This window comes from Vulpes vulpes, chromosome 8, assembly GCF_048418805.1.
Source record: "Vulpes vulpes isolate BD-2025 chromosome 8, VulVul3, whole genome shotgun sequence".
Taxonomy (NCBI): domain Eukaryota; kingdom Metazoa; phylum Chordata; class Mammalia; order Carnivora; family Canidae; genus Vulpes; species Vulpes vulpes.
Genome location: NC_132787.1, coordinates 62,725,589 through 62,779,599, shown reverse-complemented (window position 1 = coordinate 62,779,599; position 54,011 = coordinate 62,725,589). Strand labels below are relative to the sequence as shown.

Genomic DNA, 54,011 nt, shown 5'->3' with positions numbered 1-54,011 from the left:
AGTCCCACATCAGGCTTCCCACAGGGACCCTGCTTCTCCCTCTGCCTATGTCTCTGTCTTTCTCTGTGTGTCTCTCATGAATAAATAAATAAAATCTTAAAAAAAAAAATCCTGGCTTAGCTAGCTAGGTGGATGCTGGTACCATTCACCAAGACAGAGTGCAGGAGGAGAGAGTTATAGAGCCATCCATGTAGAATTGAGGAGGTGAAGCCTGGGCTGGAAACACACATGGGCCCCATTGCAAAGCACAGTCTAAGTGAGGCCCCGGGTGTGGAGGAGCGCATTGGTAGTGGACACGCAGAATGAGAGGCAAAGGCAGCCAGGACAGAAGCCCAGGGAACACCAGCTCCTGAGGGACAGCAGCTGACAAGGGGCCAGCCAAAGAGATTGAGAAGGAGCAGCCAGAGAGGTGGGAGGGAAACCAGGCCCAGCCCGACACCTGCCTGTGTTTTTCCCAACTGCTTCTCCCTCTGGAACCCCGAACTTCGGCAGTCTCATCTGCTCATTCCTTGTACCTAGGGAAACCCCTTCCCACTTCACCACCCCCTTCCCGCTTCCAGCTACTCCTCCTACCTGCCAAATTCCCACTCATCCTACAAGTCTCAGCATAAATGCCAGTCCTTCCATAAAACTTGTTCCAGACCCTCGGATTCCAGAGCCTCACCTCTCCCCCCCCCCCCCAAAGTTTAATGCACCCTCCCTTTGCAACAGTTATCTTATCAGCATTGTAATTGTTTGCACATTCCCCTCCCCATTACTATGAGCTCCTGGAGGGCCGGAACCTTGTCTTTTCACCTTTGTAATCCTAGACCTAGCACTCGATCAATATGTGTCGAATGAAGAAAGGAGGTCAGTAGAACCTGATCAATGACGTATCCCAGTGACACCAAAGACCCACAGGCTTCCAAGGGTTTTTTCCAGTGGGCCTTCTTGGGTCTGCAGCCTCCGGCACTGCCGGGTTACTCCTTCCTCACACACCACTCGACTTGGAACAGCTGGAACAGTGGTGGTGCCCAGCGAGCGGCTCTGTCTGGCAGCAGCAGCATTAAGCTAGAGGCAGTGGTTCGCTAACACTGGTCCCCAGGCGCAGCATCACCAACACCTTGGGAACTTGTTAGAAATGCAAACTCTCGGCCCCACCCTAAACCTACTCAAGCAGAAATGGGGTGGGGCCCAGCGCTGAGTTTTAACAAGCCCTTCGGGTGATGCCCTCTGAAGTTTGAGAAGCACTGGACTTTTGGAAGCGGTCGAGAAGCAAGTTCAGCACCCAGGCAGCGGCCAGGATCAGGCCGGAGGCGCTTAGAGGAGGTAGACCTAGAGACGCTCCTTTTATTAATTGGCGTGGCGGGCTCCACCCCCAGCGACCGACGACTGAGCCTTTTTAGGCCACTGCTCCGTGAGGTCAGGACCTGGCTGCCGCAGCTGCCCCAAGGGTTAGAAAGGGAAATCCCGTTGCGAAGGAAACAAGCCCAGTGGACTGCAGGCACTGCAGGGTTGGCAGGGGGCGTTTCCCTGGTTGGGGATGGAGGTGGGGCTGACTTCCAGCTCCACTGAGGAATTGCGGTTGATTCAGCACCCGGCCAAGAGCACAGGAAGTTGTGTTGGATGTGCCCTGTGGTTCTTCTGGAAGTCACTTCGTGGAATCAACACTGCTGGTTGTTTGCGGAACCTGCAAATGATCGCATGTGACTAACGTCCTCTGAGATGCTCGACCCTGCTCCTTCTCTTTAGCTAATAAGCAGTTTGCCCTGTTTGAAGGAGCTTTGTACTATGGAACGTTTTCCAGAAATGTAAATACACACCCATGTGCACGCCTGGGCTTGGTTTTAAAGATTGAAGGCATTGGGAAGTTTGATTGGGGATGTGTTTCTTCTCTGGTCATGTATTGGTTAAAAATATTATCAGCTAATGTTTGCATAGAGCTTTCCCTTTTGAAATCACTTCCACATACATTACTATCGTTCTGTCTGCAGAGTGATAATACGGCAAGTGCAAATGTTACTTTCCTTTTCTTTCGGTGACATGGCTTTTATTATTATCACCATTTTACAGATAAAGGAACTGGGATTCTGAGAGGTAATGTGTCCAAGGTCACTTACTACCAGGTGGCACAAATGGGCCTACAATCTAGGACCTCTGAAATTTGCCTACCAGGGTCAGGGCTGATAGGGGGCAGAAGCTGACATTTTGCTCATGGGGAAAGGGAGATTCATCAGTGGATTCCTTTTGGACATGCATTGGTTACTAGGACATGTGTAAGGTATCTAGACTACATTTTTGAGTAGCTCAGCAAAAGCTTTCATGTTTTATTTCTGTGACTTTATTTTGAATTTAGAGTGAATCAAAATGACTATATAACTTAGAAGGAGAATGCAAGGTCCCCACCATAATGGGAAATCTTCCAACCTAAGGGAAATCTTCCAACCATAATGGGAAATCTTCCAACCCTCCTTGGGCAGGAGGGTGGGAACTTTGATGGACTTCAAGACTCAGGTTGCTGAATACCCAAGAGGGATAAAGGCTTTGGTGTCCCCCACCCACACCTTGATTTGACCAGATATAACAGGATCAGTTAGGTTTCACTGTAATAACAAACTATCCCCAGGTCTCAGTGGTTTGACCAAAAGTTTATTTCTCAATCGTGAAATATGTCCATTGGGGGTCAGCAGCAGCTCTGTTGTCCATGGTGACACAGGCAGCTCCAACTGGACATGTTGCCTCCTCAACCCTGAAGGCAGGAAATGAGGATGAGGCAAACCAAGCACTAATTCTCAAAGTTTTGACCTAGGAATAATTCATGTCATTTCCACTCTAATTTCACTAGCAAGTCACAAGGTGGCAAGGAAGTGTAGTAGGAGCAATGCTCCCATGAACCTGGAGAAGCAAACGTATTTGGTTAACAGTGCTAATAACACATAGGGAATAGTGTCAGCAGGTGAGGTGGATGTGGGTACCGGAGGCATACGTGCAATCAGTTCCACCCATTTCATGAGTGCTTCTCCCTCCTGAGGACATGTATTTGAGATTCCCATTCTATTGGGTTGTCGTTTCTCCCACTAGAGAAGATTCAGATATTTAGACCCAGGCAAAAGAAATCTGAGCTGAGGGAAGTATGATGGCAAAGATGAGTGGCAGTGGGGCAAGCTCAGTAGAAATTAATTTGTAAATTGAGTATCCAGCAGAGGAAAGGACTCGGGGCATATATGTCACCAGGGGCCTGTCTGCTTAAGAGGAAAGTTCTAAAGCTATGACAGAAGCATTTCCTGCCTTCTCGCCATTCACTCCCACTCATCCTTCCTGGCTACACTCAGGTGACAACTCAGGAAGCCTTTGATGGTCTCTCAAGACTGAACCTGCCCATCACATTCTTAAGAGTACATTGTTAAGAGTGTCTAGGTCTGTCATGTTTACTATGCTGCAGAAAGAGACCACATCTTGCTCAGTGCTTGCTGTGGTACCGGGAATGTATTGGAGTCTCAGCATGAAGGCAGAGAAACCAGCAGGAAGGCTGTTATAGGAACCCAGGTGAGAAAAAAATGATGGTGGTCTCCATTACAGTTGTGAGGTGGGGAGGGAGAGAAGTACTACAGAGAGATCTAGGGAGCCATATCAACAGGGTAGGGATCAATTACATGAGGGCATATGGAGGAGGTTTCTGGAAGAACAACAGGGTAGATGGTAGCACCAGAGGAAGATCAGGTGGCTGAATGAGGTCACCAAGGACATGTCCATTTAAGGTGCATATGAGACATCCCCAACAAGACCCAAGAAGCAGCATATATGGAGACCTGAGGTTCTGGGGTGAAACTGGATGGACCACGATCCTATGATTTACCTAGTAGTTGAACATCAAATCCTCCAACAAGGTCAGCCTTTTGTTGTTGTCATTGTTGTTGTTGTGAGAGAGAGAGAGAGAGAGAGAGAAAGGTCAAGCAGAGGGAGAGGGGTAGAGAGAGAGAGGAAGAGAGAGAATGTTAAGCCCCTGTGCAGGGCTCAATCTCACAACCTGGAGATCACGATCTGAGCTGAAATCAAGAGTTGAATGCTTAACTCACAGAGCCACCAAGGCACCACAAAGTCAGCCTTTCTAAAAGGAACTTAACTGATAGGGGTGCCTGTAGCTCTGTAGGTTTGGGCATCTGCCTTCTGCTCAGGTCATGATCCTGGGGTCCTGGGATTGAGCCCCACTTTTGGCTCTCTGCTCTGTGAGGAACTTGCTTCTCTCTCTCCCTCTGCCCCTGCCCCTCCTCCTGCTTGTGCACTCTCTCTCTAATAAATAAAATCTTTTTTAAAAAACAAAATTAAAAGGAACATGTGAAACATAAAGTGGAGAATTGGGGAGAGGAAAGCACAGAAAATAACGTGTAGTATAAAAATCATGAAATTCCTGAGCTGCAAATCTTAAGAATTCAGCCAGAGCAGTACAAGGGCTTTCTAAAAAGAGTCAAGTGTCCCTACTAGATGGGTTCAACTTTAACCTGTTTGTCCCATGACCTTGTTTTCATATGCTGCTCACATTCCATCTCTACTCAGCAGGAGTTTGCTTGCTGTCCCATCTGAGATCTGAACTTGATTTCAATCCCTTTCATTCTTGAGGTTCCACTTCCCCATATCCTTTATGGGTGAGGGTCAAACCCCATTTGCAGGAGCTGTGTAGGGCAGGCAAACCAATCCTCAGAGCCCCTACCAGATCCCATCACTCCACTTGGCCATTGTGCATCCCCCTCCCCACACACACTCTTCCCTTTCCCCCAAAATTGACATGCTCCCTCTGGGTGCCTGGGCTCCATTTCCAGCTCCTCTGCGTACTGGTTTGTGACTGTGGGCGAGGTAATTCCCCTCTCCCAGCCTCCTTCCCATCTGGCAAAATGCTACTTAGGCTACCTCCTTTGCAGATTCCTTTGCAGAGAATCAAATGAGCCTTGCTATGGCAATGTTCTATCTCGGACATTGGTGTGTAGTAGGGACTCAAATGGTCCCCTCTTTCCTTTTTTTTTTTTTTATAAAGATTTTATTTATTTATTCATGAGAGGCACAGAGAGAGAGGCAGAGACACAGGCAGAGGGAGAAGCAGGCTTCATGCAGGGAGCCTGATGCAGGACTGGATCCCGGGACTCCAGGATCACGCCTTGGGCTGAAGGCAGGAGCTAAACCGCTGAGCCACCCAGGGATCCCCAGGTCCCCTCTTTCCATTCCATCCGATCCCTTGGTTCCTCTTCCCCCTTCAGGGAGAAAGGGTCTTACAGTATTTTAACCATATGTAGCCATGACAACCAGAATTAAAATTTATACAATAATCAGTGAGGATATTATGTATTACTTAAGAGAATGGAGGTAATGATGTGCAGGTGCCCAGGATGAGACTCGGCACTGAGCAGGAGAGTCTCAGTCTCCTCAGCTGGAGACAGCAGTTCTCCAAACACATCCTTCCCTACACATCCAAGCAGCCCTAGGGCCTGCCACCTCCACTCTAAACCATCCTGAACTGGTGCCCTCTCTCAGCCTTCTAGTGGCTACCCGGTTCTCACTCCTGCTTACCTCCCTGCCCTCATCCTGCAGCCTCCTTCTTCATAGACATGGATCACATTGCCTTGGATTCAGACCCGCTGGATCCACTTGTTCCAACCAGAGCCTTAGAATTGAAAAGGCCAAGTGCCTGGGCCATCATCCTGCAGCCAATCAGGAAAAGAAGTTTCAAACTCTTGCCACTCCAAGTATGATCTGTGGACCTAGAGCATCAGGACCGCTGAGGGTTTGTAGGGGTGTAGAACCCAGAGGGCCCCAGAGCTGCTGAATCAATATGTGCCTCCTAGCAAGACTTCCAGGTGATTCCTAGGCACCCTACAAACTGAGAAGCTCTGCTTTTGAAGTCTTCCAGGATAAATGGGCTAGAGATTTTTTTTAAAAAGGATGCAGTCTTCTTCTATGGAGCAGGAGAGGCGTTCTTGGGAACACCTGCGCTAATGGATTGAGTCATCCGAGGTCAGTCTGGCATCGTTCCTGGGGAGGTAGTCTGTATTGCCAACACTGTACTATTCATCTGCGGAGCCAGGGAGCAGGAGCTGAGCTGATGCCTCCGTCTTCTTGCCATTCTTTAGGGGTGTCCTAATGGAGACATGACTAGGGCCATGACCCACATCCACCTGTCACTTGGCTATTTCGGACCACAATAAAACATGAATTTTATTTTATTTATGAGAGATAGAGAGGCAGAGACACAGGCATAGGGATAAGCAGACTCCCCATGGGAAACCAGATGTGGGACTCGATCCTGAGACCCTGGGATCATGACCTGAGCCAAATGCAGACACTTAACTGACTGAGCCACCCAATGTTAATTATTATTAAAGTCAAACATATCTTCAAAAATCTCCTATGTTTTGGGGCACCTGGGTGGCCCAGTCAGGAAAGTGATCTACTCTTGGTTTCAGCTCAGGTCCTGATCTTAGGGTCATGAGTTCAAGCGCTGCCGTGGGCTCCGGGCTGTTTTGAGTCTGCTTACAACTCTCTCTCCCTCTGCCCCTGCCCCAGCTCTCTAAAATAAATAAATACATCTTAAATATGTTTTTTATGTTTTAATATTAAAGTATTTTTGAAAAATATTTGACAACATTGGAAAACATTTACGAAATATTAAATTGAAAGAAAATAATTAGGATGTATTATATTATCAAAACTTCATAAGTAATTATGCAAAGATTGGAAGAGAATACATCACAACATTAACAATGGATCTCCTGATGATTTTTGTTTTCTTCTTCATACCTTTCTTCTAAAATTTCTACAAATAAGTATTATTCCTATAATTGAGAAATAAAAAAATTATTTTTGAAAAAAGACAAACGGAAAGCAGTTCCTTGAGAAAGAAGGAAGCAAATCCTGATTACCAACAGAATGATTGCAGCTTTGCACATTGCAGCCACCTGGAGAACTCTAGGAATACTGGTGCCCAGGCCCCACACCCAGAGATTATGTTTGAATGGATCTGGGTGGGGACCCCAAGCCTCATGTGCTTGGCAACATCTAGCCACACTTGGGTGTGGTCTAATGTGCTGCCGGGCTGGGAACCGCCGCTTGCCCAAGCCATCTCACTTTCCAGCAGAAGTTTAGGCCACTGTCTGGTGGTGGAGGAACTACAAGACCTGATTTCAGGCTTCATCAGTGAGTGATCCTCTGTAGCTGTGTAATTCAGGGAAGCCATCTAACCGAACCTTAGTTTGTCCGTAAAATGGGAATATTTAATGCCTACTGCAAGAGTTGGGGCATGGCTTCCAGGAGAGGATAAATGAGAAAGGTCTGTGTGAAATAGAAATCATATAGAATGAGTTCTTTGTTAGAACCTGGAAACTCAGATGATAACAATTATCTTTGATCAATGAAATATCCTTGGCAACACGAGAACCCATGCAAATAAGCAGGTTTGTTTCTAAGCTCTGTCAGTCTTGTAATTTGACTTGATTTGGAGATTCTGTAGGCAGGTGCTGTCAGATGTGGATGCCCAGGACAGTCCTAGCCTGAGGGCTCATGGCCAGTGGATAGCAGCCAATAGATCTGAGCTGTTCAGACCATTTGGTCATCTTGCTTTGAGAGGTGGCTGGTTTCCAGAAGCCCAAACGTTGTTGTCATGAAAATGTGCCTTTGCATTTTAAATACATTCTGCTTCCAAAGACATGTTCTTACTTAACCGTCTCCTTGGGAGGTTGTGACCACTGCTTAAAATGTCTTGGGAATTCCTCTTTTGAGATTGCCTTTGTCTAAGCTACATTTCTTTTCTGGGTAGTTTCAATCAGTGAATTCATTCTCTATCCTTTGAAGAGGAGCTTAATTTTAGAAAACAGTCGAAAATATCTTTCAGAACCAATTTTTTTTAAAGATTTTATTTATTTATTCATGAGAGACACAGAGAGAGAGAGAGGCAGAGACACAGGCAGAGAGAGAAGCAGGCTCCATGCAGGGAGCCCGACATGGGACTTGATCCCGGATCCCCAGGATCACGCCCTGGGCCGAAGGCAAATGCTCAACCGCTGAGCCACCCAGGCATCCTAACCATGAATTTGAGGGATGCCTGGCTGGCTCAGTGGTTAACTGTCTGCCTTCAGCTCAGGGCGTGATCCTGGAGACTCAGGATCAAGTCCCATGTCGGGCTCCCTGCATGGAGCCTGCTTCTCTCTCTGCCTGTGTCTCTGCCTCTCTCTCTCTCTGTGTCTCTCATGAATAAATAAATAAAATATTTTTTAAAAGCCCCAAATGTGATGATTAAGATGGTATTCAAACCTAGATAAGACATACATTTTTTTTTTAAGTGAAGAGGTCATTCATTAAGTATGCCTGCCTTGCTACCCGGTTTACTCCCAGTATCGCATGGTGCCTGGGACCCATATCTCAACATATTCCTGTTGAATGGTGAACAGAGCCTGGCTTTCTACTGGGACCCATAGACTGGCTCCAAAGTAAGTCTGAAAAGGCTTTGTACCGAAGTAGCCTATTTGGGATTAATAAATTTTAGTTTGTATGCTGATTAGAAATTAGTCCCTTTCTTTGGTAAGTGTGGTATGTGTGTGTGTATATATATATATATATATATATATATATATATATATTTGACTAAAGAGAAAATGTTGCAGTTCCTTTCTCTCACTGGGGTAATACTGGATTTAGTTTCCAAAGGCAACACTAATCAGTGACAAATCCAAGCATTTTTGGAAATATTTTTCATACCCACCCAATCCACAAAACAACTAATCAGGTATTGTTAGCAAGGACAATGCCTGAAACAAAACTCACTTTTTCATACAAGGATTTCAAGACACCCACTGGCAGGTGACAGAGAGGAAAGCAATGTCTTGCTCAGGTAGTGGGAAGACTTTCACCGCAGAGCCAGTCTCAGCTGAGGCAAGTCGCTGCTCTGAAGGAGAAAGAAAGCCAAACCCAAAGCTCAACTGCTTCTGGCAATGGAACCGTTTCCAGGAAGGGAACACATGGGTCATCTGAGGTCAAGTTCAGGGCACACAGCCAGCCGCCAGGCGGGAAGGAAGCTGCAGTGAATGCCTGCTTGCTTGCTCTCCAAGCCCTTTACCTTCTGAACACGAGTCCTGTATCAGCACCCCTGCCAGGCCTCTCGGAGGACCTCAGAGGCTCGTTCCTGACCCAGGCCTCCTGGCTCTGGCCTCACAGACACGCAGAGGTGCTGAGGGGAGGCTGGTAGGAGGCAGTGTGTGCGGCAATGGCTCGCTGGCCTGTGCTGTCGTTGCCTTGCAGAGAAGAGGGGCCCGAGCACTCTACTTAAAGTACATGAGCATTCCGCATCCACAGTTGCCCTCCCCACCCCCAGGACGCACAGGACACATTCCTAGCTCCTTGCCTTGGTCCATGGGGTTAACTCCACAGTCATTGTCATCCCAGCTTCTGTTCTACAGACCCTCCTCCTTGGAGTGCCCAGGTCCCGTGCTCTGTGACCCACCACAGTTCCCTTAGCTGGAAGCAGCACCTGTTACCATCTGTCTTGCATCACGCTTAGGGACATGTCATCTCTCCCCATTTGGGACCACACTGTACCCACTCTTCACACCACACATAATCCTTCCTTTGCCCACACTGCTTAGCTGCTGGGTCTGTCCTCACCATTCTGCCTCCCATCATGTTCCTCACCTCACCACCCAAGGCTCAGCTCAGCTAGACTCTCTGAAGGACTTTCCACCCACACAGACCTACCAGCTCCACTTACCAAGTGGCTACTCTGTGCCCAAACATTTGTCTACAGTATTTCTAATCCTGGAACAGCCCTATGAAGTGGGATCAAAGATAGTTTCACTTTTGGACTTAAAGTTGAGGCTCAGAGAGGTTCAGGAACTTGTCAGAGTTGCCGAGCCAGTTAGTGGCCTAACTGGGACTGGACCCCAGGTGTGATGCCTAAGCCCAAGCCCTCCATCTCTTCCATGCTACTTTTTCATTCATAAGGCAAATATTATGAACTTGAGGCTATAAGAACTTTTGAAGATCATCTTGTTTTCACAGCAAGGGACCTAAGGAGTAGAGAGGCCTGATAACTTGCTCAGGGTAACACAGCTTCTCTCCACCCCCTTTCCTCATCCTTCCCATGTGCTGGAGTGGAGACCCAGGAAGCATCTATCCCCTGCGAGGGGTTACCAGCGCCAGGTAACATTCTCCGGGGTTTCTAGTTGCACGGTTGATTTCTGACACTTGCCTGCCCTGCGAGCAGGGCCCCAGAGAAGGCAAGAGAGAATGTCACAGCAAGCTTAGAGCCACTGGATTATCCGTTCAGCTATATACAATGATAAAACCCCAAATAACAGTGACTTAGGTTTGTATCTCTTTTCTGTAGAAGAAGTCTGAGGAGGGCAATCTGGGGAAGTTTTATCCAGTTAGGGCCTGGGGCCTCTTCTGTCTTCTGCAATTTCCTCCTCATGGGGCCCTGCATGGTCCCCAGTGGCCCCAGGATCACCTGATTGGGGGGATCTGAGAGCAGACTCAAAGGGCTCTTTGACTTGTACCATTCATACTGGAGAGGCTGCTCAGAGCCTGGCAGAGAGCTGGTCTGGCACCTGGTGAGATGTAGTATGTTGCTAGCAGCATAAAGGGATTGGAATGTGGGGATATTTCATTGCTTAGTTCAGGGACTCTTCACAAGCTCAGCCTACTTCTCTTCTCCCCTTCTTCCTTCTTTCCTTTTGTTTAATAGTGATTGAGCTGTGCATTCCTATGTGCCAGGCCCTGAAGATACAAAGACAGATAGGATGCATTCTGTAATCTAATAAAGAGACGAGGAAATGGACCATTTTAATGCTATGGTGGCAGGGGAAACCGTAAGATCCATGCAACAGGAGCACACAGGCAGGGCATCTAGACCAGTTTCCTGAAGAGGGTGCTTGCTGATAAGACAGAGCTAAGAAACATTAGGGGGAATTGCTAGCTCCCAATGATCACCCAGATATTGAGGATGAGTGAGAGGGAGGAGTCAGACGCCCCCAGTTTTCTAGCTGCAGTGGGGGGAGGGGTGATGGCATCACGATGGATGCAGAGAACACAGGCCTTCTCCCATGATGGTGTTCTTTTGCCTGGGGAATACCCTCAGCTTCAGATGAGGCTGCCACCTCCCCCGCACTACTCTCTTCCATTGCTGCTCCCAAAGACATGCACATGGGCCCTTTCCACTGTAAGGGTTTTCATTCAAGTGGTTCTCGGGAGATGAAGTCCCCTTGATCCTGGTCTAACGAATCAAATGCAGGAGCTTGGTCTGTACCAAGCATCCTCCAAGCCAGACTAAGCTGATTTCACAAGTGTCACCTGGGCCCGCTGTGCCCAGTGTAAGCTCAGGCTCTAGAAAACCCACCTGTAGTGAACATCTGCCAAGTTGTGGGGAACCAGTGAATGGATCCTCTTCCCATGTTCGGGGACTTTCCCACTGTGGTGGGAGGCAGAGCCAGCCTCTCACGGTGAAGATGAAAAGTCAAATACCGGGATCCCTGGGTGGTGCAGGAGTTTGGCGCCTGCCTTTGGCCCAGGGCGCGATCCTGGAGACCTGGGATCGAATACCACGTCGGGCTCCCGGTGCATGGAGTCTGCTTCTCCCTCTGCCTATGTCTCTGCCTCTCTCTCCCTCTCTCTCTGTGTGACTATCATAAAATAAAAAATTAAAAATTAAAAAAAAAAAGAAAAGTCAGATACTGTCTCTCTCAGATTTCCTTGCAGCTACTACCTGGTGTGTCCAAGGCATGTGGCTGAGACTGCAACTAAGATATACCTACCAGAGTCTCAGGTCGGTGAGGAACTTCGTGTGGCAGGAGGAGTTACAGGGGGATCACATTCTCCCAATAGCCATGCCGGGCACTCTGGAACCTTGCAAATGACAACCTTGAAGCCTGAGCTTCATTAGGTCCAAAGTAACTGCCTTCTATTTGCAATTAAGGACCATGACGATTTCTTGGCAGTTTCTCAGTCCAGTGAGGTACATTGCTGAAGGGAGCACAAACTTCGTTCAGAGGACAGTGAGTAAAACCATTTAGCTAGAACAGAGGATTCTTTCACCGAGTCGAAGATAAGGTTGGAGGATCCCAAAAACCCAGTTAAAGAAGAGCCTGGTCATCACTTTGTAAGAGGCACCAACATTTTTTAAATAAACTTTTATTTTGGAATAATTTTTTAAAAAATAAACTCTACGCCAAATGTGGGGCTTGAACCCACAACCCCGAGATCAAGAGTCACATGCTCTACTGACTGAGTCAGCCAGGTGCCCATTTTGGAATAATTTTAGATTTACAGAAAAATTGTAAAGATAGTACAGAGCGTTTCCATATATGCCTCACTCAGTTTCCCCTGATGCTAACATCTTGCATTGTATGCTACATTTGTCAAAACTAAGAAGTTGACACTGGTATATTACTATTTACTAAACTCCAGGCTTGATATAGAGTCCACTAGTTTTTCCACTGATGTCCTTTTTCTATTCCAGGATCCGATCCAGGATACCACTTTGCATTTAGATGCCAATCTTTTTAAAGGAGAACATTAAATATGATTAAAAGCTGTTTTAGGAGAATCGTCTGAGAGCAACAACCAGGTTGGACCAGGAAGCTGGGTAGCAAGGCATTTGTAAAGGCATTCCAGAATCTTCGCTGAATTTCCAAATGCACCTTAATGCCTGGTGCTAAAGGGACTCACCAGTTGGAGGTGCCATTGCCAGGAAGACGAGATCTGGGCCACTGGAAGCATGTCTGCCTGCTCAGGGCCCACAGGGGCCGAAGGCATCTTTAGGATGCTCCTGGGGGCCTCCACCTAGCAGCGTTAGTAAGCTAGCAGTTCTTCCTGCCCGGGCAACCAGCATGGACTGATAAATCTAAATAGGGAGCCAAAGAAATGCATGCTTATCTTCTTTTCTGAAAGTTTAGTCTTGTCTTCCTCAACAAGCAGCTTGTTGTGGAACGAGAACAGACTCAGGAATCAGGAGGGACCTGGGTTTGAGTCCCAGCTCCACCACTTACTTCAGGAGCCTGGGTGAGTTCCTCAACTCCCCCTGGGCTTCAATTTCCTCACTGGTAAAAAACTGGGATCTTAAATCTTCTTTATAAGATTACAGAGAGGATGAAATAACATTCACAGTGTTCAATAGGGTATCTGGCATACAGTAGGCATTCAATAATCATCAGCTCCCTTGACAACTTGAGGGTAGGATCTGGGCTCATAATTTTTTTTGCTTATCCTTGTAATGCTTAGCACATAGGAGGCACTTCAAAATTTGGTGATTTCATTATGGAGCTCACAAACCCAATGACCCCACAAAAGGCTGATCATGTCTCTAGTTACATCATTCATTTATTTAGCAAGTCTATATTGGGCATTCACCAAATAGCCGTAAACAGATAAAAGCCAGGCACTGTGCTAAGTGACCAAGACACTGTGTGTCAAAAATGGCAAAGCCCAGGCAGGGAGAGAGGTCTTCAGACAATGTTCACTCAGGTCTGATACAGAGTTGGACACAGTTAATAACAAGCAGTGTGTCCAAGAGCAGAAACACTGGCTCCTTCTGTTGGGGGCAAGTGTAGAGCCTCACAGAGGAGGAGACTTGGGACTGGCAGAATCAGTAGTTCTTTCAGGAAAAAAAAGTGGGAGAAGATGAGAAAGAAGCATTTCAATCTGTGGGAAACACAAGAGGTCTTCTTGAACCATAGGTAGGCTTATGGGGTTTATGGTAAGAGTAGTGACAGGTGAGGTTATATGAACACGGCATCTCTAATACTCCTATACAGAAAGGACTGAGGGGCAGTCATCTGGTGGCAGGGGCTAGCAGAAGACCTGACTCGAAGCTGTGCTTACATAGAGTAACCACAATTTTTTTGTAAGGTAGTGTCCCCCTTATCTGATGGGGATACATTCCAAGACCCCCATGGAAGCCTGAAACCACAGGTAGTACCAAACCCTAAATATACTAGATTTACTCCTACACCTACATACCTATGATAAAGTTTAATTTATAAAGTAGGCAAAATAAGAGATTAACAACAATAATAACAAAATAGGACAGTTGTAACAATATCCTATAAGTTTCATGAATGTGCTCTCTTAAATATCTTTTTTTAAAAAAGATTTTATTTATTTGAGAGGGAGGGAGGAAAGGTGGGAGAACGAGAGAGGGAGAGGCGGAGGGAGAGGAAGAACCAAGCTCCCTGCCAAGCAAGGAGCCTGATGTGGGACTCAATCCCAGGACCTTGGGATCATGACCTGAGTGGAAGGCGCTGCTTAACTGACTGAACCACCCAGGTGTTCCTCTCTCAAAATAAATAATTTTGAGAAGGGTGCTGTGCTCACTCTTCTTCTTGTGATGCTGTGAGATGATAAAATGTCCAGGTGATGAGATGAAGTGAGGGGAATGATGTAGGCATCGTGAGGTAGCATTAGGCTACTATGGACTTTCCCCACAATCCATCAGGAGGATTATCTGCTTCCAAACCATGACTGACTGCTGGTAACTAAGACTGTGGGAAGTGAAACTACAGACAAGGGGGTAAGACTGCACATGGTTGAATTGAGGTGGCTTGGAGATGAGATGATTGCCAATGGTAGTACCGGGCAGGCAGGGCAGGGAGTAGGCACCATAGCCACTCCTGGCACAGCCATGCTAGGAAGGGAACCATGTGACTGCTATGAAAGAGGAAGTGGGGTCAGGGAATTTGGAGGATTTGACTGCAAGGTCCACTACACACCTTCAGCTAGAGAAGCAGACACTGAGGTGCAGGGAAGATTTGAGAGCTTTTAGGGAGGAACAACCAGAATTTGGTGAGAAAGGGTGTATACAGGAAGAGAGCTAGAGGATGAGGATGACTCCACAGCTTCTAGCTTCTAATGTGGTCACCCAGGTGAATGAAGGAGAGGCTGAAAAACAGGCTTAGTTGCCCTAGGGTGGGGGTGGGGGTAAGAACTGTTTTTTGCACACACTGAGCAGAAGATAGCCAAGTAATGATACGCAGAGATCTAGATGGAGCTAGCTTTAAGTCATCCTCCTGTCTGGGATTTGCTTCCAAGCAATCTGAGAGTGGTGGGTTAGCCATAGGTGACACAAAAATGGCTCTGAATAGATAACCAAAGTCAGTGAGAACATAAAAATTAGTTCAGACTAAGAAAACCAAAGCTGTCCGGCCATTCATCAGGCCGGGAGGACAGACCCTCGGTAAGGCCAGCAACAAAGTTACCGTGAAACAATATTCCTCCCAAGGGCACACTGCAGCCGAAGTGTCATAACCACCCCCATCTTTGCGTGACTGCTTTCTGACCCACTGAGAAACCTTCTTCTCTAACATGATGGACCATCAGAAACTTCGCTGTTTGAAATTTTATCAGTAAAAATGAAAATACCCTTCTGTTGCCAGGAGGATCTAAGTTACTTTGACACATGAAGGGGTCTCGATTTGCAATTCAGGTTCAGAGCTTCAGATAAGGAGCTTCTGAACCCAACAGTCCACATTTATCTTAACTTTGTATTTTTGTAGGAAATGAACCTGGGTCTGCTGTGCAGTTCAGACCAGGTATTGACTCCTGTACATACAGACCTGCTTTGCTTTGAGCCTATCAAAGTACTGCTTCGTTTACATTTCGACCTAAACTCTATTCTTCCCCCAAATCCTAGAATTCTCTCTTTTCCTGTTTGGTAAGACACCCATAGGTCCTCTAGTGTGGTCTCCTTTATCACAGTGAATTAGTAAATCTGATTTTGTCAAACTGCAGGTTTGCTCCTGATCTTAGGCTGATCAGGTCAAGGCACGGGTAATACCCGGGACATCTTTGTACTCGTCCCTCTGCTCTTACAAATGACTCCCATTTTCCACATTTGCAAGTTCTTGAGAAGTCCTTATCCCATGATAAAAGTAGGAGCCATGTTATTATTTGAGATCTCTGCAAGGGCGAGTAACAGCCCTCCAAAGACATCCACATTCTAATCCCATAATGCCTTGTAAATATGTTATCTTAATAGCAAAAGGGACTTTGCCGATGTAATTAAGGGTAAAGATCTTGAGATGGGGAGAGTATCCTGCCCCAGTATAATCACATGGGTCCTTAAAAGCAGAGAACCTTCCCTGGCTGTGGTCAGAGAGAAATGTGGCCACAGGAAGAAGGGTCAGAGACTTTGCTGGTCCTGAAGATGGAAGAAGGGCCCACAAACCAGGGAATGTGGGCAGCCTCTAGAAGACAGAAAGGCAAGGAAATGTTCTCCCCCAGAACCTCCAAAAAGGAATGCAGCCCTGCTCACAATCTCTTGATTCTAGCTCAGTGAAACCCATGTCAGAGTTCTGACCTAGAACTAGAAGATAAATTTGTGCTACTCTAAGCCATATTGTGGCAACTTGATATGGCAGCAAAAAACAAACAAACAAACAAACAAACAAACAAACACAGGATCACTCAGAACAGTGGGTAATGACAGAAATGAGCCAAGGGAGACACCAAATAATCGAACAGCCAGAAGGGACTAACCAAGGAGAAAGTGGTCCAGATGTGAAGTGCGCACTCCTTAAAGCGAAGGCTGAAGGGTGAGCAGACTTTCAGTTGGAAGTGCATGTTCTTCCCTTGCTTCACTGTCCCTGAGAGTCTAGTGTTTGAATTTAATGAACAGCCTTTTTCACCTCAAACTATCACCTTTTCCCTTCATGTTGAAAGCCTGAGAGTTTGAGAACTTTCACAATCTCGATTCACATTATAAACTCATCAAGGTAATATTCTGGTTCCAGAAAAGCAGTTTCTACCACAACATAAATGAGAAAGAAATCTGGCTATTTTTGTGTTAATCCGAGTTCTGTGATATTGGAGCGCAACCTAAACGGGGAGTGGGACAGCCACCGGACTGGTCTCACCGTGTAGAGCTGGTCTCGATGTTTAAACACTCCTCCCAGACCCAAACTCCTTGGGTGCTTCTGGCCCAGAACTACTGCTCCACGTTAAACCACTTTTTCTCTAGACCATTTCAGCTACCAATCTGGACAATGGCAAAGTATTTCACCCATATAAGACTCCTGATGGCGCTCTTACAGAACATTCATTTTGTAAAAGGCTAAGTTTACCCAGGGAAAGAAACACTGGATTTCTAGGCTTTCAGGCTAAGTGAAAAGTATGAGAGATAGCAATGTATTCCTAAATGATAAACCCACTAGCCTCATCTGGTTTTGACAACCTGGGCCTAATGCCTCATTCTTACACCAAGGCCATGGCACATGACTTTTTTCTCTGCTTGAATACCCTGCCCCATTCACTCTTCAGAATTCAAAAACAGCTGTTACTTTCCTAGGGGGGCTGTCCCAAGTTATGTTGCCTCTTACTGTCCCAGGTCTCCATACAACACCTGTACTTCTCCTTTTGGACCGCTCAACACACCTGCAATCATTTGTTCGGTGGTCTTCACCTTCGCCATTATTTGATGAATTCTGCAAGGTAAGGACAAGGTCTGCCTTCTGTTGTGCTCACTGTTATCTCCTCGGTCTCTAGCAGACAGCACATATAACTGTTTGATGACTAATTAAATGAGTAAAGGGGCACCTGGGTGGGCCAGTTGGTGAAGCATCTGCCTTCAGCTCAGGTCATGATCTCAAGGTCCTGGGATGGAGCCCTGCATCAGGCTCCCTGCTCAGTGGGGAGTCTGCTTCTCCCTCTCCCTCTGCCCCTCCACCCCTGCTCCCGCTCTCTCATTCTCTGTCAACTAAATAAATAAAATATTTTAAAATAAATAAACAAATAAACAAAAAAGTAATAAGGGACAGAAGGAGGGAGGGAAAGAAGAAGGAGGGTGGGGGCCTAGTGCTCTTATTCTGGGTGTATAGGTGATTTCTACATTAGTGGTTCCTATAAATGGAAATTAAACATTTGGGCCCCTAAAAGCTAAAGAACCAAAACCATTGAGTTTCTAAAATGTACTTAAATCCTATGTCCATCCCAGGTCTTGTCCAAAGCCTGAAGCAGAAAACAGACATAAGAACAAGTGGATCAGATTTTCGACAAGAGTAAAAGGACAATTCAGTGGGAGAAGGGAATAATCTTTATAACTAATGGTGGGACAACTGGATATGCACATGCAAAAGAATGAAACTGAACCCTTCTTTATACCACACATCAAAATTAACTCAAAATCAATCACAGACCTAATCTTAAGAGCCAAAACTATACTTTTAGGAAAAAAACATAGCAGCAAATGTTTGACTTGGGTTGTTCAAAACTTTCTTAGACATGACACCAAAAGCACAAGACTAAACTAAGCTTAGTCAATATTAAAAACTTTCGTGCTTCTTGGGATGCCTGGGTGGCTCAGCGGTTCACTGTTTGCCTTCGGCTCAGGGCGTGATCCTGGAGTCTCGGGATCAAGTCCCGCATCGGGTTCCCTGTGGAGAGCCTGCTTCTTCCTCTGCCTGTGTCTCTGCCTCTCTCTTTCTCTCTCTCTCTGTCTCTCATGAATAAACACATCTTTCAAAACTTTTGTGGTTCAAAGCACACTATCAAAATATACCCCACAGAATGGGAGAAAATATTTATAAATTATGTCTCTGATAAAAAGTTGTACTCAGAATATCTAAAGTCTCTTCCAACTCAACAATAAAAAGCCAAAGAACCGGGGATCCTTGGGTGGCTCAGCAGTTTGGCGCCTGCCTTTGGCTCAGGGCATGATCCTGCAGTCCCGGGATCGAGTCCCGCATCAGGCGCCCGGCAAGGAGCCTGCTTCTCCCTCTGCCTGTGTCTCTGCCTCTCTCTCTCTCTGCGTCTCTCATGAATAAATAAATAAAACATTAAAAAAAAAAAAAAGCCAAAGAATCTAACTGAAAAAGGGACAAAGGATTTGAAGAGGTATTTTTCCAAAGAAGGAATACAAATGACCAGTAAGAACATGGAAAGATGATCAACATCATTAGCCATCAGGGAATATAAATCAAAACCATGACAGCCTACTAGGATGGCTATAATCAAAATGACAGCAAGTGTTGGCAAGGACCCGGGGAGACTGGAGCACTCATACATTGCTCGAGAGAACGTAAAACAGTGCAGCCACTTTGGAAAAGTTTAGCAATTCCTCCAAGAGTTAAACATTTGACCCAGTAATGCCACTCCTTGGTATATACCCAAGAAAAATTAAAATCTAAAAACTTGTATATGAATTTTCATAGCATTATTCATAATAGCCAAAAAGTAGAATCCACGTGTCTATCAATAGATGAATGGATGAACAAAATGTGGTATATTCATACAATGAAATATTTAGTCATAAAAAAGAATATATTGATGCATGAAACACCATGGCTGAACCTTGAAACCCTTGAAGGTGAAAGAAACCATTCACAAGAGGCCACATCTTATATGATTCCATGTATATGAAATGTCCAGAATAGGCAAATCTAGAGACAGAAGGTAGATTGGTGGCTGCCTAGAGCTGGACTGGGGTGGGAGAAGTGGAGATGACAGGGGATGGGAAGTGACTGCTAGTTGGTTGGCAATTTTTCTTGGGGTGATGAAGACATTCTAGAATTGATTGTGGTGATGGTTGCACAACCCTATGGACTATACTAACCACCACTGAATTGTACACTTTAATTAGGTGAATTGTATGATATGTGAATTGTATCTCAATAAAGCTGTTAAAAATTTAAGCAGGGTAAAGAAATGCTGTGCTTCTATTTCATAACAAGCATGCATTTGTCAGAAGCCAATCTCACATTCATATTCATAAAGCATAAAGGAAAACACAGGTTTGTCTTCTGGGACACTGATGCCTGAGCTTATTTGTTTTCCTGTGTGCTTGCACAACTGTCAAGGGCTCAGTGCAGGAATTCTGCTCCTGGGGAATCATGGACCTGCAGGTTTCTTGCGATAGAACACTTCAATTCTATACAGCCATGCATTTTTTTTTCTCTAAACAATGAATTGTCCTTGGAGCTTGAAGTGCAGCACAAAAAATTCTCTTTCCAGCGCAGTCACTCCATTGAGATCACCTGACACCCTCTGGGGACGATATTTAGGGCAGGCCAGAGTGCTATGATGAACGAACTCTAAATGTGAGATACTGGACTATGGGGCTCCTGATTTGTTTTCTCCCTCCCTTTCATTCTTCAGTCTAGCACAAAGGTCTAAGTGCCCCATGTCCCTTAGCAAGAGTATTGGATGGGAAGAGAGGAAGGAACATCCTAGAGTTCAGGTTCCATTCCCTAGCTCTAGGAGCTCACACTGAGTGTCCACCCTCTCCCGAGCCACTGTACTTCTCTCATGCATGTGCAGGGCAGGGCTTGGTTGGGAATCCTGCAAACAATCCCTGCCTGGGCAAGTCAGAGGGAACAACGGAGCACACCAGAAGTCTCCCTTGTATGATACATGGAAGTCTGGGTGGGGAAGACTTCAAGAAGAAAAGCTATGGCTGTCCTCAAGTCATCCTCATCAGGAGGAGAATTCAGAGGAGACACCAAGAGATAAACCAACAACAAGTGAATTAGCAAAAGAAGCAAAACTTCCACTTTATTGTATAAGTCCTTGAGATATAAAAGACAATAATTGCAAAGTCGAAGACTAATACCAACCATAGACATGAGAGTCAGAGGACTCTAGGGGTAAAAGGAGATAGCAAGGTGCATGACTCAGGATTTTTCCAGCTTTAGAAAGTTAGACAGCCCAGATCATGGCCAGAACATCCTAGTACCAGTTACAGATTCTTTACAAAGATGTTTACCTGTGGTAAAGAGAAAAACCAAAAGTTAACTTTCACATTTTCAGCAGACTCTACAATAGTCCACCCACACTGCGTATGCAGTCATGTCCACGAGGTTTTGTGAGTTAGGGAAAAGAGGCAAGGGGAGGAAATGACCTGCGCAGGGTAGATGGTATCAAGTGGCAGAGCTGGGAAGAGAATCCAAAAATTACATTTCCCCAGTTCAAAAACACCTTTGAGGAGGAAGTTAGCTGGGAAGTCAATTATTTAACAATTATTAGCCCCAAATGCTTCAGAAAAGAGGGATTCTATCTGTAACTTGTACAAGGTCCCGCAGGCTTTGGAGTATGAAATGCAATTTAAAGCACAAAGCACAAGACCCATTATATTGACGTCTGAAGCAAAGATAAAAGTGTGACAAAGGAAAATCACTAGAAGCAGGAGTTAAGGTGCTCCCCACCTTTTTCATGAGTTCTTCTTGTTTGGTTACTTCTTCAGAAAAATCATCATTGACATCCAATACCAGCACTGGAATGTTCAGCAGAGCCTCAAAGTGGAGCCTGTAAGAAGTATGAACATTCAGGGGACAGAAAAAGGAAAGCTGAACCAACCTTCACACACTCACCACATCTTAATAATCCCAAGAACAGATCTAAAGTCACATGGCTTCTCAATGAAACTGCATGTAAATAACAGTTTAAAAAGAATTTAATAAAGTTGGCTGCAAAGAGGAAGGTTGAAATTTCTTTAGTCTTGAGATGGATACTGAAGGTCAGAGCCCCAAATATTTAAGCCCAAATATACCAAGCCTGAAAGGAGGAAAGGCCAAAACTAGGACTGACAACTTAGTAAAATGGACAATTTCTCTAAAATTTTTCAGCCCTTCACCCCGAGTCAACTATATCACCATCATCAATTACAATGTTCAATCTAGGGAAACGTTAAAAAACAAAAAAGCTGGAGAAACAATCTAATAAAAAAAGTCTCTTAGAATATACAGATTATATCTAATACTAAGTTTCTCAGTTGGATTTCTAACCACTTGGGTACATTCTGAACCTTCCTATGGGGCTGCCTATTGGACTCATGTCTGAGCAGCTGGCTGTAGGGAGGCAGGTGTCTGTGGTACTATCTTCTTCTCCACTTACTCAGTTGTCTTGTGAACAAGCCAGGCTTCGTGTTGATTGTGAAGCTGCTCGAGATACGTCAGCTCAACTCCTTTCTCCTCTTCCCTGGCCCTCTGGTGTAGTCTCTTCAAACAAACCTAAAAGACAATCCCTGGGCTACAATGGGCTCATGTGTTACCCTGGCTGTGATGATGTAATTCTCAGGGGCTCTCAGACCCTCTCATGATGTCTAACCTGGGAATGATAAACCACAACTTTGCTTCTACTATCTTGTTTTCTTATTCAGTCACAGGTTAATGGCAAACTTCATCCACCCTGGGAAGCTATAATTACTCTACCTTTTCCTCCTCCAAATCCCATCCAGGAAGTCACTAAATCCCCTTTAATCTCTCTCACCTCTGCCTTAGTCAGGTCCTCATCACCTTTCACCTAGACCATGGCAAGAGCCTTCTGGCCCTTCTTCTGCTTTCTGAGGGTGGTGAAGAGAATGGGAAGAGCACAGGTCTTAAAGCCAGAAAATCCATGATTCAATTCCTGTCTTCACCATGCATGCAGTAGAGGTGCCATCTTTACGGGCTTCCCTTTCCTCCACTCCACTCACCCCACGGGGAGCTGTGAGGACTCACCAAGTTAAGGTGTGTCAAATTCCTGGCCATAGCTGCTCTCTCCTCCCAGTGAACTTCCTCCACCCATTCTTCCATAGTGATGCAAGAGAAAGGCAGTACTCTCCTTGCTGCAAACACCTCACAGGTTCCTTACTGCCTGTAGCCATAAAGCCCCAGGTTCAAGGAAGTATGAGGAGCATCCAATTTACAAAATAGTTAAGTAATCTAAAACATGTCTTTCATATCCTGTCACTCACTGACTCTGGAGCAGAATGCAAACTCTGCACAGGTCAAAGATAAAACAAAGAACTAAAAAAAAAAAAAAAAAGCTTTAAGACTAACTCTCCTTTGCTCCCCCTTTCCAGAGAGTGCACCATTCCATTCTGCCTTCATTTGGTAGTAAAATCTGAAGCACACTGGCTCAGAGAACGTCGTCTTCTCCTTTACCTGTCACATAAGGCCATCCCGGATTCTGGCCACCCCTCCTAGCCCTCTACCCTCAAATTCCTTAGCACCTCTCTGGAGTCAGTGGTAGCCAGATTGGACCCAAGGGACAGGCCAAGCTCTTTACCACCTTGAGACTTTTGCTCCAAATGTTTGTTTTGTCTGATTATTTCCCTTCCTCTCTTCACCTGGCAAACATTTCATCATTCAATGTCATCTGTCCTGGGAAGAAAAGGTGGATTAACCACTGACCTAGGACTATCCACTTTCAAACACTAAAAAACTTTATTCCCAAATGTAAACTTCCCAAATGAAGTGCGTAATATTCCTGAAGATGCAGAGTCCTTGCTGTGTACCCCACCTTTCCTCTAAAGAGACGAAGTCATGTAAACAAATTTCATTTATGAGCTTATGTCCAACTTTTCAGATTAACGGAGACAGATCTAATAGGTTAATACTTTTAGCACTTACTCCTCAATAATCTTTTCCCCTAATCAATTATCATCCCAAACTTAGATGAAGTCTTTGTCCTTGGAATTTTATAACTTAGTTAGATAATAAGTAAAGTGATATGCAAAACAAGTGCTAAACTGTGAGGTCTGGATCTTCAGGGTAGCAGTTCAGATAAGGGAGGGAGCCCTGGGCCCCAGCAGTCAGAGAGCTATTCCCTGGAGGAGGCAGGGGCTCCCCCTTTATCTCTGGTACCAGCTCTGGAGCACGCAGTAGGTCCTGGGGAAACACAGGCCACTGGTGGCATTTCCATTGTATTAGGCAACAGAGGGTGTGCAGAGGGGGCACAGTGGCTGAGAGCCACAGTCTGTCTTTTTCAGGGCTGAGCGCTAGGCTGGCAGAGCCAGTGGTCAGTATTCACAGTTTGCAGTTCTGACCTCATCCCCCAGCTATATTTACCTTTTTTCCCCCTGCTTTCATCTTTTCTTTTTCTACCTTCCTTTACCATGAACCTTTTTCTTTTCCACTCTCTTTCTGCCCCACACCCTACCCTTACTTCTGATGCCTTCAAAACATTTCCCATTGTTTGCCTCCATTCCCCATTACACAGCTCTATAGCCCCGACTTCCAGCGGTCCAGTTCTCTGTCTCACTCACAACTGATGGTAACTTTTGGTATGTTTTCGGAAATAATTCATGCATATACACCTTCTTACCACCACCTTTCAAAAAAACACCATAATTGTAAAAAGCATCCCACACACTGTGCCAGCTTCTCTTCACTTAACAATGGCTTGGAGACTGTGATATTAGTATAGTGTTTTCCCATTTTTGTGGCTTCAAAGTCTTCCAGTGAATGGACAGAGCATAATACATTCAACCAGTCTCTACTCGTGAGCACTTGGGTTGTTTCCAATGATCTGCTATTACAAACAAGGTGGCTTGCACAGGGGCCACTATGCCCGTGTGGGAGCACAGTTATGGAGTAAATTCCAAGGAGTATGATTAATAGGTAAACTCCTATTTTGAGCATTTGGTAAAATTCTTGTTTCACTGGTATGGTTACAACAAATTCTTTTTTAAAAAGTTCTGTGCAAGCAGTGCTTTAGTCCTGTGTCTCCTGACATCAGTTGTCCAGGGGAGCTCGCCTGAATGTAAGAAAGTGTGGTTGTGAACAGCAAGGGGAGCCCCTCCTGGTGACCTGCTCCCTTCACCAACTGCCCTAGGAAGAGTGGCTGCTTGGACAGCAATTGGACTATGACTCTGCCAGGGCATCTGGCCACCGTGCTTCCCAAAACTAAACCCAAGTGCCCTCTGAGCCAGGCGTTTCCAACACACTGTCCCCATGCTGCCAACAGTCCCTGGCAAGGCCTGGCTGGCTGCACCAAATTCCTGATTCCATAGGGTGGGGTGGGGACACTGAGGCCCAGATATTTCTCTTTTGACTGATTTTTTTGTTGGCTTGCTTGTTATTTAGAACTTAGGGAAGAGCAGATAGAAAGGAGCAAAATGCCCCAATTAGGTCCATCTCACAAGCTCTAACCTCAGTATTTCCCACAGTTCTGTAGTAGAGTATGGGGCAATTGCATGGCTTTTCACACAGAGACGTGTTCACTTCTGTTCTGCTCTTCCCTTGGATATAGTCACCTATGAATCTCACAAGAGGGATCAGGGGTGATTCTGGGGAAGGATTCCTGGGTCTCTGGCTCTAAAACCATCAAAAAACCACCAAAATCTCCATCCAGTCTTAAAGCTTTGCTTTTTCTATGACTAAATTGCAAGAATCCTTCAAACCCCCTCATTCTACCCCAGATGAAAGATCTAGTCTCTCCATAAAGATCTATTGGTCACAGCATCATTGTCATCATGATTACCACCACTGTTGTCATCACCACTGTCCCCTTCTCACTGTCATTCCAAGTGCACAAAGGAATGAAGAAGACTTTCTTGCTGGCCTTCTTCTGCAAGCCCATGGAATGGGCTCTCCCCACTATTTTCTGACCCTACTCAGTTTGCTCTCAGGCCTGCTCCATCCACAAGGCTCAGTCTCATCTCCAAAAAGTATGGCCTCTAGTCAGAAGGGAGCATACCTCCTAAAATTATGCAGTATACCCGACACGTGACCACACACGACACACATCTCTCAAAAAATACTTCCAGCCTTGACTCAGAATCCCACTCCAGAAGAGCCCTTAGAGACCACTAGTCTGAACCACTGGGTCTGACAGACAAGAACCCTTCCAGGGGAAAAGTTTCTAAGGGCTGTCCATGGTCCGAAATCCGAGACTTCGGTGTTCCTTCCATGACATCACCCTAATGCATGAGAGGCTGGCTCCAGCATCCAAATCAGAAAGACACAGAATGTAACTTCTGTAGCCCATTCTGACTTACCAGTGGCACCCTTAAGTTTCAAAAGGCAGCTATAAATTATGATAGTATCAGGGTGAGGTGAGGAAACTCTCCACCTCCTCCTGGCATCCTATTCAGGAAACCATCAAGACCACCAGACTCCAATGACCCAGTTTGAGGGAAGGGAGAGCTGAGCAGTTGGCTATAGGTGACCTAGCCAGAGGAGCCAATCTGCAAACTCTGGCTGGCAAAGGCAATGCCCCATTTTCTCTACGTTGGTGTTACAGGAGAAGAACCCTTTCTATAAGTCATCAGCTTTAGCCCTCTGCTGCAGAAAGCTTGTAGGAAATGGGGTGCTCGATGCCAGAACTGGAGACTGTTGACCCACACTGCTCTCCATGCTCCAGATAATACCCACAGTCTAACTTCTCAAAAAAATTTCTTCAGAAAATCGGGTATTGGAGAATGTCACCTCTTAGGTTTCATATAGCCCTGAAGATTAAGGCCTGACGTTCTGTTCCGCATTACCTGGGGAGTAGCTTGGAGATAGATGAACCCATGTAATCTGAGCTGGCTGGCAAACTTCTGCAGGAGAAAAGAATGCCAGTCTTGATAGATATGCCATTCGATGTCACTGATGGAACCATTTTCAAAAAGATTCTTCGCAAAGATGTACCTGGTTGGAAATATAGGTGGCATTGGGAGAGGGGAGAAGAATGGGAAATGGAGTGAAAGGCAAAAGGAGAGATGCAGAAAAATCAATACTCAACTTGTTCCATGTCTATTCAAGCCACCTAACTTTTCTAGCTCATCAATCTCTAAGAAATTTGAATTCTTAACCTGTATCGCCTTCCTTGTTCGACAATAAGATGGGAAATAGCATGTTGACTTTGGAAGCCAAAAATCCCAGCTCTCCGACTGCATTAATCCCCTGAAGAAAAGGCACTAGAAAAGATTATCATTGGTTACCAGTGATTCTCCCTGCTGCAGACCAGCCAGAAAATACGGCATACAGTTCATGAAAACTCCCACTTTAGAGATTATTGCAGCTAGTCCCCAAACAAAAAAATAATTCAGGGCTTGTGAGGGCTTCCAAGTCTACAGGCTGCTGAGCCATCCTCAGGTGTGGTTAGTAAGTGGAGAAGGAAATGTACTGAAGCGGTGTCACCTATTGAGTAGGAGATGCATTTCTCATTAACTACAGTATTATCAAGAAAGCAGACCCTCCCCCAAAGCACATATGAGCCCTTACTCACTTGCTTCCTTTGCTGCTGAGCTTCTAATCCAGGTACAAGAAAGCTAAATCTAAAAATCAAACTAGCTTGCCCCTTGCTTACTTCCACAACTAAAGGAGCATCTGGTAAATAGGAAATTGGAGCTAACAAGAAACCACTGCTGCTGAAGGGTCAATTCTACTTTCAAACCTCAGGAATCTTGATACAAAACACAATTTACATCCTAAACAATGAACTCCAGTTTCTAAGGTAACATTTAGCAACTGGCCACTTCTGGGAAAATGAAATTCAGAATCCTTGTGTAGGAATGGCCCAAGAAATATATACCACAAGGTTATAAGTCTTGTGATTAAGAGAATGGGCTGCACCATCACATTCCTGAGTGTGAGCTTGGCCCCCAAATTCACAGTGTTGCCATGGCCAAGTCATCAAATTCCTTCAGCTTCATTTCTTCCTTTGTACAAAGACATAAGGGTAGAACCTGACTCATAGGATTGTTTTGAGTATTGATGCAGTACTTACAAGGTGCTTGGAAGACTGGTACAAAGTATGCAACACATCTTTGCTGTTACTATACCTGCTTCTTAGCTAGGCTGTGAGGAATTAATCTGGGAGCTCCCAAAGTCAACTTTCTCAGTCTGGAATGGTTTAGCTATAGTCTAGCTGAAGGCAACAAAGAGATGACTTTTGTAATTCAATTCTGAAAAATACTTTCAGCTTCTTCACAGGAAACTTAAAAGTTAAAATCTTATTAAAAGAGAAATGAGGGCAGCCCGGGTGGCTCAGTGGTTTAGCGCCACCATCGGCCCAGGGCCTGATCCTGGAGACCCCGGATGGAGTCCCACGTTGGGCTCCCTGCATGGAGCCTGCTTCTCCCTCTGCCTGTGTCTCTGCCTCTCTCTCTCTTTCATGAATAAATAACTTAAATCTTAAAAAAAAAAGAGAGAAATGAATTATCTGTTAATAAGCCCTCCCTTTCTTAAAGAGGAACACCTCTCGATTTTCCACAGCCAGTGGTGATGTGGAGGGAGAGAGTTGGGGTGCAAAGGACTAAGGAGAGGGAAGTACTATAGTCATCATGCAGGTGACACAGAGAATGAGTGTAAGGATCTAGGCATCAGGGTCCTTGTTCTAGAACCACATACTATTGTTTCTTTTAACTCAAACAGAAAAGATTTAGATGTCTTCCTCCCAGTCATCCACTCTCCCAAAAAACAAATGAATTCCTCCTTTGGGACACATATCACACATATGAGGACATGCGGGGTCCCAGAGAGTTGCCTGAAGGCAGGTTCTGGGTCTGCCTTGCTTGCTGCTACAGCCCCAGGTTCTACCCTGGTATCTGAACATGCAGGAATTTAATAAATCTGTGCTAAGCAAAGGAGTGAATGAATGAATTTTTTAAAGGGAAAGGATCTAAGTTATCTTCACAATTAGAATATATAATGAATTATTCTATCTCAAAAATGCCCCCTTTTAAAGAAAACATTATTTATTTATTTATTTATTTACTTACTTACTTACTTATTTATTTATTTATTTTTAAGGATTTATTTATTTATTTATTCTGAGAGAGCGAAAGAGAGGCAGAGACACAGGCAGAGAGAAAAGCAGGCTCCATGCAGGGAGCCCAACGTGGGACTCGATCCCGGGTCTCCAGGATCACACCCCGGGCTGCAGGCGGCGCTAAACCACTGTACCACCGGGGCTGCCCTAAAGAAAACACTTAGAATGTGTAGTTGCCAATAGCAAAATCAGTTCTCATCTCTTCCTTTACAAGAAAATGTTAAGATCTTATAGCTTCTAAACAAAGTCTTTCTTTTTCTGAGGGGTCTCTCACATGCCTACTTCACTAAAGGGCTGGAAATAAAAAAATCCATGGTGAATATGTTTCCAAGCAACCGGGATTGTTATATGTAATTCATCTTCCTAGTCCAGGAGGCATGGCTTGAGAAAGTGGAGAGAAAAATATGTAGTAATATACCCAACAACCGTAAAAGAACCAAAACCTATAGCCCAATTACTGTAATTCACATATTTAGCTTTTATAAAGAGTGAGCTCTCTCGGGGTAGAGAAGGAAGATGTAGCCCATAGGATTTGTTCTATATATTTTGCATGATTTTGAGATTAAAAAATTACACAGGGGCAGCCCAGGTAGCTCAGCAGTTTAGCGCCGCCTTCAGCCCAGGGTGTGATCCTGGAGTCCTGGGATTCAATCCCACGTCAGGCTCCCTGCATGGAGCCTGCTTCTCCCTCTGCCTGTGTCTCTGCCTCTCTCTCTCTCTGTCTCTCAAGAATAAATAAATAAAATCTTTAAAAAAATTACACAACACTTATTTTTTCCCTCTAGGAGGTTTTATGGGAACATTAAGAAGGAGAACTAGTTTGTCAAATTTGGAAATAAATGTGTAACCACCTTTTAGCATCTTTAGATGTAAATGGACAATGAAAATGCAGCATTTTTCAAAGTACAATTATCAATACCCACAGCAGAGCAAGAAGGGAAAACATGCAGTGCTGAGCATGGAGCCTGTAACCAGTGAAGGGCTCAGGGTCTTACCTGTCACTGTACACGGACCTCTCAAAGATCTGTACCGCCTTCTTGGCCTGTAACAGTTTCTCGGGGAAGGGCTCCAGCTGTACTTTCAGGCGGCTCATAAAAGAAAATGTCTGGAATGTGTAGGACCATCGTGCTGGTTCCTGGTACATCATATCTAGCAAGTTTCCAAGACTTTGGGCAGTGAAGGCCTAGAGGGAAATTGCAAAAAAGGAGAATTTCCTAGAAGGTGTATTTATCTCATAGTGTTTCCTCTCCATCTCCATGGTTTAATAATCAATGAGGGAAGCAATTACAAACATTTCCTTCTACTAAAAAGACATAATCCTATCCCCTAGTTTCATCAAAGCTATATAATCAAGAAATAGGTTTTCCTACCTGATGAACTGAGAATTTGAGAGGGAGAGGACATGCCACCTTCAACAAACCAGAGAAGAGCAGAGGAAGAAACACACAGAGAATCAGGACATTTACTGTGGAGTCGGTCTGACAAGGAGTTAACCAACAACCATCTAAGACTACTTGGAATTAAATCTTTCCATTGTAACACTATGTCCCCTCTCTTTTGAGCTTCCATCTGTGGCTGTTTCTTTATAAAACTTCAACCCAGACAAGAAAGCAATGGGTTTTTTTTTTTTTTTTTTTTTTTTGAAAATCCAACTAAACCAAATAGATCTCTCTCTCCTACAGAAGGGATTAAAACAAATAAAACCTTCCTCCACCATTCTGGAGACTTTATGAAATGTACCTTGAAGACCCAGCATGTGCAGGTGGGATGATGTGTGAGATATCAAGAGCCTTGAATTCTTTCCTGGGCTCTGCCACTGACTCAGGACAAAAGTGAATTTTGTACAAAGCACTTTGGATCTGAATTCATGCAGTCACATCAACTGAAGGCCTACATGGATGAGATGTAACAAAGGGTCAACACTGTCAGGGGTACAGAAAACAAAACTAAGATTTATTTTCAGTGTTCACATGCTATTATGTCATTTAACCTTCAAAACAGCTTCATGAAGAGGGCACTACTGTTATGCTCATTTTCTTAAGGGGCAAATTCACTCAGAAAGGTCAACTAACTTACTTATCCAAGGTTTCAAGTTAAGTGCAGAACAGAGACTCAAACCTGGCTTCCTCTAACTTCATTCTAATGCTTCTCCATATAAAGACAAGCTGGGAAGTAAATGATACATGGAATTTCCACTGACAGAAATGGGGAAAAGTGCATTTGGAGTGGAGAAAAAGAGGAAAGGGAAAAGGTTAAGACAACCACAAGTGGTCCAATTTGGCTAAGTATCAACCACAGATTCCAAAGAAAGATCCCAGCTCTTTGAAAGGCTTCATGGGAGCAATGTAGATAGAGCAGAATGGATCACATGTTTTTCTTCCTTCCAATCCTCCAACCCTCAAACACGCAGCAGTCTCACAAATGGCCCCTGGTTAAGAGCTGGAAGTAGAAGCAGGAGGACGAATGTGAATCCACTTGAGTGCTAGAAACTGTAGGGAGCCCTTGGGGTGCAGAATAGTTATGAGACTGCATGAAAGCCCACTGAATGGAGTGTATACAGATGTACTAGGTTGACCGGGTGGGAGCTATTCCATCAGCAGCCTTTGGGCTACCAAAGAGAGACTGTTCTGTAACAAAAAACTGTACAAGGCAAACAATTTCTGAAAGAACCCATCTCAGCTACAGAACAAATGCAAACATCCTTTCAAACATATAAACAAAGAGAGGGACCATAACTGGATATAGTAATATTCAGCAATTCAAAGGGAGAAAACTAATGTGTATGCTCAGGACAAGCAGCCCCTTAGAAGACAGAGCTGTTGCCAGAAACAAAAGAAAACAGAAAAATCTCAATGAGATTCAAGAGATTGCCACACTGATAAGAACAGGCTGTCATAAAAACAATAATATAAAAAGAACATTCTTAGAGGAGAAAAATGCAATTGCCAAAACAAAGCACCCTATGAAGATAGTAGCTAGCAGACTATATACTGCAGTAAACCTAATTAGTGAATATTATACAGAATATAAGCTCGAGATATTTTCCTTAAACTAAGAGAAAAAAATACCCAGAAAATTATGACAGAAATGAAGACACATAGGTTAGAAGGAGGAGGAGATCTGACACTGTGATATTGTTCTAGGGTATTTTTTGCCTTTCCTTTCTTTCCTCTGGAAAGATATATCAGGATGTAATGTCACTTGTGTTCCACCCCACAGTAATGAATTTTGTTTGAATTGTTTGAATTTTTCAAACAACTTTCCAAACAAGAGTTAAAATGATCCACAACTCTATAGTACCTATAGCTCAGACAAAGCTACCTAAAGAAATGAACATAAAGAAGGGAAATGCCACCCCCAACAAACAGATAGGCAAAAGAAGACCATTATTCATAAGTTATGTGTCTCTCTTACCAAATTTCATCATCACTGAGAATCATTAATAGAACCATGTAGTATCTAGGTATTTAAGAACAAAGTTTAAAACCATGGTACAAAATAAATAAATAAATAAAACCATGGTACAACTAGAAGTTATAGTAAGAAGGAACTGATCTCATACAAGAGCTAAAGCCAAAGAAAAAAATTAAAGAAAATCTGAGACGTGAGACTTTCCACCAGAGAAATTCAGAGTACCAGAAAAGATTTCATATATATTTACTTATACAGCTTTCATAAACACACACACACACACACACACACACATGCACAAGAACCTACAATAGGACCTATCCTGCCAAAATGCTGACAATTCATAAAAATAAAACAAAAACCTAATGGTGGAGGAAATCACATGAATTACTTATTAAAAAAAAAAGGATTGAAACCATATAATACTTCTCTACAACAGAAACTACCTTTTATATTCCAGAGCAAAAGGAAGACATTTTTAGACAAGCAATCACTGAGAAATTATACCACCCACATAACATTTCTGAAAAAATTCTCTATATTTCAACCAACTGAAAAATTAAGAAATGGGAAAATGTGGTAGTAAGAAAACACTGGTCAGTGATCAACCAGTAGAAAAGAGTTAAGCATAATAACTAAAGAACTATTATTTACATGGCTATGAAATTGAATGTCGCATTTCTATTGTTAAAAAAGAAATTTCACAATGTAAAAACATTCTGGATCTACAAAATTTCAGATAATTTCAATATACCTGACAAGGTAATAAAAAAGTAGAGTTCTGTTTCGGCTTCTTTTTCACAGAGACTCCAATAACACTGAAAGATAGGTTTAAACGTGTACATTTTTAATTTACGTGTTTCTGTTGTTAGGATAAAAATAGTAAGTTTCTCATATGAATAAAGAGGAGAAAAAGGAAAGAAAATAAATATAACAAGAAGGGGGAAAAGGAGATAAAAGCACAAAATAAGGTGACAGAAATAAATTAAACATAAAAAAAGACAAATTCCAGAAAAAGCAAACCCTAACACTGGATAGAAACTAAAAATCCTGTAAAAAAAAAAAAAAATACCTATAATAAGATGACATGCATTGGTACAGGACAAAGGGACAGGAAACCCACAAAATAGATGCAAATAAAAAGAAAGCAGATGTGGCAAAACTGTATTTAAAAAAAAAATTAAATGCTCCAAGAGGGTTTTTTATACTAATAAACCAATAAAGACTACACAAAGGAATCATGAATCTTTTTTTTTATGAATCTTTTTTTTTAATCATGAATCTTTTTACATGCAATTAATAGAAATATAAGAGCAGAGCTAATTTGAAAACACAAGGAGAAATGGATAAAAGTATAAAACTTTAACACATTTTTCTCAGAATTTAAAAAGTAGACCCCAAAAATGAGAGCTTATTTTAAATTGTTACCATTAAATCATTATTATTTTTCACATACCTGGAATTGAGGTACATCTTACAAGGTTTACGTTATACTTAACAGACATTTTTTTTTTTAAGATTTTATTCATTTATTCATGAGAGACACAGAGAGGGGGGTGAGAAACATAGGCAGAGGAAGAAGCAGGCTCCATGCAGGAAGCCCAGTGCGAGACTCAATCCCAGGACTCCAGGATCACACCTGAGCTAAAAGCAGATGCTCAACTGCTGAGCTACCCAGGTGTCCCCTTAACAGACGTTTTAATAATTCCTTAGAAGTATTATTAAATTGATTATGTATCTTACAATCAATGGCATCTTAGAATTTATAATATATGTCACATCAAACTCCATACCTTAGAGATAATACATCCTTCTTTAAAGTCCATGGTACATTTACCAAATTGATCATACCTAAAAATCAATAATACATAAGCCATGAAGAAGACCTCAGCAAGTTCCCCCAATTAGAAAGTGTATAAGCCCTGTTGTCTGACCATAACAAAATAAAATTACAGTAAAAAAAGAATGCACACACAATATCTACTCAGAAAATGTAAAATACCTTAAAAATATTTCTAGGGCAAAGAATAAATCAAAACTACAATTATAAACTCTTTAGAAATTTTTTTCTTTTTTTGTTTTTTTTTTTAAGATTTCATTTATTCATTTGTGAGAGAGAGAGAGAGAGAAAGAGAGCACAAGCAGTGGGGGCAATAGGCAGAGAAAGAAGCAGACTCCCCGCTGATGAAGGAGCCCAATGCAGAACTCTACCCAGGACCCCGGGACCATGACCGGAGCCGAAGGCAGACATTCAATTGACTGAGCCACCCAGGTGTACCTCTTCGGAAATTTCAGTTAAAAATCTTGTATAAACCTTGTATGTCAAACTCTAGAAGACAAGGCCAAAGCTTATCTCATGAAGAAAATTTTCAGTCACAAATGCTTTTATTATTAAAGCAGGAAAAAGGGAAAAATACACAAACTAATCATTCAACTTAAAGAGCTTTAAATATACAAAGAAGTTCTTAGAAAAAATGAGTAAATTCAAAGGCCAAAATCAGTGAGTTATAAGGCAAGTCCTAAGAGAATTAATGAAATCCATGAACTGGGTCTTTAAAAAAGAATAATTATCAAATCTCTCTCTCCCAAAATATTTTTTTAAAGAATTTATTTATTTATTCATGAGACAGGGGGGGGAGGGGCACAGACACAGGCAGAGGGAGAAGCAGGTGCCATGCAGGGAGCCTGACATGGGACTCGATCCCTCGTCTCTAGGATCACACCCTGGGACCAAGCGGCACTAAACCATTGAGCCACCTGGACTGCCCATCTCTCCCCAAATATTAACACAAATGAGCAATATCAGACAAAAAAACACAGTAATTCTAGATTAAAGTATAAAAAAAGTACTAATTTTACACTATTAAATTTGAAATCTCAATAAAAGATTTAAGATTCTGCTTTTTATTTTAAGATTGTATTTATTTATTTGACAGAGAGCACACAAGCAGTAAGAGGGAGAAGGAAAAGCAGGCTCCCGTTGAACAGAGAGCCCCGACATGAGGCTCTATCCCAGGAGCCTGGGATCACGACCCAAGTGGAAGGCAGACACTTAGCCAAGTGAGCCACCCAGGCGCCCCAGGGCAATTTTCTAAGAAAACAAAATTATCAAAATCAATTCAAGAAGGAAAAAAAAAAAAAAAGCAAAACCAAAAACCCACAAACCCTGAATGGCTGAGGAAAACAGCTGTCCAGTAACTATTCCCCCCAAACAGCACTGAATCCACATTATTTAAAAAATGCTTTCTAGTCTACCTTCAAAGAATAGGTAATTCCTACACTAAAACAGTGTAAAACTTCTCAATTCATTTTTATAATCCTGATGGTAACACTTGTCATAAAACAGTAATACCAATTAAATATACAAATATACATGCAAAGCTTCAAATAATCTATTAGCAAATTAATGGAACAGTGTACCATGATCAAAAGGGTTCATTCTAGAATATACAGATGGCACCATTATCAGAACTACTGACTAATATTAAGAGATTAAAAAAACACACACACTCAATTTATCTAAGAAGGCTTCTGATGAAAATTCTACATCTGATCCTGAGGAAAACAGTTCCTATCCTAGTAATTAGAAGGGTACTTCCTCTACATGATCTATTGAAACAATAATCACAGAACTTAATACTGATACACTAGAGGTAGTTTCATTAAAGACAGAACAAGATAAGCCTGACTACCATCAATGCTATTATAGTTAATACTGCTCTGGAACTTCTACCCAATAAAAGAAAACAAGAAAACAGAGGTGAAGTATGGATATTTGAAAACTTACAAATGGGAAGTATTTAGAGAAAACCATTATTTTCTAAAGCCTCAAGTAAATAAAGCAAAAAAAAAAATTATAAGACAAACAACAATTAACTGCTTTCCTTTAAAACAATAATAATCAGTTTGAAAAAGATGATGGGAAAACAGATCCCAGTCACAATAATAAGAAAATAAATAATCACTCAGGAATAAACTAAACAAGACTACTTCTATGAAAAGTAAATAATGACTTGGGAAAATAAGCCTCCTATAACTTTCAAAGTCACATAAAGAGCAAAATAAAACCATAATAGTAAGAGGAAGAAATATAGGCATATGTTTTTATAATTTTGGACTGTGAGAGGTCTTTTTAAACTTTTTTATCAAGGGCAGTAATTACAAAGAAAAAGATTTGACTATATAAAAAATTAGAAGTATTATACTGCAGAATGCATCATATATAGAGATATAGATATATAGAGATAAAAGAAAAATGACAAACTGGGGAAAGGATCAGCAATATGTGACAAAGAGTTAAGATACTTAACATATAATGAGTTCTCATGAAGCCATTACAAAAATTTGAAGATCTCAGTGGAAGGGGGGGGAAAAAGTAAGAGGTTTGAACAGGCAAGTCACTAAACAATACTAATAAATGGCTGATAAACATAAAAAGACATTGAATTCACTGTAATCAGAGAAATGTGTAACAAAATAACACACTGTTTTCTTGCCCCTCATATTAGAAGGGATGAAAAACAATACTACTGTCTTGCCAGAAGTATGGGAAAAGTGGTACAGCTTTTCTGAAGGAAAATTTTGTAAACTATAACAGGTGTCAACAAGGTGTGTAATTTTTGGACATTACAATTCCAATTGTAGATTATCCTAAGAGAATACAAAGTGCACAATATTTAGCTATTAACAAGAAAAGAGATATTCATCATTGTAACAGGAAGAAATTCATATAGTATATATATTAAGTATATCAATTACATTAATTAAATTAAAAGATCATAGTATGCAGTATACTGCATTTAATGACACTGCAATCATTAAAATTACTATGAAAGGAGGACCTTATATATCAAAGACCATGCAGGTAACAATTACAATTTTTGTTTTGTTTTTTATTTTTATTATTTTTTAAAGATTTTATTTATTTATTCATGAGAGACACAGAGAGAGAGGCAGAGACACAAACTGAGGGAGAAGCAGGCTCCATGCAGCGAGCCTGACGTGGGCCTCGATCCGGGGTCTCCAGGATCACACCCTGGGCCAAAGGCAGGCGCTAAACTGCTGAGCCACCCGAGCTGCCCCAATTTTTGTTTTAAAAAAGTAAATGTAGGGATCCCTGGGTGGCGCAGCAGTTTGGCGCCTGCCTTTGGCCCAGAGCACAATCCTGGAGACCCGGGATCGAATCCCACATCGGGCTCCCGATGCATGGAGCCTGCTTCTCCCTCTGCCTATGTCTCTGCCTCTCTCTCTCTCTCTCTCTGTGACTATCATAAATAAATAAAATTTTTTTTTAAAAAGTAAATGTATATATGTTTTATACATTCATATAAGTGTATGTAAATATATACATTTTTATCCTAATTAGAAATCTAAGAGAACTAAAACATTAACAATTTACCTCTGGATAATGGGACTATATATAAGTATTAGGTATCTACTGCTGCATAGCAAATTGTGTCAAAGTTTGGTGCCTTAAACAAAAAATATTCATTATCCTAGTTCCTTTGGGTGAGGAATCAGGACGCAGTTTAGCTGGCTGGTTCTGCCTCACGGTTTCTCATGAAGTTTCAGTCAGGATGTTTGCTGAGGCCAGTCATCTCAAGACTTGACTAGGGCCGAAGGATCTACTTCCAAGACTCACTCACACTGCTGTTAGCAGGTAAACTCAATCTCTTGCATCACGGGCCTCTTCACAGACAGGATGCTTCATGACATGGCAGCTGGCTAACCCCAGAGCCAAAAGTGATCAAGACAGAACAAGGCAAATGAGACAATTTCTAAGGCCTACTCTAGCAAGTTCCACTGTTATTCCTGCTACATTCTATTCATCAGAAGCAAGTCGCTAAGTCCAGCCCACACTCAAAGAGTAGGGTTTACCTCTTAAAGGAAAGCTCATCACTGGGTGTTATACTATATGTTGGCAAATCGAACTCCAATAAAAAAATATACAAAAAATAAATAAAGTCAGAGACTGGGGGAAAAAATTAAAGAAAAGCTCATCAAACAATTTGTGGAAATATTTTTAGATTTCCACAAAAGGTAACCTGTGGCATACTCAGAGAAAGGTATGTAATTTAATTTCTAAATGGAAAATAAGGGATGCCTGGGTAGCTCAGTGGTTTAGCATCTGCCTTAGGCTCAGGCCGTGATCCTGGGGTTCTGGGATCAAGTCCCACATCAGGCTCCCCATAGGGAGCCTGCTTCTCCCTCTGACTATATCTCTGCCTCTGTGTCTCTCATGAATAAATAAACATCTTTACAAAAATGGGAAATGAATTTCACAAACACATACATACACACAGAGACACAAATCTAAAAAACATATGTCCACAATAAGTATGACGTGCCTGCCAAAATAGGTAACACAATTCTGAGTTGCAATAATAGAAAAATGCCACCTAGAACAAGTTCTATAATATTCTTTACCATTTAGAATACCATTCTTAGTAAATTCTAAGTGGAAAAACTAACAAACTGGATCTTAATGCCTAGACAAAGTTACTTCAGAATGAGGGACAATCTGGAAGAAAATGGTGTTTGGCTTGAAAGAAGGCTCAAAGAGGAGAAAGAGCAAACAAATCATTTCCTTCAACTATACAAATGGTTGTCATGTAGAAAAGTTAAAAACTTAAGAGGCAGAACTTGAACCAATGAGTCAGAGTCACAGGGACGCCAAGTGGTTCATACAAGAACTTTCTAACAATTAAGAGTGTTGTTAAAAACCAGAAAAAGCCACTGAGTGAAATGTTCCTGGTGGCTACAGGAGGAGTGTGTGGATTGCGGCAATGTAGTGCCATTCCCTCAGCTACCCCTAAGATTCACATCCAAACTCCTACTCACATGAATATGGCTGGTGCCTTCACAAAGCAGCAGACCTAACACTAGGTTCTACGTCATGAGGCCTAAGTGAAATGTACAGTGCTCAGCATAGTGTGTGGCAAAGTGTGTGCTTTATAAATGTGGGTTCTTATTTCTGCATTGACTCAGAGTGTGACAAGATGTTTGTGAAGTCCCTTCCAATTTCTAACACTTCATAAATAAGTAAAAATCACTATAATTAGCTATTAATCCTGAAGGTCAGCTTCAGTAATATACTCAAAAGTAGGAATGACAAAGCCAGGATGGCTGGACATGCTTTGGGAAACCACAAAGAACAGAGGCAGTCACTTATGTAGACATGTAAAAACCACAAAAATCAAAACTAAACATACTCAAACAAGACATATCCTCTCTGGCATATGAGGTCTGCTTTCTGGAATGAAAGTATTTTAGAAAAGAGACTCAAACTGGGCTGTTTCACCTACTCAGAGCAAATTAGATTATTACAATTAGTTTATTCACCTGTGCCTGCCAACTACCCACCACAACTGAAAACTTACTTTTTGGGTGCCAGGAGCCTGGACTTTCTGCCATGTTGCTACAGGTTCTGTAGCTATGTGCCACTCTGGGTAAGTTTTCGTGAGTAACTTCACAAAGGTGGACTTTCCCACAGCTGCAATGCAAAGAGCATGTATTGGGACACTTCCCAAATCCGGGCGGAAGGAGAAGGCTGCTACTAAACTCTGGTACTGAGGCCCAACTTAAGGCAACAAGTACCAGTTTTCCCAATTTCAAAGCTCAGCACCATACCACTGTCCAACTGATGATGGGTGAGGCCGTGCTAACACAAGCAAGAGGGTGGAAAATGCCCTTAAGATCTGACTTGCAGGTTAACACCTTAACCTCGCAGAGGCAGAGTAATTTAATAACAGTTGAAAATGTAATAGGACTACCAAAAGTAGAGGAAATCAGCTACTTAAGTTGTCAGGCTTGAATCATATTTATTTTGTGACAGAATAAAAAAAAAAAGATTTTCAAGGAAGAAAATGAAGATTATGACCCTCATTTATTCAACAAACCTAACCAGTATTTCCTGGAGTCCTTACTATGGGCTCATAGTGCTATGTCTCTGCCTCTCTGTGTCTGAATAAATAAACAAAATCTCAAAAAATAAAATAAAAAAATAAAAATGAGATGGAATCTTATCATTTCCCTGCTTAAACCATTGCCATGGACTTCTGATTGCCCTTAGAATAAATTCAAACTTCTTACCAGGCTAGGAGGCCCTGGCTGATCTGGCCTCGCCTGCCTACCTGCCTTTACATACCTCTGGAGCCACTCTTCTCCCTCACTTGACCAGGCCTCTTCTAGGCTCAGGCTTCTCTTCTGTCCTGTCATACACTAAGTTCTTTCTCTTTCCCTGCCTTTGTTTATATGGCTCCCTCTGCCTGGACTGCCCCTCCCCTACCCCGAGCCTGGCTAACTCCTCACCTTTCAGATCGTACCTCAGACAGCATTTTCTTCAGAGGAAACTTCCCTGGTCTCCTGAGCTCTATTATAGAGTCATCCTGCATTTTTCTCTCCTAGCATGTAACAATTTGGTATTAGTTACCTCGGTGTTTGTTTAGTATCTCCCATACAACCTCTTGAGGGCAAAGTACATCCTATGTTTTGTTTATCACTGCACCCCCTGCGCTACCCAGATGTCCTCCATCTCATTTTTTAAATTAATTAATTAATTCATAAATTTTTTATTTTTATTTTTTAAAGATTTTATTTATTTACTCATGAGAGACACACACAGAGAGAGAGAGGCAGAGACATAGGCAGAGGGAGAAGCAGGCTCCCCATGGAGAGCCCAATGTGGGGCTTGATCCCGGGGACTCCAGGATCACACCCTGGGCCAAAGGCAGGCACTTAACCACTGGGCCACCCAGGAGTCCCATCCCATGTCATTTTTAAAAGATTACTCTCCCAGCTGTGTAAGAACAGACTGACAAAGAAGTAGGCAAACCAATTAGAAGATAATAGCACCCTGAACCATGGGATGGCAGGAGGTGGAAAATAGTGGTTGAGATATAATCACCCTACTACAACAAATTACCTCTTCCCATTTACACCAATGTCTGGCCCATAACCTCCCTGTACTCCAGATTCACTATCCAAGCACCCTCCAGACACCTCCAGTAGGATGTCCCACAAACACCTCAAAGTTAATCTGCTCCCTACATGAATGAAGTCATCATCATCCCCACCAAACTGAACGTCCTCCCATAACCCCCAGACCCTGGGGGATGGCAGCAGCATCCACTAACTGTTAGAACTTCTCCCTCCAAACCACCTCTGCCAAACCTCAAGGAGCCATCAAGTCCTTCCGCACCTGCCTTCTACATTTTCCCCATATGTCCTTTTCATTCCATCCCCACCTCCAAGTTCAAATTCAGGTTCTCATCTCCTGCCTCTCTGAGTCTAGTTTTGCCCTCTTTAATCCATCATTCATACTACAGCCACACTAAACACAAAATAACACTGCTTAAAACCCTCTTGATAGGGCAGCCCCGGTGGCCCAGCGGTTTGGCGCCGCCTGCAGCCTGGGGTGTGATCCTGGGGACCCGGGATCGAGTCCCATGTCGGGCTCCCTGCATGGTGCCTGCTTCTCCCTCTGCCTGTGTCTCTGCCTCTCAGTCTCTCTCTCTGAATAAAATAAATAAATCTTAAAAAAAAAAAACAAACCCTCTTGATAGTTCCCTATTACCTTCATGACAAAATCCAAGGTCTACAAGACACATCAAGATCTGGTCCCTGCATGTACCTCCCTGGCCTCAGCTTCTTTTAGGCACCTTGAACTGCTGACTAAACCCCTTGCAACTCCAATCCTGCCATGTTCTTTCCTGCAAATGTGATTTTGCATATGCACTCCCATTTCCTGGAGCACCTTCTCTCCTCACTTGTTACCTCCTACTCAATCTTTGAATCTGCCCACATGTGCTTCCTGTATAAAGCTTTTCCAGACCCTGACACATCTGACCTGGACTAGCTAATCATCCTTTATACTTGGCCTAGAGTTCTGGGTAAGAATTCATCACTGCAATTTTGATTTTTATTTAACAAATGTTAAAAAAATGTTTAAAAAAAAAACCACCTCTGTGTCTGAATAAACAAAAGCTAAATAAAAAAACATTTACTTAACATTTGTTAAATAAAAATTAAAAAATGACTTAAGAGTATGTCAGAGTTCAATTCCCTCTATCATAGATGATCTTTCTCAAACAAATTGTATCCTTAGGGAGAATCTGAATGGAACCAAGAGAAGGAAGGGAGGCACCCTTCAAGTCAATTCTATCAGCCACTCGAGGTTACTGATCAGGAGTGAAGGGATGGGGATGCCTGGGTGGCTCAGCGATTGAGCATCTGCCTTTGGCTCAGGGCACAATCCCGGAGTCCTGGGATAAATTCCTGCATCGGGCTCCCTGCATGGAGCCTGCTTCTTCCTCTGCCTGTGTCTCTGCCTCTCTCTCTCTCTCTCTGTGTCTCATGAATAAAAATCTTAAAAAAAAAAAAGGAGTGAAGGGATGTCTCAGAAGAGCCCACACATCCAATATGTGCCATTGATTACACACCACCCCAACTCCTGTCTGAACAACACAGGGTAAGAACAAACAACACGAATCTGTGTGTTCTGTACAGTCATGTTCATCTCTCAGTTCCATCTCCACCCAGCCCATGTGTGCCTTTGTACATCCGCCCAGTCTCTTCTCTTCCCACACTTCAGTGAATAAATGCCTTCCCCTGCTCTTCCTGGCCTGTGTCTAAATCCTTTCTGCCTAAGGCCCCACCTCTTCAATGAAGTTTAGAATGTCTCTAGGTCACATGGAATTCCTACCGCATTGGGCAACTGAATCAACTAATACTTAACTATTTATGAGATGTTTTGCATTTAATTGTTTTGATTGCTTCATTGGGTCTTAATTTTGGTTGCCTAACACGACCTGACTCGCTGGGGTTGGTTCCTAGGAATCCACAATTATAAGTATGTTCCACATGATCCTGATGCATACTTATATTTGAGGTTGCTATCCAGAACAATTTGATCAAAATCAACAGAGGCGGGTTTTTGTTGTTGTTGTTGTTTTAAATATAGGTTCTAGGGACGCCTGGGTGGCTCAGTGGTTGAGCATCTGCCTTCGGCTCAGGGTGTTGATCCCAGGGTCCTGGGATTGAGTCCCACAACAGGCTCCCCACAGAGAGCCTGCTTCTCCCTCTGCCTGTGTCTCTGCCTCTCTCTGTGTGTCTCTCATGAATAAATACAATCTTAAAAAAAATAAAAATTAAAAATATAGGTTCTAAAACCACATACCAGACTAGTGAATAAAAGCCTATAGGCTGCACCAGTTCACATTCCCACCAACAGTGCAGGAGGGTTCCCTTTTCTCCGCATCCTCTCCAACATTTGTGGTTTCCTGCCTTGTTAATTTTCCCCATTCTCACTGGTGTGAGATGGTATCTCATTGTGGTTTGGATTTGTATTTCCCTGATGGCAAGTGATGCAGAGCATTTTCTCATGTGCATGTTGGCCATGTCCATGTCTTCCTCTGTGAGATTTCTCTTCATGTCTTTTGCCCATTTCATGATTGGATTGTTTGTTTCTTTGCTGTTGAGTTTAAGAAGTTCTTTACTGATCTTGGAAACTAGCCCTTTATCTGATATGTCATTTGCAAATATCTTCTCCCATTCTGTAGGTTGTCTTTTAGTTTTGTTGACTGTATCCTTTGCTGTGCAAAAGCTTCTTATCTTGATGAAGTCCCAATAGTTCATTTTTGCTTTTGCTTCTTTTGCCTTCGTGGATGTATCTTGCAAGAAGTTACTGTGGCTGAGTTAAAAAAGGGTGTTGCCTATGTTCTCCTCTAGGATTTTGATGGAATCTTGTCTCACATTTAGAACTCTCATCCATTTTGAGTTTATCTTTGTGTATGGTGAAAGAGAGTGGTCTAGTTTCATTCTTCTGCATGTGGATGTCCAATTTTCCCAGCACCATTTATTGAAGAGACTGTCTTTCTTCCAATGGATAGTCTTTCCTCCTTTATCGAATATTAGTTGACCATAAAGTTCAGGGTCCACTTCTGGGTTCTCTATTCTGTTCCACTGATCTATGTGTTTGTTTTTGTGCCAATACCACACTGTCTTGATGACCACAGCTCGGTGTCCATCGAAAGATGAATAGATAAAGAAGATGTGGTTTATGTATACAATGGAATATTACTCAGCCATTAGAAACGACAAATACCCACCATTTGCTTCAATGTGGATGGAACTAGAGGGTATTATGCTGAGTGAACTAAGTCAATCGGAGAAGGACAAACATTGTATGTTCTCATTCATTTGGGGAATATAAATAATAGTGAAAGGGAATATAAGGGAAGGGAGAAGAAATGTGTGGGAAATATCAGAAAGGGAGACAGAACATAAAGACTCCTAACTCTGGGAAACGAACTAGGGGTGGTGGAAGGGGAGGAGGGCAGGCGGTGGGGGTGAATGGGTGATGGGCACTGAGGGGGGCACTTGACAGGATGAGCACTGGGTGTTATTCTGTATGTTGGTAAATTGAACACCAATAAAAAATGAATTTATTATATAAAAAAAAAACCCTATAGGCTTGTCATGAAGCACCTAACAGGCAGGAATTACAAATTGGTTGAGTTTATATATTTATCAGATGCCTGCCTGTCCTGAGTAGCCTCTACTTTAAAATATTTGGCAGGGATGGGCAAAATTTAGATTGCAGGTTGCTGATTAAATCTAAAACATGGTCCCTGCCTGTCAGCCAAAAAGCTATTTTAATTAATAGGAAAAGATTAAAGCAATTGAGATGGCTGAGATTGAATGATTGTTGGAATTACATTTTTTGGAAGTTAAAAATAATCCAAGAAACTACTGCAGAGGAAAAGGGCCCTGAGGGTTAGAGAGTGCCAGCTTCACCTCTGAAATCAGACATTATTAGTTCATCTAAGGGCAGTCAGAACTCTGAGAAACTGACTCATGCCATTTAAACACACAAAACCCGGAATGCCAACAAATTTGATGTAATGGAAAATATACAATTCCAATTACTGGAACATTTACACCAGGGCAATACTTCTACTCTGCATCCCACTGCCCATTCGAAACTTCTGGAAAGCCAGTTTAGTAATCAAAAGCCAGTTGCACCAAAGAATGACAATAAATTGTGGTGGCAGGTCCTCAGAGCTGTGCTATTCAGGTTGCTATAAGGCTCAGAGCCTGGGTCATCTGCCATAGGGCAGTATTTCTTAAGCTGTATTCCAATGGAACTCAGCTGTGCCAGGTACCAACCACAAATATGGAATAATTTTAAAAGATAAAGTTATATATTTATATTAAAACCACACACAGTGTAACCTTTTTAGTGCTAGAATATCTAAGCATAAGTTTTTTCTTCCTGCTTGGGTTTGACTGTTGGTTTTTTTTTTTTTTTTTTTTTTTAAGATTAATTTATTTATTTGGGTGGGGAGGGGCAAAGGGAGAGGGACAGAGAATCTCAAGCCGACTCCTGACGTAGGGTTTGATCCCATGACCCTGAAATCATGCCCTGAGCCAAAATCAAGAGTCAGACACCCAATTGCTGAGCCACCCAGGCACCTGTTTTTTTTTGTTTGTTTATGACTATGTTTTAAGTGTTCCCAGGGGCTTCCTAAGAGTGGTGTTGTCTGCTTCTTCCCTGCTACACTGGCCTCCTCCTGGCAAGAAGAACACTCCTGTCCACCAAGCCACTCCTCTTCATGTAGCACTGGGCAAACAAGATAAATTCCTTCCTTTGTCTGGTCTCTATGCAGAGCACCAGCCTCTTATGATATCATTTTCACAATTTATTTAGATACTAGCTTCACTGTTATCTCTCAATAAACTTTTTAATATCATGGAATTTGGGAGGTATCAGATCTCAGAATCAAACTTTCCTTTCAGGCCTTAGCTATTACTGAACTTTATTATATGTGCCTTGACTTGAAAAAGGGTAGGAGGTACTTTCTTAGTATATTAGTTCAACATGTTGATTTTTATTAGCACCAGGACTGTCATTCCACAAACTGAATCAAAGAGTTCTGTCAGTAATTTCCATCCTTTCCTAAGTCATGTTTTTTTTCCTTCCACAAATTTTTCTATAAACTACGATGCCCGCTATTGCTATGTTCTGCTAAAATCTAGCAGTAAGATGCTATCTGATATAATACCCCAAATATGTTATTTTCAATGTAATACAGTTGTATTTCATACGAGCCTCTTAAACATACCATCACCTCTAGGCATTTTCCTCTCCTGAGCAAAATGAAATATGTGGCAAACATCCAAAACTGAAACCTTTTACCAAAAAGCAAACTAACGCAGTAAATATAAAACTTCTTAAACAAAAAAGTCTTCCAAAGAACATTTAAAGCCTGTATTTCAGGCACTGCAGTTAATGCTGTCTCCATCTATTCACTCTTACTGACTCACCGGATGTTTTATGGAAGAGCTACCAAGTGCTAGGTACTGTAACTTAAGTGATGAATGAGGCTAAGACCCTGCCCTCCAGGAGCTTATACTCCACTGGTGAAACAAAGCACCCAAGGTCAGAAAGGCTCTGGGCCCAAAAACATTCTGGGCAAACTTAAGAAAAATCACTCAGCAGGCTTAAAAGAAACTTAATACCTTTTGCCCTGATTCCTCTTACTGTTTTTCCCTTGGAAAACTATGCTTACTAAATAGATAGATGGATAGATAGATAGATAGATAGATATAGATAGATAGAGACGTTGTTCCCAGTTCCCAGCACACAATCCAAACCCCTCTTGTTCTGCATGAGCCCCTCACTGATCTGAACACCTTCCCCCCTACTTTGCCCACCACTTGATTCATTCTTTCACTGTCACCTTCTCGTGAAGCCTTCATGAACTCTCTCCGGCTCCACTTCACCCAGAGGCAGAGCTAACCACTGCCTGCTCTGATTTCCCAAGGTATTACATTATAAATATTTGTTGACCCATGACTCTCTCCCCTTGCTCTTTGAAGACCTTTGTCAGTCCATGTCAGTTCATACAAAGGATACTCTTTTGTATCCTGAGTATCTAGCCAGGTACCAGGAAAGGAGATGGATGGAATGAGGTGAATCACAGAAACAAAGACTTCAATATACAACGTTTAGAGTAAATGGGCATTTCCCCCCTACGATTCTTTCCAATTATTTACATGCAATAAAAGCAACAGATGCACATTAGTGACGTCAGAATATACAGAACATGCTATTAGGGAAGCTCTCTCCTCTGCTTTATGTACAACTCTCTAGACTGTGAAAGTGACAGCGTTTCTTCTTTTTTGGTTTGGTTGAAAATCAAAGTGAGAATGCTCTTAAGACGACTCACTGCCAGAATTTCATACAGCAATCCTTTCTTCAAATGAGTTCTGTAATTATAAAATAACCGGCTTTTATATATATATAACTAACTAGGAAGCAATAATACACTGCAGCCATGAATGCACTTACATGATAGATTATTTTATTTCTTACATTTTAAGTGATTGTAGGCACCAAGCTTTTGATTTTCAATCACACATGACATATGCCTTCATAATTCAAACTAGGTGCCATTAGGTGCTACTTCACTGACCCATTTTCCTTACATGTTGTGGTCTGTACTTAAAGGAGCAGATCAACAGACTCAGAGTAGCACAACTATTACAAAAGTCCCTCTAAATATATCTAACTTGAGTTAGGACAGGGGTTTACCTTCCCCTATTCAGGTGTCCTGGAGAGGTGCTGATTTGTGTGGGGATGTCACCTGTGATTAGAGAATGAGATCACCCCTGACTTGATTGTAAAGCAGTTTAAAATATTCCCTCCGTGGGCACCAATGACTAACTTCCACATGGTACCACACCATAGGAGTCAAGCATCTGATGAACACTGAAAGAATACAATGGGTCAGGCAGGGGGCTAGAGGCTGATGATGCAAAAATGAGCCAGACACCAAGTGGCCAATCCAGAGAAGGTGTTGAATGTGCAAACAATCCCCACAGAACTCAAGTGCTGCAACAGCTGTGGGTACAAAATGTTACAAGAGCACACAGAGGAGGCAGTGACTAATTCTGCCTGAGGACAGTCATCATGGTGTGTGGGGTGATGGAGAGCAGTAGGAGGTAAAACTTGGAACAGCCAGATTAGGGTCCCCCAGTCCACTTGCCATTAGTCACATTTTCCTTGGGCAAGTACATTCACTCCCAAGGCTTCAACAGTCACCCCCACAATCAACAGCCTCCTTATCTGAAATCTCCATCCCATCTCTCCTGGTTTCAGGCATATTTCCTAATCTACCTCAGAACATCTGTCTCTGTAGGTCTCAAGGCACCTGATAACCAAATATTTTACTCTTACCTCCCCAGACTTCCTCTTCCTTTATTCCCATCCTGTTTTCAGTAGCATCCAAACTGTAAACCTGTCAACTTCTATGCTTCTAACCCTTACCTCCAAGTGGCCACCTAGTCCTGTCAATCTCACTTCCAAAATCCCTCTCAAACCTCCACTCTTCTCTGTCCTTCCATTCCCTCTGTCCAAGTCTGCATCTTCCCAGACTCCAACTACTATGACAGCCACAAAACCAGTCTATCTACTCCAAATTCTGTTCCTGTTCATTCACTCAACACAATGGATACCTGGCGCTCTGGGTATTGCAAGCAAACAAGATAAGTGCCTGCTTTATGGAGCTTTCTGTTCATTCCATCTGGCCAACTTCTTTTTCAAAATTAATCTGGTCACGGCACATGCTGGCCTCACGTCTTCAATAGCCTCTCACCACGCAGCATGGTGCACAGGCTCTTCAACACCTGGCAAGTCTACCCTTCCAGCCTCTTGTTCTGCCATTCAGGCACATCTATTATGAAAACTGCATGTATCTTCAGGCTTTACCTTGGCAAATGTTACCTCCTCTACCTGCAACATTCCTTCCTTGTCTTCCCCTTGGGGATTCCTACCCCAGAGATTTGGAGTTTCCATACCCAAACAAACACTCATCACATGGTACAGAGATTATGTTTAGAAGTCTGCTCCTCCCACCTGGTTATGAGCTCCTCATAGGACAGGAACTGTACCACATGTGAGTCTACCCTCATATAAAGTATTCAGTAAGTCTTGGTCTGAGTGAAAGCAAGGAACAAGTATATACATCTAGAAAGGTTCAGAAGCAAAGGTCAGGAAAATTGGGAGAGGGAGCTCAAACTTCATTCGATGGCCTGTGTCCAAGTACTTACTGTGTGAAGTACGTCAGTAGTTCTCTGGGCTCTTGAGAAAAGAGCTGCCTTTAGAGGCATGTTTCCCAAAGACAGAACATGGTTAACACCATCAGGCAGGTAGGAGGACCCTCCCTTCTCAATCTTTTTGATGTTTCTGATTCCGCTGGAGAAACACCCAGCCATGGTGACCGGTCTCATTTTCGATTCATGGCCACTAGGTCCAAGTGGGTCCTTACTACTAACTGGCAGCTCTACATTTTTCTTGCTCACTCACTAGACTAATTCATGTCTTTCCTCTCTCTTCACGCTTATTCTGCTTAGCTGAGCCTTCTTCCTATTTCACTGAGAAAACCACCAAAAGGCCAGTCCCAAGTTCCCACCACACCTACTCCAGTCAGTACTCATTTCTGTTGCCATTCACACTGTTAAGGGGGATAAACCATGCTCCTAGCTTAGGCTAATCTCTCCACTTCAGCAATAGATTCCATTCCTTCTTGCTTACTAAAGTCACTCCAGTAATTACATCCTGTCTCCTGCTTCACCAATTTTTTCCCTCTCTACTTACTAGACCATTCCCACCAGCTTACAAACATGATCGAATTCCTCTCACAAAAAGAAAAAACTAGAAACAACCCCCTCCAACCCTCTTCCCATTTCAGCTACCACCTTATGTCTCCTCTTTCCAGGAAAACTTCCCAACAGTCTTAATCCCGGGTCTCCTAATTCCTCACCTCCCATTTTCCTTGAAACTATGCCAGTCAAACATTCACCCATACCACCCCTAAAAATTGTTCTTCTCAAGTTCACCAAAAAAGTTCTGTTACTTAAACAGCATTACACAGTTGAACATTCCCATCCCCTGAACATCTTCTTCACTTGGCTTCCAGATATTCTTTCTCTTTTGGTTTTGCTCTGACCTAGGTGGTCATTCCTTCTCAGTCTCCTTTGCCTGGTTCCTTCCCTAATCTCTTTAACATGTGGGTGCCCCATGGCTTAGTCCTTTCCATCAACACACACAGTCTCCTGGCTTCAAATTCCATCTACATTTGTACCTCCAGTCCAGGGAGACTGAACTTCAGACTTACATATCCAACTGACTCTTCAACATCTCCACTTAGGTATCTAATAAAAAGCACAGAAAAACCTAACACACCTAAAGATAAAATCTTGAAGCCATCCCTGCCCCCAGTCTGCTCTTCCCATCCTTCTCCATTTAAGAAAATTTGCAACTCCCATTTTTTAAGTTGCTCAGGCCAAAATGATTTTTTTTGTCTCCCATTCCACATCTGCTACCAAATCCAATTTGCCCTGCCTTAAAAGGTAACTGGAATCCAACTGTCTCTTACCAGTACCGTTATTACCCTGCTCCAACTCATGGCAACTCATCATTGCAATAACCTACTGACACCTTCTACTTTCAACATATCAGCCACTCACCTTTTTATAATTTAAGTCAAATCATGTCACTTGACAGCCTAAACCTTTTCCAATGGTAAGTAAAAATCCACCATGGACTGCAAGACCCATACAATCCATCCCTTACCTTCACACCTCATCCCATTTCATTCTCCTCCTTGCTCACTCTGTTCCAGCCACAACAGCTTTCCTCCTGTTCCCTGAACACACTATCTACCTCAAAGTCTTTGCACTTGGTCTCCCCTCTGCCTGGAAGATTCTTCTCCCAGATTTCCACATGGTTTCATTCCCTGTTTTCTTCTGATTTTTGTTCCAATGTTACCTTCTTGGTGAGGCCTGTCTTGAGTGCCCTATCTAAAACTGCCATTTCCCTTAATCCCTCATCCCTTAATTTTCTCCATCCCATTCATTACTATCTAATATACTGTTTACCTAATTTGTATTGTTTATTACTTATGGCTACTAGAGTTCCACAAGAGCAGAGATTTGTATTTGTTCTGTTTGGTGCTTTATCCTCAAGGCCAAGAACAGTGCTGGCATACAGAAGTTGCTCAAAGGGTTATTTACTGAATGAATAAAATGAGAAATTCTCAATTTGCAGCTAGAATGTATTCAATCCTCAACACCTGCTAATCCCTTTAGGGCTCAGCACCTTACCTAGTAAAGGCCTCAAGTCAGAATTTAATAGTGAATTGTTTTGCTTTTTTTTTTTTTATTACTTTTTATTTAAGATACTGGGTCTCTACTCTTATGAAGTTACTTTTATTTTTTTGAAATTACTTTTAATACATGTTTTAAGTCTAAAAGTTTGAGTTTCTTCTAAGATATTATATGGGACTAGAAGAAAAACATGGTAAAATTAATGTAAGTGGTATCTGAATAACTGAATTTTGGGAACTCTTAGGGTAGGGCTGCCAGATAAAATACAGGACACCAGTGAATTTTTAATTGTAGATTAATAATTTTTTCTAGCATATGTCCCAAATATTGCATAGGACACACACTAAAATGGTATGTTATCTGAAATCCTATCATATATATATATATATATTTTTTTTAAGGTTTTATTTATTTATTCATGGGGGGGGCAGGGACACAGGCAGAGGGAGAAGCAGGCTCCATGCAGGGAGCCCCACGTGGGACTCGATCCCGGGTCCCCAGGATCACACCCTGGGCCGAAGGCAGGCGCTGAACCGCTGAGCCACCCAGGGATCCCCTGAAATCCTATCTTAAATGAGCACCTTTCCCCGCCTAAATCTGGCAACCCTATCTTAGGAGAACAAGGAAATTACACCTTGCTCTTTGTCACATCCATTTCGATCACAACAAGCTGGTAGAACTCTTGTCCTATCTACAGACTTCGTGGCTGTGGAAAAGTACTGAAGCCTGACATCCTAAAAATCAAAAAGACAAAGGCCTCTTTGGGAGGTGAAAGGCCCCGCGGCACAGACTGTGGCGGGGGCGGGTTTGGGACTGGGAGAGGTGGTCTGGGTCCAGCTCCCTTTCTCAGCCTCTCTGGCTGCAGCCACTTTTCGGCCCTTACCAATGTTTCCTTCGATGGAGAGACTTCGAGGCCCGAGCTCCGCGTGCAAGCCCCTGGAGGGGCACACGCCACCGACTGCGCCCTGTGCCATGGACCTGGAAGGTGTTCGCAACAGCCTTCGGAGGAGCCGGCCCGCAGTCATCCCACCCACGACTTGCGCAGCCACCACTTCCGCCGAGAACATTTCCGCCCGCGGGACGGCCTTTCCCCGCTCCGGCGCACCTATGACGTCAGGAGATCGCCGGGCAAGAAGTGGGTGTGGCGAGCTGCCTGGGGGAGGGGCCAAAGGGACGGCTGTCTTCTCGCGAAGTTTGCGGAGAACGTAGCTAGATGGGGAGGCTTCCCCTGCTGGGGTGCGGTGTCCCCGGCGGCTGAGCCCCTTGGCTTTTGTGGGACAAGCAACATAGTAAAAGAAACATAAACCCACCAATCGCATCACCTTTGTCTTTTCGTGCAACTTTAAAATAAGTCATAACTAAAGACAAAGCAATTGTGATTTTAAACGAGATTTTCCCCAGGTGTTTGTTTTCTGCTATTTTTTTTTCTAATATAAGTAGAAATTGGGCTATGTTAAGTAGGAAAATGACGCAGTCTGATGATAGACACAAACTAACTTTTTCCCATCCACTGTGACGCGCAGCACAACGCTGGCACGTTATTGACTGAGTCAACGAATTAGTTCATTACACCCTACCTCTTATTTTATCTTTTGAGTGAATAAATAGACGTTCCCTCGGTCGATTTGCATAGTGGCCAAAAATCCCATTAGAATAAAGTGGGTGGAGGCTTCAGGATGTGAGTGGAACTCACTGAAACCAGACAGAGTGGGTTCAGCCGTGGTGAAGGTGGGACGCTGGCCAGCGGGGGGCGGGGGGCGGGGGGCGGGGGATCTGCAGGGGATCCGCCCCAGGATGAGCAGAGCCCAGGTAGAGACTTGCTGGTGTACAAGGCTGGAGTCCCGCTGTCGGTGGAGAGGGGTGCTCTGCAGCCCGGCAAGGGCAGTTCTGGGCTGCTCCCCCTGGGTGAGGCCCTGACTGGCTTGGCCCTGCCACGCCCCATTATCATAACGACCTCCCGATGAACGGTTCATGAAATGTTGTCAGAGGGTATTTCCACTTCCCATCGTTGAAACCACAAGAGTCAAGCCAGGAGTCCAACAGTTAAACCTCCTAGAGGTGGGAGGTTTTAGGAAACGGACCTGACGGCCAGGAGTTGCGGAGGGGTGGGTGGCTGGGACACCTGTCTTGCACAAAAAGCACAGACCTTGTTGTGGTACTTGTTGTACTGATGTTTATATGGGATGGCCGACGTGAAGTTCGTATATTAAGCACATTTTTAAAAAAATAAAGATTGTAGGAATCCCTGGGTGGCTCAGTGGTTTGGAGCCTGCCTTCAGCCCGGGGCATGATCCTGGAGTTCAGGTATCGAGTCCCACATCGGGCTCCCTGCGTGGAGCCTGCTTCTCCCTCTGCCTGTGTTTCTGCCTCTCTCTCTGTGTGTCTCTCGTGAATAAATAAATAAAATATTTTAAAAATAAAAAAAAATAAAGATTGTAAATTTATGTAGGATAACCTGGATGGAGCACTAATAGATCCTGGAACAGCTAAAGTCTGTCACCATCCTCTGCTCTCACTCTTACAACCACCTCTGTATCAAAATACTGCCTACACTTCTTTATCTATGAAAACTCAAACTTGGAAAATATTCATACAAAAAGTTTAAGAGAGGATCTCAGCACCCAGAAGATCTGTCTTCACTGCCATTGGGGTCATTGTGAAGGTTAAATGAGGAAATTGTCAGCAACTTTAGGTGCAGACAGGCAACAACCCTCTAATAGAGCTACTAAAAGTTTTTACTTTTTTAGACTTTATAGTAGAGTGTAATACGTAGGAAAGAAAATATGGATCATAAGTGTACAGTTTAATGAAATTTTCACAAACTGACATGTTACTTGGATTCAGATAAAGAAATAGAGCGTTGCTAGCATCTCCAGCACCCATTTGTCCTCCCATTTACTACCCACCAGATGTAATCAATGGTCTGTTGACTTCTAACAGCAAACAATAGTTTTGCCTGTTCTTTATATTAATGG

The 54,011-nt window shown here is 43.0% G+C and overlaps 1 protein-coding gene across 3 annotated transcripts; it reads right to left on the bottom strand.

Moving 5' to 3' along the window:
* Positions 1–20,460: 20,460 nt before the first annotated feature.
* Positions 20,461–52,140, bottom strand: DGUOK (deoxyguanosine kinase). Of its 3 annotated transcripts, none has more exons than XM_025994528.2 (7): positions 51,920–52,140; positions 39,246–39,358; positions 29,451–29,638; positions 26,183–26,330; positions 21,829–21,944; positions 21,141–21,240; positions 20,461–20,701 (listed from the first exon to the last, which is right to left on the bottom strand). In XM_025994528.2, the coding sequence occupies exons 1-7, from the start codon at positions 52,101–52,103 to the stop codon at positions 20,675–20,677; spliced, it is 876 nt and encodes a 291-aa protein (XP_025850313.1). In that variant the 5' UTR covers positions 52,104–52,140; the 3' UTR covers positions 20,461–20,674. The 3 variants fall into 3 exon arrangements, with proteins under 3 accessions (XP_025850313.1, XP_025850315.1, XP_025850314.1); XM_025994530.2 differs by lacking the exon at positions 39,246–39,358 and adding an exon at positions 30,196–30,345 and having other exon boundaries at positions 51,920–52,051; XM_025994529.2 differs by lacking the exon at positions 39,246–39,358 and having other exon boundaries at positions 51,920–52,107.
* Between the last annotated feature and the right edge of the window lie 1,871 nt (positions 52,141–54,011).

Bases quoted from the DNA above. Each gene is read 5' to 3' on its own strand.
- DGUOK (XM_025994528.2), bottom strand. From the start codon at position 52,103: ATGTTCTCGGCGGAAGTGGTGGCTGCGCAAGTCGTGGGTGGGATGACT. The intron at 39,359-51,919 runs GTAAGGGCCGAA...TTTGCATTGCAG, and splicing joins CTCCATCGAAGGAAACATTG to CTGTGGGAAAGTCCACCTTT. The intron at 26,331-29,450 runs GTAAGACCCTGA...ATTTCCAACCAG, and splicing joins AGGTCCGTGTACAGTGACAG to GTACATCTTTGCGAAGAATC.